At 33.4% G+C, this 72089-nt stretch overlaps 4 protein-coding genes and 1 long non-coding RNA gene across 7 annotated transcripts; 1 reads left to right on the forward strand and 4 right to left on the reverse strand.

The window, feature by feature from the left end:
- The first annotated feature begins 4450 nt into the window (after window positions 1–4450).
- LOC100803478 (NADP-dependent malic enzyme, chloroplastic-like) lies at window positions 4451–5696 on the forward strand. The gene is made up of 6 exons (XM_006593077.2): window positions 4451–4541; window positions 4872–4976; window positions 5052–5153; window positions 5241–5306; window positions 5428–5504; window positions 5598–5696. The coding sequence occupies exons 1-6, from the start codon at window positions 4451–4453 to the stop codon at window positions 5694–5696; spliced, it is 540 nt and encodes a 179-aa protein (XP_006593140.2).
- Window positions 5697–8119: 2423 nt separating this feature from the next.
- LOC106795391 (uncharacterized) lies at window positions 8120–17904 on the reverse strand. Of its 3 annotated transcripts, none has more exons than XR_005887491.1 (6): window positions 16452–17904; window positions 15857–15909; window positions 15479–15547; window positions 14869–14945; window positions 13089–13168; window positions 8120–8207 (listed from the first exon to the last, which is right to left on the reverse strand). It is a non-coding gene; the product is annotated as an uncharacterized lncRNA (long non-coding RNA). The 3 variants fall into 3 exon arrangements; XR_005887490.1 differs by lacking the exon at window positions 16452–17904 and adding an exon at window positions 16079–16115; XR_001383825.2 differs by lacking the exons at window positions 15479–15547; window positions 15857–15909; window positions 16452–17904 and having other exon boundaries at window positions 14869–15389.
- Window positions 17905–24310: 6406 nt separating this feature from the next.
- Window positions 24311–25125, reverse strand: LOC121173149 (uncharacterized). Its single transcript, XM_041007217.1, has 5 exons — window positions 24998–25125; window positions 24821–24925; window positions 24650–24722; window positions 24463–24558; window positions 24311–24385 (listed from the first exon to the last, which is right to left on the reverse strand). The coding sequence occupies exons 1-5, from the start codon at window positions 25123–25125 to the stop codon at window positions 24311–24313; spliced, it is 477 nt and encodes a 158-aa protein (XP_040863151.1).
- Window positions 25126–25186: 61 nt separating this feature from the next.
- On the reverse strand, window positions 25187–48221 carry LOC106795293 (uncharacterized). The gene is made up of 9 exons (XM_041007218.1): window positions 48075–48221; window positions 39262–39312; window positions 34022–34310; window positions 26941–27153; window positions 26574–26837; window positions 26449–26476; window positions 25941–26364; window positions 25585–25792; window positions 25187–25500 (listed from the first exon to the last, which is right to left on the reverse strand). The coding sequence occupies exons 3-9, from the start codon at window positions 34304–34306 to the stop codon at window positions 25243–25245; spliced, it is 1680 nt and encodes a 559-aa protein (XP_040863152.1). The 5' UTR covers window positions 34307–34310; window positions 39262–39312; window positions 48075–48221; the 3' UTR covers window positions 25187–25242.
- LOC121173150 (uncharacterized) lies at window positions 36746–37615 on the reverse strand. The gene has a single exon (XM_041007219.1). It carries the CDS (start codon window positions 37613–37615, stop codon window positions 36746–36748), a length of 870 nt encoding a protein of 289 aa, XP_040863153.1.
- Window positions 48222–72089: the final 23868 nt, after the last annotated feature.

Here is a 72089-nt window from a genome sequence, read left to right on the forward strand (position 1 = left end):
CCCGAATGCAAATATTTATAGAAGCCATAGATTTAAATATATGGGAAACCATTGAAATTGGTCCCTTCATTCCTGCAATGGTAGTGGGAAATGCAACTATAGAAAAACCTAGAGAAGAATGGATAAGTATTTTGGAGTCTCAAATTGTAAAAATGCAAAAGAAATATGGGATACATTACAAGTAACCCATGAAGGCACAACTGATGTTAAGAGATCTAGAATAAACACTCTCACACATGAATATGAACTGTTTAGAATGAATCAATATGAGACCATACAAGATATGCAAAAGAGATTTACTAATATAGTTAATCATCTTGCATCACTGGGAAAAATATTTCCTATTGAAGATCTCATTAACAAAGTGTTTAGATGTTTAAGCAGGCAATGGCAACCAAAAGTAACAACAATTGCATAATCAAGAGATCTTACTAACATGTCTCTTGTAACTCTTTTTGGAAAGCTTCAGGAACATGAAATGGAACTTATGAGACTCCATCAACATGAAGAGAATGACAAAAAGAATAAAGGAATTGCACTCAAAGCCTCATCATCTTCTATTCATGAAGAAAGTGACAAAGAGGACTTAAATGTAATAGAAGAAGATGATGGTTTCAGATTTTTTGTGAAGAGATTCAATAAATTTATGAGAAACAAAGGAAACCAAAGGAGATCAAATATCAATCCAAAGAATCAAGGTCGAATAGCAAGGTCGCTCAAACGAAATTAGTGTCATTATCTTTACTTCCCTTTTATTTCCAATAAAAGATAAGTAAAGAGGGACAACTGTCATTTCCTAATTTCGTCTGGGGACTATTGTTCGTTGATCTTTTGATCCTTGCTAGTCGACTTACAATGTTGAACGCCAACTACAATTTGAAATAGATGATCATTTAGTGATTTGATCAAGAATGCGAAAAGTACCAAAAAAAGGGGGCAAAATGGTATTTTCCTTGGTTTTCTTGGACCCTAGCTTACCCAAACTAGCCTCTGGCTCGCCTGGGCCACCAAATAACTTCATGGTGAAGAAACCAACTCGCCTGGGCGAGCTACAACTGCCTCAAAGTAACCCTTTTCCTATAAATAGGTGTTCTAGGGGTGGTTTTAAGGGTGAGAAGGTCCAGAAGGTGAGGGAATTGAGAGAAAACAGAAAGAAGAAGAAGAAAGAAGAGAAAACGAGGCTGAAGCGCTACCGAATCACGATCATGATCATTCCCTACATTGTTCCTTGTACAGTGTTCTTCATGCAACCATCGGTTAGTTTTGTTTTTAAGATTTGAATTTGATCTATATACCCTTAGGGGTCCCCCTTGTTATTATGTGCACATCTATCTTCTGCATCTATCATCGGCGATCTCGTTTTTCTTTATAAAATTCAATCTTAACCAATCACTAGTGTTGTAAAGTTGTCTTTAAAGAGATTGAAAGTTAATAAACGAAACCACGAGAAAACCAACTCATAACTAACTTCTTTTTTTTTATCAAATATCACTTATGATCGTTTCAAGGTCCAATGCCTTAACGTTTCTCTCCGCTTTTCAAAATTTAAATGGTCGTTTGAAGGTCCAATGCCTTAACGATTCTCTCTGCATTTCAAAATATAAGAAGAAATTATATGTGTAAAAAATATATTTTTTGGACTAAAATAGTGAATCCAAATACTAAATGAACAAAATTAACAGGAATAAAATTAAATAAAAATATTTAAGAAAAAGTAAAAAAAAAAAAAAAACACTCATATTATAAAGAGTAAAAATATATTTAAACCAAAGTATTATCTTATTCATATAAAATATTATATCACTTTTTACAGTACTATTTTCTTAGTCTTCTTCGTAATATTAATTATTAAAATGTACAAATGCAAATTTTGTTGAGAAAAGTATAACATAAGTTTCAAAAATTATACCATGCTTCTGGTCTGCATTTCTTGTTAAGTGCAAACCGAAATGTTTTAGTTCCGAAACCAAACATGTCCTTTATGGTTAGTAATTCTATATGAGTAAGTATTACTCAATTATTGAATATGTAACGTTTGTCAAATAATTAAAATTTAATAATTTGAATAATTAAATCTTAACAATTAAATTCTAAATAAATGCTATAACGGAATTGTAAACTATAAAAACGTATGTTATATTAAAATTATTAAATATCAGTTATGGTTCTATTAATTAAAATTATGAAATTATTAATTACTAATATTAAATAAATAACACAAATATTGTATATTGATTACTTATTAGTTAAATAAAATAAATTATATTATTTTTTATAAATTAAACTTAACTTACCATAATTAATTAGTAGAAAATTTCTCACATTAATTAACTTATGCATTATTAATCACTAGTATTAAATAAATAACACAAATATTGTATATTGATTACTAATTAAATAAATAAAAAATAATTATATTACATTTTTATAAATTAAACTTAACCGATGCATAATTAATTTCTAGACAATTTCTCACATTTTTTTTAAATTAACTTAACCATAAATTATTTTGCTTATTTTTGTTTAAGTTTATTTTAAATTAAACATATTTTATTTATAATTTATTTAAATCTAATGGTTACACATAATATGCACGAATTACACCTAACTTCAAGGTCATGATTTTTTAATATAATTTTCAGAAATAAAATTTATATATATTATCTTAATAAACTTCAACGCTGTCTATAATTATAGCATAGCAGTATAAAAGTTAAAAAGTTCTTGCTATGTCCTACATTAAATTTCTGATTACTGATATTTTAATGATTTATTTTAATTTGATTTATCCCAATTGAATTGGTTATATTCTAAGAATCATTTTTTAAGGGGTTAAATAAATGTGTTAAATGTAATTATTTGAAATAATTATATTTTTTGGAATATTTTTTCCAATTAATTCTGATTAAATTTGTCAATAATTTATTATGGAAATGATTTTTTACATAATTGGTCACTGTTAGACCCTCTAATTGTAAATGAATTCGTTAATAATGTGTAAGTTGAATATTTTAAAATTAAGATTATTTTAAATAGGCAAAAATAAATAAAATATTTAAATCGTACTGTAAATTACACAAAACTTAAAATAGAAAATTAAAACAAAAACAAATATAGTACTAAAAATTAAGAATAACTCGAAAAATTTATTATTACTATTCTATTAATGAATCCTGAAAAACAATATTTTAGGATTATCTTTAAACCAAAATGTCAAAACATCTTTAGTCTTTAATTTATTATCTCTGATGAATGAATACCACTTTTCTTTTAGATACCAGTCATGAACTCATTTTTTTTAACACCAAGCTGACACGCATAAATTTTTCCTTATACATGATTTAAAGTAATTTTTTCTTCTTCTTTTTTGATAAATTTATCCACAATTAATATTGGTATGTGTTGCGAAAAAAAAAAAAAAAAAAACTTTAATAACTAAATTTAGAATTTCGTGATAAAATAAAAACAACAAAATAACTCACCAATGTTTGGGATTTTCGAACATGATATTCTAACAATACCCTATCCCAAGTTCATTGATTATTGAATTTCAATGCTTTGTTGGTTATAAAGCTTCATCACAAAATTGTTTTGTCCAACATAATGTACACCAAGTTGATGTTTTCCGTTTATGTTGTAGAATTCAAAAAAGAAATGTAATCAAAGAACATTCATATCAAATGTCTTCGTTATTTGAAGTTATATTAAATTGTTTTTGGGATCCTTCAATTATGTATTAGCGTCAATTTTTTAACCCTAAAATTATGAAAAAGAATATCAATTGATTGGAAACGTAAAGTTCAATAAATTCTCCAATCATTGTTCAACTAAAACTTACTATTTTATATATATCACGTTACTACAAAAATAAGTTTTAACGACATTGATTCAATGATGGTTCAACCAAAATTGTCGTCGTAAAAATTGTGGTGACATTTTTGTAAATAGTAATAACATTTCAATGGTGGTTATAAAAAAAAAACATCATTGAAATTGCAAATCGATGATGGTTTTAGGGGAACCATCGTTGAAATCAGTTTGAAAGTGAGGAGTTTTGGCTTTTGAGTCTCATGCCCTTTTAGAGTTTCACTCCATCTCACTTCGTCTCTGTCGCACCCAAAAATGCATCTCTGTTGGAGCTGCCCAACACAGACACCGAAGCTGTCTAGTGTTGCTGTCGAAGCTTCTTTTTACTAAGAATCCTCTGTTTGGATATCTCTTTTTCCCTACAATCTTCCTCTCCTTCTTTTTTTTCTTATTCTTCCCTCTCACCACCACTGCCAAAATGCACCATTTCGCACGAACCGTCTCCCCCTCCACCTAGGTCCTCAACGACCAACAATAGAAAATAAGCCACCTCTATTTATTCTTCTACATCATTGTCAGTGGCTAGAACTAGATTGGTGAATTAACTGGGATTGATTAGATTGCGCTGAAAGTGTGTGGGCACATGTGCAGTAGGAAAGTGATACCGAGAGAGGCGGTCTTGATGAAGATTAGAGCCGATGTGGATGCAAGAAGAGAGAGCACTACTATAACTGGTAACTTATGATTGAGGCTAAGACTTTCTGGTGCATTGTTTGGTTTTCATACAACTACACACTACATGTTTAATGAAAAACTTGAATGACTCTGTATTAGGTTGTGTCTCAAAGCTTGTTTACTTATTATACCCACCTTTTTGGATTTTTTATTTTATTTATGAAATCTTGGTTTATCTTGTTTTGCAAATCTTTATGCCTTTTATTATGTTCATGCAACGGTTCAACTCCCATGATATGTTCCCAAAGGAATCTATTCTTTTCATATTCATTTTTTTTGTTGCATCAATTTGATTCAATTTTCTAATGCATTTATTTACTCTAAAGCAGGTTTAATTGTTAGGTTCCAGAAGAATTCACTTCAACACTTCAAGAAGCCTTCTGCTCACAAACATGAGCCTGTTAATAGTCTGCAAGAGGCAGTCAAGGTGTTTAGTATGTCTATTTATAGTCTATAATAGGTTATCTTAGATATGTCCTTAATATGCTTGATTATTGCACACTTTCAAGTGATCAAGCCAACAATTATGATTAGATCATCAAGAATGGGAATAACATTTACAAAGGAAGTAATTGAGGCTATGGATTCAAACAATGATGTAAAACCTTGTGTCCCTCTTGTTGTGGATGAGTATTTGTGTGAGTATTTAGATGTATGATTTTAAATATTGTCATGCCCGACTTGCATAAACCTCTCATTTTTGGCTCTCTCTAGTCCCTTCTCACACTCTAAGTGTATAGTTGAAGAAGCTTACCAATGGAGTGAGGAAAAAAACTTATGATCACATCTTTCTCTAAAATTGTTTAAGTATTCTCTGATGCAAATTATGCTTAACACTCCTACATTTTTGCAGTAATATTAATTTTTTTGCTTGCTTCTCCAAAAAGGGTCGCACAATTTTTGCTAGTGGGAGTCCATTTGGTCCTATTGAATACAATGGCAAAGTTTATACTTCTAGCCAAGTTTTAAAATCTTCTTCAAATTTAGTATTATTTCTCTCTTTTCATTTTGTAAACAACATAATATCATATATGATTCTTTCCTTGTTAATTGAGGAAACCAATGCTTACATTTTCCCTAGCTTTGGTTTGGGTTTAGTAATGCCAAGAGCATTTATAGCACATGATGATATGCTTCTAACAGCTTGTAAGTAAATATGTCAAATTTAGCATGATACTTCCAATGAACATCATCATGCTGAGTAATTGATTTCTTTTGAATGGTAAAGAAGGGAATACCTTACTTTATTTTAATATTCTTAATTCCTTTGTATTCTGTTGGCTTACATTCACCTCTTTGCCGATGATAAGAGTATTTATAAATACAAATAGCCCCAAAATATTAAATACACTCTTTGACTAAATATATGTGTGAAACTTGGAGCCTATTAATATGTGATAAGCAATGCTTAATAACAAACAATGGTTTTAGATCATATAAAATTTAGAAAGAAATGATATTACCATATTGAATCAGTAGAATAGATTGTTGTGGCTAAAAATATATGTAAAATGTTTTGGAAGGATTTTATTCAAAATTGTGGTAGAAGATTATATAGGGGATCTTATGCAAGACACAAAGGTTCTGAACTTTAAAAAAAAAGTACATAGTCTTTGTTTTTTGTGAAAGTCTTGATTGGTGGAAAAAAAACACATTATCAATATTGGTTGATTGTAATTGTTTTTTTTCAATATTATCAAAATCAAATTGCATAAAAAAGATATTTGCTCATTTCCTTAACACTAAGATCCTTGTTTACTATTTAAACACTTAAAAAATGTTAAACTGAAAATTCATCTATTAACATTTTATTTTGAAAAAAAAAAACTATTATTTTATAATCTAAGAGTGCCCCAATTGTAATATGCACAAGTCTAGTTTGAATTAGCTTATAATTTATTAAAAGTTTTCAAATGTGATATGAATATAAAATTAATTTATATCTAATTTTTATAAATTTATAGAATTAAATAGTGAACTTCTAAAATGTCAAAATATATAAAGTAATTTTAATTTATTATACAATAAATATGATTCATTTTATATCAATGGTAGGTACTACGATCTTGTGAATGAAAAGCCATTCCCCAGGTGTTATGAATGGGAAAAGTTGAAATTCTAGATGGCTAATGTAGTGTTCCACCAAGACATCCTTGAAGTGGTGAATTTGGAAGTTGTTGAAGTGGTGGTGGTGTTATTTTCCTTTTCCATAAACTTACATTTACTTGTAAAGAAAGTAGAACCTTTAATTTAGAATGTGTAGACTAATGATTCATATCATATGTTGTAGTGGTTTAGTGATGGATGTAACACCCCAATCTAATCACACCAGAATGAGAAGGATCGAGAGGTTGTATAGGTATGAGACTATGTAGTTGAGGATGAGAATGACTTGAAAGAATTAAGTGGTACTACATATACAAAAGATGCATCTACTTTTCGGTAACCCATCACTTAAGAACTCCATGTTAAAAAGATGTTGGTGCTCCAAAGTCCATGCGAACCATATTAAATAAAATATGGTAAAAAAATATTTATTAATTAAATCCTTAGATAAATGAATAAAATATGTGTTCCAATGTTACATTGTTTCAGAGCATCCATAACCCTAAAATCAATAGTAATATATAAAGTGGAGACCTAAACATCTCTTGTAACATCATCATCATAACCTTACAAACACTCACCTGCAACGCTGGCATTTAGCCCAAACACAAACAAGACAAACAGATAGGGAATAAGATACATCTCAAAATAAATTTAAAACATTAAGGAAGACATAAAGATATAAGATATATTTATAAACAATTGTGTTCCAGAACACAAGCATGCCACATGCAAATCAAACATTACATACACAAATTCACACACGAAATGTGATGGAGATTAGACCCATAGACTTGTATGTGCATGTGGTACCATTTTGGAAAACACTGTGAATGTATTCCGGGAGTCCATGTAGTCGACGAATTGTCACACAATGGGCATCTGACACTATCACTCTTATCAAGATGATATGGATGGCGACGTGTTAGGATGTTTTGACCTTGCAAGGATACTCCAACATGCGACACCTTCTATCCCGACATGCACATTTAGATACTATCATACAAATTACAGAATTAATTAAAGTGATTTTATTGAATAAACATAAAGAAGCTCATGTGGGTAAAAGGTTCACATTCGTGTTAATCACCAAATAAAAAACTTATCAATTAAGGGTGTGAAAACATCTCTGGCCAAAAACAAGGTCATCCAATTTTTTTACAAAAGAAAACAAATTAAGCAGTGAAATAACATAAAGTAACATGTTCAGAATATTATGCAAATTATTCAGAAACCCATGTCCCAATGTCACATCCTATTAGAGCATTGTGTTCCAACATCCTCTAGCATGAGGTTCTCCATAGCCATCTACCTAACCATCTGCTTTCACAAACACAAAGTTTGAGATCATCACAGGATCCAAACATAAACTGTATACACAAGGAGTGAGTTATCACATTCCTAACTAATAGAGAAAAACGAAACAACATATATATATATATATATATATATATATATATATATATATATATATTTAACACAACTCATGTCATTCCACCATTTATCGCATAATATCACATCTCAATGCTACACGTCTCACACATTTTCACATCTTTCACCTACTCAAGGATCAAAACACAATATCACTCAACCAATCTATATTGATCAGTATACAAACATTATGCAACAAATATACTAAGACTCAATCTTATATGCAATGTGGTACCATGCCAGTGAAAAACCTTGTCGGGCGTTTAGGAGTACATGACAAGGCAGACCACACACTTGTAAGTCAAGTCACTCTCTCTAGGTAAAATCATAAGGAGACTAGTCAGGGTCACTCTATTTTGTGATAACGCTCCAATCATATGAGATCAGCATAGGCTTCAAGGAACATTTAAATCGAGTGTATTTACCCCCAAGGCCTACACTCCGAAGAGTCTGTCAAGTCCAACCCATAAAACATTTGAGCATGCAGACACTATCTATGAATTGTACACAACACAATACTCCTTAATTGTTTTCAAAATAATTTTAACCTCTCGCGCATCAAGATGATTAAAATCATCTGATTCCTACAGTGGATCCCATCATAATACTCATCGTGCATTAACTCGTCGTCCTTAAAGGGTCTTACAGTCGTGTGATTGTACGGTTCATAGCTCACAACTCAATGCACACAACATCTCAATACACATGTGTGATCTCACAATTTATCACATAGTTCATCACATATTCAATTTGTCACTTACTCACAATTTCAATCACAATTTCATGATCTCAATATAATAATTTATCATGCTAATCAAGTAAATCTTATCCAAAATTCAAAAAATTTATACAAAAATACTTCTCAAAACATGAGGAGTAAAACCCATCAAATAATTTCACATAATCATATCAAAATTAAGGAATCAAAATCATAGGTTAAAAACACGAAAACACCAAGAGCACTCAATTTTATCAACCAATTCGCATCAGGACATGAATTGGTCCATCAAACACAACAATATCATAATTATAATAGTAAAAGGCAGAATTATAATTCAGTAAGAATCCCAAAATAAACCCCAATTTAATCCTCTAAGCATCTCTACACATGTTCATTCTAATCCCAATTGCGATAAACTCATCCCTTACCTCTAAGAGGGCTCAAGTGTATAGTCCGACACTAATAGTAGCATCTCTAGCAGTTCCCTAAGATTCCTCAAGCTTTTCCTCTGGTTTCTCTGCTAGGGTTTCCAAGCGTTAGACAGAAGGAGAAGGGATTTGAGCATTCATTTCATTATCTCCGTGTGAGGGACATCTCTCTAAGCATAAATATTTTTCTCACAAATCCCAATACTAGGGATGTTTAGAATGAGTTCCAAACCTGGTGTTCAAATTTCGCAACGATCCAACGGTTAACGAGTCAGGGATCATAGTTTTACTATCATGGGTTTAGGTATGTGGGAAAAAGAGAGAGTTTCGGAAGAGGGAGAAGCGAAAATGAATTTTAGAGAAAAAGAGAGCCTAGAGACGTAATGGTAATTTAAAAACTGACCTAATATGTCTCTATTTATAGCTAGGGTACTCTTAGCATATTATTTACTCTAATTTTCTTTATTTTATATTCTTTTTATTTTCTAAGAACATATATTTATTTTATTTACCATAAAATCATTATTTTAATCAATAAAATTATCTCTTCTTATTTATTTAATTACAAAAACCTAATTATTTTCCTAAAACTCTATTTATTTTTAAATAAATTCTTTTTTAATTTATTTTACGAAAAACTGGGTGTTACACAACACATGTGTTCATAATAAGCTTAAAGTGAATTTCAAACCGTTCCACTCCCGAGGTCAGAGTTATACATCAACTTAGTCATGACCTCCCCGGTTAGGTTCATAAATGTCATTCACTTTAAAACACATATGCACAACATGATGCATGGTTCATAGACTATATGAACATGTTTTATTTTCGAATTCCCTTGGAGATTCCTATCCTGTGGGGATAGGTTCTCCTAACATTTTTCACAACACATATGCATACCATAGCAATTACTTTCACATATACTCATGGACATCATGCATTTAGTCACAATATCAAGCACGAGAACATTCACTAATTTACACAACAATATTATCACATCGCTTCATTCATCAAATCATAAGTATAACATCATGCATCATACTACCACTCATTGTGATATCAATATTACACACTCATTTTTCCTTCTACATTACTATGACATTCATAGAGTATATTAATCATGTATAGAGTTGTACTAATCTATTAAGATGGTTTTTATCTCATTAGAAAGATAAGACAGTTATATCCAACTTCTATGTTGACCTCAAAATCCCTTTCAATAGTTTAGACACCTAAAATTAGGAAATATACTAACTCATCGCATAATTCTGACAACTTAACCTTTACTCACTAAAATTGAAATATCTAGAGTTATATAAATCCTTTTTGAGTGAAATCAAATCCCTTAATTAGATAACATCTAGGGACGCAACTCTTATGAAGACGAAAAAGTATAATCCTATCATTTAAGTACATGTTTTGGTGTTCTAAGTTAACATTTTCTATTCGAAAATCAACATGTGCGTCCAACATCAATTATCAAATTCAATTTCAAGAACATCAAAATGACAAAATGTCAAAACATACAACAATTAAATTCACCCAAATCATAACAAAACAATGTGTTTTAGCGTATTCACAACTCATCCAAGAAAATAAACTTGCTATAATAAAAAACCTAAGATCATACAATCTACTTGTGACTTATTACCACTCAAACAACAAAAGAAAAAAAAGAGAACCCACTCCCCTTAACCTCCAATGAAGAAATTTCTCAACAAGAAAAAAGAAGAAGATCCCGTGACCATTCCCAAGAACGTATTGACCCAATGGTTTCGTCCACCACAATCTTTATGACAACTCTTAATGTGGCAAAAACTTGGTTGTGATTTAAAACACAATCTCAAGCCGCCTAAATTCCCTGAGTTTGAAATCTCAAAGGGAAATATAAAAATATTGTCCGAGGGGCTCTGCACCTAACACTAAGCCCACTTAATTCTTTGGTGCATATAAGGCTTGTGGTCTCCTTTATATATAGGGAAAGAAAGGGATTTGTGAGGTTATTGTATCCAATGTGAGACTAAGAGCGTTTTTCATGATCAAGTCACCTACTTTGGAGTTGATTTTCTCTATGATAGAAGTCGATTTTGGTTTTCAAGGTGTATGAATGAATTGTAGCTTTTTCAGCATGTTTTTCAACGATGCAAAAAAACACCTCAAATGGACAACTATAACTCAAGATATGATGTGTTCTATCTAGGTTTGTCATTAGGGGTGAGAATAGGCTAGACCGGCCTACAGGGGCCTACGACCTGGCCTACATAAAGCGTGGTCTGGCCTGGCCTATTTAATTAAAAGGCTAGGCTCAGACTTTTTTAAAAGTCTATTAAATTAAATAGGTCAGGCTTAGGCTTATTAAAAAGTCTTATAAGTCCGATAGGCCAGCCTATATATATATATATATATATATATATATTTATATTATTTTTTGGGTACAATTAATATTATTTTTTAAAAAAATTAGCAGATTTCATTCCTATAATTAAGTAAAATTTTAATTACAAGGTGTGAGTCATGTGTTCCTTTATATTTCTCATTATTTTTATTAGTTTTCCTATTTCTGTTAACAGTTCCTTTTTTCTATTCCTATTAGGTTTCCTTTTTTCTTTTATTACGTTCCTGTATTCTAGAGCAAATAAAAATCATATCCTATCATATCCTATTACGTTCCTATACAAAAATCATATTCTATCATATCTTATTAGTTCCTATACAAAAATCATATTCTATCATATTTTATTACGTTCCTATACAAAAATCATATCCTATTACGTTCCTATACAAAAATCATATTCTATCTTATGGTGAATATGGAGGAACTAATAATGAAATGACGTTACTATTAATTTTATTGGTAGATATTTTATGTACCAGTTCTGTTCAAATAAAATGGAGATGTAGGTTTTATTTTTTTGTTGTAATAATTAATATGTTGGTTTGATAGACTTGGATGATACTACCTCAAGTATGAGGTTTTCTTTTGTTTTAGATTATTTTATATCATTTGGTGATTTCTGTTTATATTATTAATATATTTTTAGAACTATCAACTAAATTAACGTTAGATAAAAATTAAGGCAAATTATATATTAAGGCCTTGTTTAGCTTATTATAGAAGGTGCGTTATTTTTTTGTTTTTGGTAAAAACAACTAAGAATATTAAAGATTTAATGTGAAAAAGATTTTTAAATAGGATTTTGAATAGACTATCAGGTCAAGCTAGACTTTTTAAAAAGTCATACTACAAAAGGGGTTTTTTAAGTCGGTTCTATGGGACATTTAACGACGGTTTTTAACCGTCATAGAATACAGTGTCATAAAATGACATGCTACTTTTTACGACGGTTTTGGAACCATCATCATATATATGGGTTTCTAAGACGGTTATTCAAATAACCATCTTATAATGTGTCATTTATCAAAGACGGTTTTCTTGCAATATTCGACTTAGTATACAGGACTTTCTAAGACGGTTATTAGAAAAATCGTCTTAGAAAGTTAGACATACTAAGACGATTTTTGGAATAACCGTCTTAGATTCTCAAGTCACATGAGACATATTAGGATGATTATTTCAAGAACCGTCTTAGTATGTCTAGCTTTCTAAGACGGTTTTTCTAATAACCGTCTTAGAAAGTTCAGTATTTTTTTTTGCAACAATTTTATTTTTTGTAATATTTGTGGCTGCTATTTTATTTTTTGTAATTTCTTTAACTAATACAATACTAAACATTGATTTTGAAGAAAATTAAAGTATACTCATTATTTTCAATTGAAAAATCATTATATTACATAATACAAAAATTTACATAATTAATTAGATTCTCAAATTTTGCAAGAATTTACATTACTATTCACACCTTAAGTAGAACAGGGACTAAAGAGTAAAACACAAGCATGGCCACTGCAAATCCAACCAAAGTCCAACCAAAGGAAGCACCTGAAACCAACATTGAAAGAAATGAATATGAATGATGATGCTTACAGGTCTTACATCACTGTTGAGAGCATGTTATGACAACATATAACATTATAACTTGATATCAGGCATCCTAGTTAAAGTGAAATAGTATCGTTTACTCAACCACAGAGAGAGAGTGATAAATAAAGCTTAACGCCTCTGCCGACCAATGAATAGATTTAAGTTTATTGCACTCAAGTATGCTTATGTAATAATTAAGGATACAACAGGAAAAAGATGCAATAATTCTAGTCAATGGACATAAGTTTTTTTTTTTTTTCAATGATAGGGGGACAACCATTAAAAGTTGCCATTGTATTAAAACATAATTCCAAGTTTAAGACTCAAGTCACAGTGAAGTTATATTCTGGCCTCAACCAATTACAAACTAGTTAAGAATTATCATTGCTATGGAATAAAGTTATTAGATAGGAGATTATGCAGAACAAAAGAAACATTAGATTATCCAAGCTCATATTAGACCCTTTTGGGATTAAAAAAAACAATAGTGTGATTTGCCATCATATGATTCCTCAGGTTTAGAGATAACATTAGCAATGTATTAATAGCATTGAAGACAGAAAATTTTATATACTACATATAATGAAATGACAAACGTTATTTCTGAATTCAGCTAGTACTACAATTCATCAGTACGTTAACTAATATCTTAATTAATATCACACAGGCAAGGCACAATAATCTTTTATATCTTAATTAATATTTATTTATTGTGAAAGATTTTTTTAGTTGGATATAAAAAAATGATTTTTTTTAGTACAATGAAACGAACAAGCACAAATTGAAAAAAAAAAACCTCCCATATATAATTAAAATAATATTATATTAAATTAGAGTGTTTTAGGAGCTACTATTTAATTTAACAATAACATTTGAAATATTTTTTTTAGAGAAATTTCAGAAAATTTTCTTAACTTTCTATATGTATCCATCTATCATTCTTTTATCTTTATTTTAAAGTTAATTTTTAATATATATTTTTTCAAAAATACCGCTAGTTAAAAGTAACCTGATATTATAATATGTTTCTTATAAATCTAAAATACAGTCCAATTTATGTTAAAAATATTTATTTGTAATAAATTTTATTTTGTGTAAATTTTAAATGTATTTAAATATATTTATTTATTATATGTTTAAATGTATTTATTTATTATAAATTTTAGTTATATAAAATAATTATTTATTTTGTGCAATGCACAAACTAAAATACTCATTACTAAAAGAAGTTCTAATTTTGAATTTATAAAGTTAAATAATGGAATCAAACTTTGCTAATCCCATATCCCCTTCCCGTACTTGTTTCCAATCAATTCTTTAAAACTTTAGCAGGACGTACTGTAAGATTGAAACTTTTTTAGTAATCAATGCAATTACTATAGTTTATTTATTTTTTACCGCCGGTACAAGGTTTATTTATAATTTGTGAACAATTAATTAATAATGAGCAAGTGTTAGAGGAAATTATATATATATGAGCCATTAGCATAGAGAAAATTGAAATGAAATCCAGTGATTTCAACAGCCCAACTCCAAGTAATATGCAGAAAAAAAGTTATAAATAAAGCAGCCCATACCAGAACTTCTATTTGAACAGTAGAAGGTTGTTTTTCATGAACATAGAAGGATAGGGAAGTATATGCATATTCATTGGGTACCTGTAGGAAGTCATGACTTCGGGATCTCTTAAAAGCCTTTGTCTTCATAATACATTGACAATGAGCAAGTATAGAACCTGCCACAAAGTGTAGACATGTGGTATGCATCATGTAACAAGTCATCAAAGTCAATACCCCAAAGTATTCATATTAATTGGAGTCAGTTTTTCATTTTAAAAAAAAAATTAATTATAAATATGCATCACACTCAAACAGAAGAACCTAGAGAATATACTAATAATATTTTATAATCCAAGAGAGCAGCAAATGCAATGCATGCCTCACGCCTTGAAAGAAACTAACACATCTCTAATATTTCTTCTAGTTGTTTGTCATATTGTTCAACTAATCATGAATCATGCTTCTAGTTCTAGAGTTCTATTATTCAATCACTATCCATGAGTGCGTGCCAAGTGTCCCAATTTTATTATTTTAAGAAAATGATGCCTCTAGTCTAGTCCATTTTCCTTTTCATTGAAAGTCATATATATTACCTAACTGCTTGCCTCTAAAAAAAAGAAAGAAAAACCTGACACGGTCATCAAAGCCCAAAATGAATTAAAGAGCATTTATAGCAATAGTGAAGGCAATTCTAAGAAATCATTCTTACCTTGAGAGTATTGTGAATTCGATCTAATGCCATGCTACCAAAGTTTGTGAGCATCCCCAGGATAAATTTCTACCATGAAGCTACACCAGTTAGATATCTTTAATCATATGCATTGCACACTCCCTTGCGTTTAAATACCTCAAGATGCATTAATGAATAAATTGTTTGCAAGAAAACGATTTGTGCATATTGGCAAAACTAGGAATAACAGGCTGATGAAGACAAAGAACTGCATTTATTTACTCAGGGAACATTCATTCTCTATAGTGTTCCTTCGTTAAATAGATTTCCCAGCCCCCATGTGAATGAAAGCCATTAAGAAAAAAAAGAGTGCCTATCCAAGAAATAATCCAAGAGAGAAGAGAAAGCTAAGCTTACAGCTGCCACGGGAATCTCAAGAATGTCAAACTATGAAGGCATTACAGAACCATCTACAAAAAGAGCAAATCAGTAGATTAATTATCTTTTAAAATGAATAAGCATACAACATTTTTCATAGCATTGTATCTAAAAGAAAACAGGACTGCAAGGCTATCATGATGTCAACAAATGCCATCTTAGATGATGTTAAAATTTGAATGGATGTACAATAAAAGATACCAAGTAGAAAATCCAGGGTAAGCAAAGGATGAATAGGAGAAGAGATGGCAGGAAACAGATTTAGCATACAGTTATATGAGCAAGGACCATCAATCAGAACAGAAATTCTAATAAATAATTTCCTTGAACTTACGTATGCTATGATCTCCCAAACACCTCAATTACAATATTTGGTGGTTGAGATTTGAGTGCTGATCATAAAATTTCAAGTGGTATGGAACTAGAAAATTAAATTAGACCAATTGAGGAAATCAGAAGGTCAATTTTGTACACAGCATAGCCGATCTATGAACCGGGATGTAGAATGAAAGTGAACAGGCAAATTCAAGGTAATTAAGTTGAAAGTACAGAGAAATTGAGTGTAAAAACATACAGTTGCAAGTGACAGGGGCAGAAGGGAAGGACCATTTGGCATCTCTGAATTGGGAAGAAGTGAATAAGGTTTTGATGGGTTCCCATGAATGCCCTCACCAATCTCTCTGACCAAAGGGCCCTCCTCTATTTTCTCTACTGCTCCTGCCATACTTTCCATCACCCCGCGAGAATGACGGCCGACTATCATCTTCCAGCATCTTGTCGTTGCTGAACCGATAAATCGCATACCCATGACCATGGCCTTCAGAAAATATTCAAACCAAAAAGGAAAATATAAAAAAAAATCAACACAAGCAAAGGATATATTCTCGCATCCAGAAAAAACATAGACCAAAAAATAAGACACACAAAAATCTTGCAAAAAGAAAAAAACCCTCCTCAAGGCAAAAAGTAAAAATATTCCAATAACAACAACAGAAGCCACGGATCTTCAAAAATAACCCAAGGTCGACCCTCCAAAACACATCAAATACACAAAGAACAACCCACCAAATCTTAAACCACTGAAAAACTCTTTCCGATAATGAAAATAAAAAAATAAAAACTAAATAAGAAAACAGATGCGCAAGTTTTCCGGCATGTTGTGCAAAACAAAACGCAACCGAAACAGAGAGTTGGAATGAAAACTCACCTAGCGGTCGGCGAAACTCGGCGGATCCCCAGCGGTTGAAGTCGCGGTGGTGTGAGGAATCCCTCCATCTGGCGATAGACCCAAGCAACTCGAACCTCTCGTGCTTCCTCTCCTTGAAGAAGTCCTTTCGATCTCAAGGCAATGGTTCAGGCGGCATCAAAACCAACCCAATAGCATGGGCAGCCACAGATAACAATACCTAGGGTTTACCACCACACCCGCCGTGCATGCAAATTAATAAACCCTTGAGGTATATCTCGGCATACCCTAAATTCGTATCGAACTCGTTAGCGGCAGCGCTGGAGCTCGGCCAGCCAGTTTCGGTCACAATAATCGACACGGTCTCGTGAAGGAATTGGAGGAGTGAACCGAATAGGGTTGCGCCGTTGGGTTCTTGAAACTGTGCGTTGGAGGGAGGGAAAGGGGAGGTGAGTGTGGTGACGAATGAGAAGGAGGTGGAGACCTTGATGTTTTCGAAATGAGAAGGTTCAGGAACTAGGGTTGGTGAAATGAGTATGTGGGAGGACGCATTTTGTTTTTTTTTTTTTTAACTACGACGGTTTTTTATTAAAACCCGTCGTAAACTTTATTGCATATAACATTCTAAGGCGGTTTTTAATAACTGTCTTAGAATGTACGACGTAAAATGTAATTTTTTTATGATAATTACAAAAATGTCATTGCACCACTTTTTAAATCGGGTCTACAATAACTGTCATAAATCACACGTCGTAAAAAATGCTTTTTTTAGTAGTGTCAGGCCGAGCCAAAATAAAAGTCTTTGATAGGCTATAGGTCAGGCTCAGGCCTAAAAAATTAATCGTAGGCTAGGCTCAGGCCTTTTAATGTCTGGCCTGGCCTGGCCTATTCCCACCCCTATTTGTCATCATAAAACTAACACTAGACTTTGACAATCTTTCAAGCATTATAACTATAAGAAATTAATCTAATACTCTTCTAACACCAAATATAATATGATATAATAAAGACGACAACAACAACAATAATATATACAAAATACACGCATGTATAGGAACATACACACTATCACAATACAAGTACATGTTTAGAACAAAATTAATAATATACAAAATAATCACAACAAATATTTACAAAACATATTACAAAAGAGTTCTAATAAGAGTTTTCCTTAGGGTATTTTGCTAGTACTCAAAACTTGGGGTGTTACAATGGAACACCATTGGAATTGGAGATGATTATAACAATTAGCAAGGAATGAACAACATACTTTTTAAAATGTAAAAATAATGTGTGTATTTGAACAATGTTTGATAATATTGTACATCATTTATATCATATTTATTTATTTATTTATAATTTTGTTTGGACTCCTTGGATATATTTCCTATATTTGTTTTGGACTAGATTGCATATATTTGTTCTTTGTTAAATTACAGGTTGAGTGCTCTTTATAACAAAAGAAACATTAAAAACAAAAAATTATATGACTGTTCCCAGAAAATTGTCATAAAAAACTCAAATCAATGATTAATTTTTAGAAAATCATCATAGAAGTTAGACTTTCTATGATGGGTTTTTGAAAAATTACCTTTAATGTTGACCTTTCTATGATGAATTTATGGAAACTGTCATAGAAATTTCATTTTCTATGATGATTTTCAAAAAAATCTATCATAAAAGTATGGGTCATTTTTTATTTATGAAAACATAACATATTTTATGATGATTTTAAAGCCATCATGAAAAACCATTCACATTTAACCGTCATGGAAAGTCCTACAAAACTATCTTCAAAGGCTTTATTTGTAGTAGTACGAGTTGACTTTTAAAATTATGATATTCTCTTTCATTGGTCTCATTATATATATTGTCCTATAATTTGAATATTTGTAAATAATATAATTTATTATATTAACGCAACTCTATTAATGCTAATAATTGAGATGCATGAACAATAAATACAAAATTAAATAAGACCACAATTTATGCACACGTTACAAAAATGCAAACTTAAATATTAGGTTAAATTTTTTTATTCTATTACTAATTTAATCATATTTATAAGACAAAATGGCATTTACAAAAGTGCCCTTACCTATTTCGTTTATATATATATATATATATATATATATATATATATATATATATAAAAGGTAAAAGGATAAAGTTTTCTTCCAATACTACCCACCAATCCCTTTTTATATATATAAAGATTACCAACAATTAATTAGTATAATTTTAAGACATTTGCATTAGGAATAATCAAATAAATTCATTCTCTATAGAATTTAGTAAGTGAAATTAGTGAACAATTGTTCCTTCAATCATCAGCAGCATGTGGCCATTTAAGACCAACATGGGGATTCAAATACTATACATTAAAGAACATTATGATAAATTAAGCACGGACTTGACTTGCTCCTCTAGCCCTGGAAGGGAGTGCTTGTCGTCATAACCATACGCCAATTGTATCATACTTGCAGCATTTAGTGAGGCTTTAGTGAATGAAGAATGGAATATGGGCACCAAACAGACACTCTTGGTTGAGGCTCTTCCATGCATCGGAGATCTTATTCCTGACCCTCTCTCTTGCTATTCTCATCGTGTAGTCTGGGTGATTCCTCATGAGACAATTCACGTATATATGATCCATCATTGCCTGGTTGATTCTCATCCTTTACATATGCACAATAACAGTTATATAATTAATAATTTTAGTATCAAACATAATATTTCCTATTATCTTTTATATAAGAAAAAAATTACTATTTAATTAATAGCAATAAAAATAGTTATGTTAGTTTTTTATTTATTTAATCAATGCTGTCACAAATTTAAATTTTATTTCTAAAATACCTCTAAAATTAAATAGTTTAAGTAGTTGCTATATAATTAATGACATTACGCATACCTCTAAATTAAAATTTTCACACCATAGACTGTAGTTTATACTGTTATGGTTAATAACTGAATCCACTTATATAGATAATATAATATATAGATATGCCCAATCAATAAATTAAGAATATAAATTAAAGGAAATTAGTAATTATGAAGATTTCATATAATTAGAACAAAAGAAATATCCTCATTTATTTTATTATTTCTTATATAACAAGTGGCAGTATCTTTTATCTCTTTAAACAAATGCCTTATTTGTAAGGGTCTAACTTAGTTGAAAATGATACATAATTTATAAATTTCTCAATTTTCGAATTCCACGGATAAAAAAAAGTCTTATTTAGTTATTTAGTTCTTTAACACATTAGGCATGCTTACTTTGAGTAATTAAAAAGAGGAGGGTATTGGCATGCTTTTTTTTTTTACCCAATGAAGTTAACAATATATAGTACTCATAAAATCTCTTTATCCTTTCATTTCCCAAGTCATCCCAAAGTCGCAGAATTGTTGCCGGGAAGAAATGATGCCAGAGGTTCAGTCTATGATCTTCACATTTTCCTCAGTTAATCCATGACCCAATTGAAAGAAAGTGTGAATCATCGCAATATGCACTCCAGAGCTTACTATCCCATTCTTTAAGTATTCTTCAGCAGTGGGCAAGTTCCCGGCCAGAGGCAAACCATTTTGCTTGAACTAGGAAGGCTTCGAACAAACTCTTCCACTGCAGGAAAATGGATAATCTAGATAGTATGAGTAAAGTTAAATAAAGTGCTTAATATGGAAAGAAAAAGTAAAATAAATCAAGGAAATATAATGAACCAAATTTCTTACCTAAAGAGCCAACTTACTAAAACATTGCCTCATCTACTTTCTCTAAGTGGTTATTATTATTGTTGGGAAAAACCTCTCACTGACGACATGCATCAAACATATGCGACACGCCCAAACCACGCCACATATAGAAAAAGAAAAGAATTCTGTATGTTTTTTTCCACGAAAGTTAGCATCCGTTTATTTTTGGTCATTTAAAGTTTTTTTTTTTCAATTTTAATCCCTGCAAATTTACATTTTTTGAATTTTGATTCCTAACAAATATTTTGCTTATTCTTAATCTTGTAAATTGTATTTTTTTTTTATTTTGGTCCATAAGCTCTAATTTAGGGAGATTATAAAAAAAAAAAGAATCTTAAAGAGACTAAATTAAATTAAAAAAAAAAACATAAACTTACAAAACAAACTAAAAATGAACAAAATAAAACTTACAGAAAAAAAATTGAAAAAGTATTAACATACATAAGCCAATAAAAAAAGACATCGATTTAAGACTATTTGACACCTTTTATTTGTGTTTAAAAAACATATATCAACAAATATTCATTATGTCAAATAATATATTAAAAGTTTTCCTCACAAACTTGGGAAAAACTCTTTCCATTAGATTTTGTTGGATAAATTTATAAAAACTTTCTTGTTATAAGTTTTTTGACAAATTTTAATGACCTTTCCCATTACAAAATCAACTCTCACTTAAGTGATTTCTTTTCTCTTTATATATAAAGGCCCCCTTTTTTTTACAGTGATCATGAATGATTCCATTCATGAATATGATTAAGCGTGTAATTAAATTGTACCACCTCTCATGATACATTTTACTACTTCAATTTCCACTCATTTGAAATAATATTACAAATGAATTCATTTTCCCAAAACTTACAAACTAAAAAAATCTCATTTTTACCTTAAATAAGTTTTAACAATTTATAAGTTTCAGAATTTAAAATTAAACTAACACAACTACAAAAAGAAGCTTCTACATCGGTTGAAAACCGGTATCTACGACGGGCCCCACACCGTCTTTGTTCCAGATGTCGTTGTATGTCGACAACAACAACATCGGTCATCCTAGGACCCGTCTTTGTAATGCAAGAATACAACGCCAGTGGCTATAAAAGAATAGACGTTATAAAAAAGGATTCAACGACGCACATATTAGACAACCCGTCGTTGTTTTGGTCCATTTCAACGTCGGGTTAGCAAGACTCGTCGTTGTTGTTGTCCATATCAACGTCGGGTACGCATAACACCCGTATTTGTTTTGTTTCCTGTCAACATCGGTGGCGGGCTCACCACCGACGTTGTTTGGTAGTATGTCAACGTCGGTGGTGAGGACACCGTCATTGTTCTTTGAGGTTTCAACGACGGTGGCTCGAGCACCCGTCGTTGTTGGTAAATAAGGCTATAAAGACGGGTTTTCATAAGGATCGTCGTTGAAGTATTTTGCCTGCTCACAAAATTTGGGTTATACCATTCAAATTTCAAAAACAAAGCTACATTTATATACAACAAACATATATAAATACATTTAAAGGATAAATAACACAATCATGCATCAACCAAAAGAAAAGGGATATCGACGGTGACACTCACAGTGAGAATGTTATAGGTGGTTCAAAGTTCATCAAAGCCTTTCATGCATGCATTGTTTATATATATGAAAATAAAACAAAACCAGAAAGGGTATATATATATATAATTACCACTCGAGCCAATAAGCAAAGGGAGCAATGGACACAGTAGCAAAGAGTTGTCGATAAGCAACAAGGACAAGAGGGCTCATTCCAGATTCTATTGCAAGCATTTAAGTAATGTTCATCACTGCATAGACCAATTGCACAAGAACCATTAAGAGGAATGCACGTAGACCGACACCCATATTAATTGTCTCTTTCTCACCCCTCAGTCTTAATTTGAACTTTGGAGAGAGTGTTGTATGTGATGAATGAAATGCATGAGAGTGATGAAGTAACTTATAACTAGTTGATTCCAGTCATGTGCATGTCAACAAAATTTAATGATGCTTCTGATAGAAAACAAGGCAGCAAGTAGGGTTCACCGCGAATATTGAGAAGATAGATAGAACATACATGTATACAGCTGCGTTGAACCATTGCTATTCATAGAAATTGTTACTAGTCTTCTGTGTTGGGCCAAAGATCAAATTTGCATCCTTTCAGGCCAAGCAGAATTTAACCTTCGTGCAAAATCTTCCACTTCCCTACAAGAAAAGAAACAAAGTCATCAAATGCAACATAAAAGACAAAACAAAAAAAATAAACCACTCAACAATTAGCTGACAAGATTATCCTCTTTCATAGGTTATATTTTGATATCACCATTCCACAAGTTGTCAACTAAAATTAAATAAATGAATGAACTACTACATAAGACAAATGCAGCACGCTCAACACTGAATTCAATTAAGCAAGACTCCTCTTGATTAATAATATTTTAAATGGAATGCAATCAATGAAACATGCACTAAACCAGTCAGGAAGATTCTGCATTTCATCAAATGACGATATTAATTGCATGCAGCATTCAAAATATGAGAATTTCACCCAACTGCTTTAGCACTAATTACCTGAGCATGTGACAAACTCCTCAAGAACTCTCTTTAATCATATTTTTCATCCCCTGGTCCCTTCCCTTGGAATCCCTGCAATCTCTTTAATCATAATAATGATAATATCAACCAAAATATTATTAGACTGAAAAAATGACACTAACAGTTGATATAATGTATGCCTAGCTGATCAATTCAACAATTCATGTAAGCCTAGCTAATCAAATTTTATAACTAGAACATTTTTCAGTTTCATGTATTAAGTTATAGTTCATGAATCCACAAACAAGGAGGAAACACACCTCTTCAATGCTTGTGCTGCTAGTCACTTTGCTGCTACTGAACTTTAGGAGCGGAATCCAAGCAAAAGCAAGGTCAAATGATAATATCATCTGCTCAAATGATAAAATCACTTATTATGGTAGATAATCCACATGTTGAATAACTAGTCTTCAACCCAAATTTAGGTATATAATAAACAAACAACAACAAAAGATTATCTCCATTACCTTCAAAATAACACTTGAGGCAGATTCAACCAAAATCTCCAGCCCAAGGTAGCCATCAGTCATGCAAAAACAATGATACCCTGCACAGGAAATCTTATTAGTTATTAGCATGTACCTCTACCAAGCAACCATCCAATGACTGTGGACACTTCATTTGTTCACTTAACTGCTGCAGTGGCAAGCTTGGTGGTACTATAGCTGCACTAAATTGTTGCTGTGGTAATCAAATGCAGATGCAATGCAGTAGAAGGGGGTAAAGACAATATATTACTACAATTATATGAAATTGAGAAGATAATACTAAGAATAGAATATTAGTAGCATGACCGAAAATAAAATAGCCGCTGTGTCAAATAACATAACAATTGTCTCAAATACAGGGAAAAAAATACTCCAACGCCATCATTAGCCGTTTTGACTTATTGCTGTCTTTAAAAAAAATGTTGCCCATTTCTTTCGAATTGTGGTGATGATGCGATGTCCAACGGTGTGTCATTAGCAAACCACTGCAAGTATTCATAATTGTAAGTTAGTACTGCAAATATAAAAATTCAGTTCCAATTGTATTGAAGTTTATGCATACCATGGACCAATCACTCTTTATGTCGCTGGCTATGATGTTCCAGATCCAATGCATTATGTAATATCCACATTCATAACAGCCGGTTTGAACGTGACTCTACATATGGAAAACATTTGAACATCGTATACATTACATAAGTTCATGACTTAACTAGACAACACTAACACATGGTACATAGCTGACTTACCTTTACTTCAATCCACTTTGGTGCAACTGCCTTAGTTTCAGGAGACAAGGTCTTCTTCAATTTTGTCATTACACTGCTTTTAAAAAACCACATCAACGCATATACAACAAAATGTCAATCAATAATGACCACTAAAGAAGGCTTGCAAAAAGTTATATGGTATGAGATAACCTATTAATTGTAGCTTTGATATGCATATCAGGTTTCCTACGCAAAGAACAGAACCAAACAACAACATGTTGCCTAGGACACAAAATTATGAGTTGCCAATGTTCCCTGCATGTCATTCACATTAGATACGTATACACCCAAACATCATTTGAAGTATGTTTGTTAAATAGCACTTACTGATGGAAGTAAGGTCCAATGTACACCTCTCGGTCAGATTCCTTAAGCCATCTTTCAAGATATTGTTCGCATTCGCTGCGTCTATCCTTTGAACAAACCAACGACTGTGGCTCAAGGAATGCATACATGAAACTTGACTGAATATCTGACTCCACTCATGAATATACCTATTCACATGATTTGAAAGTATTGTAGTGGATCATGATATTGAATGAATGAGGAATGAGTTATATGAAGGAATTCACTTACATTAACCATAATTGTATGACAGATATGTTCAGACTTTTGTCTCCTGCTATTATTTCAATAACATCTGAATATGTGATGAATATCGATGTAGATGCATCTTCAATTCCAAGAAATCTCCCATCAAAGGTGATTTGAAGTGGCTTGTCGTAAAGATCGAAACTGTACTTCATCAATTCACGCAACGGATCATCTGCGTTCACATTAGCCGGCTTCGGCACATGTGCATCCTCGTTGTGTGGAATACGTTGTGGATGCTACATGGTTAATGAAAGTGGGTGAGTATTTGTACTGTAATCTATGAATGTTTTACTTTACGTATGTCAAATGAAACATGTTACCTCATCTAATACAGCTTTCACAAGGTGTGTGGGCCAAGCTACAAATGTATTGACGGCCTGCTTCACATATTGTATTTCTGAGGTGGCATAGGGGACCTCAGCCTCAGGATCAATAACTGTTTCTACACTTACCCTGACAACATCATCTGCATATGCCACTGTGTGTATGATTGAATCCCCCTCCATTATTTTCCCCATGGCCACCAACCTTAAATGAACCATAAACAAAGCTTTTTTTAGTGCATATAAAACAAAAACTAAACCATGAACAAAACACAAACCAAACCCAACAATTACAGCTGCAAGAAAAAACAAAACTCCGATTCAATTGTAAGTAAGGTAATATTTCTACAAACCTTTGTGTACCATCGTTACGCTGCACAAACAGTCCCATCAATGGTATGGCATCAGCATCATGTTCTTGTGAAGCCTGCGCATTGGTAACAGCATTACTTCCCTGTGTGCTGACACGCGCACCTAGTTGTTGTATGTCCGGCTGAATTTGGAGTGCCTCTTGGGATCCTTTATTTGACAACTCTTTTTTAATAGCCTCTTTCAATGCATTGGTCATTATTTCCAAGCTCCTTCTATTTTCCTCTTCTAGCTGAGTCCTCAATTCTTCCTTAATTTGAGTCCTCAATTCTTCCCTAATCTGGCCAGTCATGTCTTCCCTAAGCCTTGCAACAACTTCATCTAGTTGTTGTTGGCTGATGGACGTGGACGAGCTGCTGCATGTCCTTGATGCCCTTCCGTAGTACTGAGTAATAGTGACACCTGAGCCTGCTGCCCAAACGGGACCCCCATGGTCAGGTCGGCCAATGGCAGTGTTCAGTATGTCTTACCGACCATGGGGTACAAACGAACCCTGCGTTACCTGCTCTTCTAAGGAGTCCTACACAAAACAAGTGACACAAAAATACACAACGTGCAATCATTTTCATTACAAAATACTTAAACATATGAACATTGCAACATATTGGTGAACTTACTATTTTATCTGCAATTTCCTGTGCAGAGTCAGATGTCATATTGCCAACAGCCCTGGTCCGAGCAACCTTCCACTTAACATGCCTTTTTATTGGGGATGGGGGTTCATCAACACTTGCTGGATTTTCACTCAACAATGCTTCCTCTTGTATCCTTTTTCGTTTCTGGTCTAACAATTTCTTCTCAAGCAAATCATATCCCCCACGTGAAAGTACGTGAGGGCAGTCGTTGTGTTTTTGAATTGATTGTGCTCGTTTCCTAATACCCTGTAATGTGACATACATAATTGCGGAGATTTTTTTGAAATTAAAATAATCAAATTGGCAAAAAAATATTCATTTGAAGTTACCATAAACAGATTCAACTAACCTCCCAGTTAGGTGTCAGGCGGGTTTCTTCAAATTGTTTCCACGCTTCAGGATCTAGTCCATATTTTGTCACAACATCCTGTGTTTGTTGACCTTCAGTCTTAGCAAACACAAATTTGCTAGTCAATGTGGACTTAAATTGCCGCCATCTCGTCGCTACTGTTGACATAACCTTCGTCTTCACCTTCGTAGCTTCTGCGATATCAAACTTTGCCTACATAACCAGGTGTCAAAATTTGTGGAAAAAGGCAGCCAAATGTATATCATTATACAATACTAGCAATCAACAATTTAATGACAATGTTCTGCCATAATACCCCAAGTAAAGCAAAAGCATCCAATCAGCATATAATGTAAGTTTACCATGCAGTCACAGCCATCAAATTTAATATCCAAATTGAACAAATAATAAATGAAAAAAAATATTGTGACACTCACTAATAACAGTTATTGCCTTAAAGTATGAATTCCTAGAAAAACTTGTTTTCATGGTTTGTTAAGAACATGCTTCAGCCTTCGCACAATTGGAGTTTTTATCAATGATGTTATTGATAATCCATGTACATTGATAATTCTTAAGTAATTTGAAATCATTACTAAAACATTGATTTCTCATGTTTTCTGCACAGTAGTAAAAACAACAGAGTAATAATCAAAACTTATGGCATACGCAGATTATTCACTAGTAAAACAAAAGAAAAGTCGGTGCAGGTGATTAGTGAATTCATCTTCCAACTATGCAGATACTATTTGCTGTTTTCCAAAATTTGGGTGCTAGAATTTCATGGTTCAATCACAAATTACCTTTATGCTGATGTTATTATCACAAATTACCAACTATGCATTATAATTAATTTGTGGACATCATACCACCTATTTAACACCTAACATCTAATTAAATATTGAGATACATGGTTAAAAAATATAAATATAATAAACTATATGATGTGATAGAAGAAGAAACAAAATATAGTCAAAGTGTTTAAAATAGAAGAATACCTACCTTTTATTACAAATTTAATAAAATATGAAGAGGTATTTATCTCTCACAAGGCGACAAAAAAGGTCTGAATGTATGCTGTAAGAGGTATTTACGTTTGGTGCCTAATTATCTCCGAAGAAACATGTCTTAAATTAATTCAAAATCTTAGGTAAAATAAGCCAAGAAATTGACACATCAAAAAACCAAAAGCTGGTAATAGAATTGCAAAAAAAAGGACCAGTAGTGCTAGTATTGAAAATTTTATTTCAGCTATGTACAAACAGGTTATTCAACCAAGAAGCAATGTGCCCTTCAATCCAAAAACTTACTAAAAATGAATCTGAAATCCACAAATAATGCACTAACAACAAATCTACACATTTTGCAAGCAAGGAAAGTTCACAAGCCTAGGCATCATGACTCCAATCAAATGTCTCAGCAATTAACTTCAAACCAGATAAGCTTAGTAGCAATAGAATTAAAATTCTTCGAATTCGAAGCAGAAACCCCATCCTGTTTCGAAGTAGTCTCACTCTGACCTAAAATGTGGAATATCTTCCACTCCCAAACCTGCTGGAGCTACCAGATACTTGTTCAGCTGAATTAGAACTATGTTCCGTCCCATCAACATCTCTAAGAAATTCAGGCTCCTTAGTGGTAACCATGAAGTCCATCAAGTTGCGGCTGAACCCCAAATCAGAATACACCCTCAAGGCATCCTAGATATGAAAATAGATACTACTAGATATAGCAGTGGCAGAACATTAAAAAAACTGATATATTGAATAATATCACAATAAAGCACCCATATATATGTTCATATCCTCTACTGTCAAATCAGACAAAGAACTCATATAACTGTGTCTCATTCCTTATGCAGTAGCCATAAAGCCAAATGAAAACAAGCTAAGACTAAGGCCTAATGATTTAAAAAAATAATACATTAAAGTACATGCTTCCTTTACTTATTTTGACAGTCTCATGCTATCATATATAAACATATTATGTATAAACATAATATTTTGACAGTCTCATGCTTCCTTCATTTTTTATTTGCCATTCAGCTACACGTGTTTTATTTTTGTATCCTTATACAAATTAAAGGAATTGTAATTAAAAATGTATGTGCCTGGTAAAATAATTGCTGCAATGGCATGTTGAAGAGTTATACAGTATCAGAGGCAAAGAAGTTAACATAGACAATCAAAGGCTTGAGAAGGGAGATTATAGTGAAGTCAAATGAATCACTGCAACCCAGGTCTAATTCTAATTCTTAATTATGTCAGGGAGATTATAGTGAAGTCAAAGGAATCACTGCAGCACATGTTAAAAAATTGTCTTATTATAAATTTATTAATATTTATAAAATTAAGTTAAAATTTAAAATGATAGGTATCATAATTTGTGATTATCAAGTACTTTATATTATCAGTAGATCACCTTTAAATTCATATTTATATTTAAAAAACGACCTAAGTAGATTAACAAAATTAGATATTGAAGTAAAATTGTAATTAAAAAAATACCACATAATTTAAAAGTTACATTTTAAATTACTTGTTTAGCTGTTATTCCTTATGGTTCGAGTAATAATAACGATAACAATTCAGCCTGAATTGTTTCAGATTAATTTTCTTTTTTGCAAAAAACAAATACGGGAACGAGCAACAATTTGAAGGTTGTACATTCAGGAACTAAAGAATTCAAAATAGCTAGTAATAAGAGGGATTTGTTTTTGGGATTTTCTGAGCACCAATAGCGGGTACGCTAGAAGCTTGCACTTGAGGAGGGAAGCATATTGGCAGCTAATGAACAACTTTCTTAACTATTTGGCGTTCAGATTTGACTGTTTCTTTTGGTAATATGTAAATATAAATAGTATAAGGCTATGGCTTATGGACATGGTCTTTTTGACCCTTAACAATCTTAGAAGTCAATATAGACCATGTTTTTACGCCATAGCTTATACTATTGTGATGTACATATTAACAAGAAGAACCAGGAAAGTCTGAAGGACAAGTAGTTAAGAAAGTTGTTCATTATCTGCAAACATCCTTCCCTCCTCAAGTGCAAGCTTCTTGCGTAGCCGCTCTTGGTGCTCAGAAAATCCCAAAAACAAATCCCTCTTATTACTAGCTATTTTGAATTCTTTAGTTCTTGAATGTACAACTTTCAAATTGTTGGTCGTTCCCCTCTTTGTTTTATGCAAAAAATGAAATCAATATCAAACAAAACATGCATACAATTGTCATCGTTATTGCTACTTGAACCATAAGGAATACCATCTAAAGAAGTACTTCAAAACGTTTATTTATTTTTTTTGGTATTTTTTGAATTACAATTTGACTTCAATATCTAATTTTTTAATGTACTTAGGTGGAGGATGTTGACGAAGAGAAGGAGAAGGAAGAAAGTAATTTAAAGAAGATTAAGGAAGTGTCACATTTTTTTTTTCCTCAGCAAGGAAGTGTCACATGAATGCTCGTTGGTGAACAAGCATAAGGCCATTTGGATTACAGAGCCTGAGGAGATCACAAAGGAGGAGTATTATGCTTTCTACAAGAGTCTCACCAATGACTGGAAGAGCATTTGCCTGTGAAGCACTTCTCAGGTGAGGGACACTTATGCTTGTAAGCCTATCCTCTTTGTTCCTAAGAGGGCACCTTTTGACAAGTTGACACAAGGAAGAAGCGTAACAATATTAAGCTTGGTGTGATTTAAACAAGGAAATAACTTAAGACTTGCAATTGTAACTTACCTCTTCATCTCTTTTATGTTAAAGTTGTTGACATTGTGCATGGCACAATAAACAAGGAAATAACTGCTGCCTGCTCGTACAAAGATGCTGCTTCCAAGGATTCTGCAGACGAATTTGTGATGTCCCCAGCACAAACTGCTAGACATGAATTTTTAGCATGCTAAAAATTGTCCTACCCCACCCCAGCAACTGCAAGATTTAAGTTCTATTGGAACAGTAAATACAGGGCTGAAAACTGTAAATAAGACTGATAAACTTGTGCACCCTATGAAGATTTTAGTTTCTAACATTCTGTTCAATACTAAATTTCATATACCAGAAGTTAGGTTTGACTAATCTTTCTGGATTCTATATGGTGAGGATGACCAAGTAACTGTTAAATCAATCAGCAAGCAACTCCATGATGTGGTGTGGACTCGAGCTTAGATAAGACACTAGAGTTGTATACATGAATATGTTGTATGTTTCTATTGTAGGTAGAGACACCTGAAAATTTGAAGTTTGTGTTCTCAGACAATATCAATGACCTTAGAAATATTGTATAGAAAGTAGAAATAATAAAACAAGGATTTGTTTCTTTGCTGACCCAAATAATGTCTTCGAAGAGGCCAAAGAAGTCTTGTTTGGGAAATATTTTAGGAAGGCCCTTTCAATAATTGTTATTTGATTAATTTCATGTTTGTTCTCTAAGTTCTCTTATACCATTTGAAGCCAGAGAAGATCTGAAGTAAACTTTTGTTTTGCAAACTTTAGCTTCCTTGACTCATATAACAGAAACATATCCTTAAATTACTGAAGCAGATTGGCATAATTTACTTGAAGCAGACTAATGAATTCAAGATACAAGTAACTTTTGCCAAGCTTAAAATTAAATTATGTGGGAGCAGAAACAAAGTTAATTTTTGAAACATAAGAGGCTAATAGGTTTGAAAGTAAGATTTTAATAGTGCAAAGGGTACTTGCATGATAGTACCATAATACAGGTATTAAAGATTTGAAGAAATTTAATGAGGCCTTGCTGGGCAAATGGGGCTGGGAATTGGCGACTAATCAGAATCACTTTTGGGCCAGAATTGTAATGTCCAAGTATGGTGGCTGGAATGCTCTGATTCATGGGAGAAACTCCACAGCTTTCTCTAACTGGTGGAAGGACTTAAAATCTATTTTCCAGCAGCAGCACACTAATAGGCTGTCCAATAATTTGTGTTGGAAGTTGGGTAATGGGGCAAAAATCAGGTTCTGGAAGGATAAATGGAGAGAGGATGATTTAACTCTTCAAGAAAAATACCCTACTTTGTATCAAGTGAGCTACCAGCAGGATTCTTCTATCAGCCTAATGGGAATTCTTGTTGATAATAAATGGGAATGGAGGATGCAATGGAGGAGAAACTTCTTTGACCATGAAATCGATATGGTAGCAGCCTTTATGGATGAGATTGATGCTGTCCAGATTTGCCCAACCAGTATGGACTCCCTTATTTGGAAGGTTGATCCTAGTGGAGCCTATTCCACAAAGTCAGCCTACAATATCCTCAAGAATGATGGCAGATCTGTTAATGACGACAGAGCTTTTAAGATTATTTGGAATCTAAAAATCCCCCCAAGAGCAATTGCCTTCTGTTGGAGAATTTTCAGAAACAAATTGCCTACTAAGGCTAACTTGAGGAAGAGACACATCACTTTGCCTTCGTATAGGTGCCCGTTATGTGATAGTGAAGAGGAAGATATTGGCCACATCATGTTCTCATGCAGAATCACTAGGAATTTATGGTGGGAGGCTTTGAGATGGGTCAATAGAGTGGGCCCTTTCCCCATTGAACCTAAAAATCATTTTATGCAATTCTCTCAATGGAATCGCAAAAGCTTTATAGACAATAGATGGGAGGTGTTTTGGATAGCCCTCTCTATGACTATTTGGAAGCATAGAAATGTCTTGGTTTTCAAAAACCAGACTTTCATATTCATTTTAACCAATGGTCTAGCAGCTTGCAGGAGGAACTGTCCTAGGGGGGTTTTCTCTGTTCTTTATTTTTAGCTGTTGGGTGCTTTGTTCTACTGTAGTGGGGTTTGGCAATTCTATGCCTTTGTAACCACATATCTTTTACCTCAGTACCTCTAGTACTGAGGTATATATAATACTACATTATTTTTGTTGTGCAAAAAAAACAATTTTTGCACTATTCCCAGTACAGCAAACTGATATGGGAACATATATAAGAAAATCTGGAAGTTGAAAGACAAAGATTTTAATACGAGCTTCATATAATGATAAGGATGATAATAAATATTGATACAAAAATGCATAATAATAAATTATTTAATAACTCATTTTCAGTACCTTCATATATGATAAGGATGAATACTAGAGTAATTTTCTTTGCACAGCTTCAGGTTTTGTTCTCAGATGTGCTTAACGTTATTAACCTTAATTTGGACTTTCTTTTGAAAACATATTAAAAATATTATTATTTAAAGCGTGTTTTAAAACATTTGATTTTATTGTAAATTTTTCAAACACAAAATAGTTTGTTAATATAAAAACATTATACTTACACAAGATTAAGTATTAACTGTATGATAATCTCTTTTTCTGGTACCACTGGTACTGGTTCTCTTATTAATAATATATATATTTTCAGCCTTCCAAAAAAAAAAAACTGTGTGATAAAAATGCTATTAAGTGTTAACTGAGTTTGTATAATTCTAAGTGTTTGTAAAAAACAAAAAAGAAAAGAAGTTCCTATTAATCATAATATTTGGAGGGCCACTGGATTATGTGGATTGGAAAGCAATGCTTTATTTGTTAATCATAATATTTGGAGGGCCACTGGATTATGTGGATTGGAAAGCAATGCTTTATTTGGCGGTGCAAGTGGGTAGGCAGCTATAGTATAACATAAAAATCAAACTTATGGTTACATTAGCATAAAAAATAATATGCATTACCCTATTAAGTATTTAAGGATAAAAATACTACCCCTGCTCCCTAACACAAAACCCATGTCAATTTTCATTTGTTTAAGTTATCAATTTAAATTTGTGAACTTATTATACACATGATTTGTTCTGGTCTCTAACTTTGATCTGACAACATTTGTTCTCAACCTCATCTAACTAACTAATATTCATGTTTAAAATAAAAACTGCCCTTGTGCTGTTCTTTACAAATATAGGAGTCTAGGATAGTGATTAACTATTCAAATAAAGGACAAGTCATTTAAAATAAAGGGCATGAAACACATGTAGAGATTATAAAGGACAACTATTTGTTATAGTCAATTATGTTTTTAACAGAAAAATTGATTCTTAATTCAAATATTGTAATTGGTATGAAGGACTTACTAGAATGTCATTCCACACAATCTCCTTTAGCGTTTCAGGTACGTCTTTCCAATTATTGTGGATAATGGGAACCTTTTCTCGCGCCACTACGCCTAGGTAGCTGTGGAACTTTTCACGCATCGGTCCGGATGCTCTCCCGGTAGCGGGATCCACATAAACAGCCGGTCTGGGCTGATCCACGGTTCTTAATGTCAATGTTCTCAGCCGTGTCGTTGTTCTACTCCTCTTGGAAGTCGCCTCTGATTGACCATCGGACTGCGGAGGAGACGTCGGATCTGTGGCCATGATCCTGTAAATAAAATACACAATTAATATTAACGATTACATTTAGACATTAACAAAAGCAAAGGCGTAATACTAACATAATCATTATATTTACACATTAAACAAAGCATTACTTTCGCACTCAGCCTGTAGGGATGTTTTCCCATAGACCTTCATCATGATCTACACGATTTGCATGTCCATCATCCACTACACGATTTGCATGTCCATCATCCACTTCATCAGCTTCATTCATTGAAGGCAATTGTTTTGAAAAACCAGACATTTGACCATTCCACTTGGTCTTCCTTGCAGAGCCACAGACAAACTTGAATTACATGGATCTTGTACATAGAAAACTTGTCTGGCTTGTGCTGCCATAATGAAAGGTTCGTCTATATATGCCACCTTACTAAGGTCTACCAAAGTAAATCCCAATGGATCTTGAAACACACCTGTTGTCCCGTTCACCCACTGACACTTAAAAACAGGCACTCTAAATGATGTATAATCAACCTCCCAAATTTCTTGAATGACACCAAAGTAAGACATGGATGCTCGAATGGGGTTGTTATCCGATGTACTGGAAAAGTGCTCCGAATCAGCATCAACACAGACCCCACTGTTTTGTACCGAACTTTTATCATCTTGGGACTTTGTGTAGAATGAATAATTGTTAATGTCATACCCCTTCCATGTAGGGACATTCAAATTTGGGCCAATGGCTAACAATGTCAGTCGTCTGGAAACACTTTTATCAGCAAGTATTGTTTGTCTAAACCAATTTATGAAAGTTTTGTTGTGCTCTTGCAATACCCTCATCATGTTCATTTTGGGGTGACTATCTCTAACATGTTTTTTGTGAGCCTCTATGTACGGAAACACCTCTGTTGTGTTGTTTAATATATACAAATGTGCTTGTGACACGTCATGTCTAGTCATTATCACAACATTGTATCAACGAGTACCCTTGCCGGCTATTGGCTGGTCATGCCGGGATGCAGGAACACCGACAGGTTTCAATGAGTCAATGTACTATGAGGCAAACTCAATGCATTCTTCAGCAACGTATCTTTCCACTATTGAGGCCTCTGGTCGATGTCGATTCTTCGTATAACCCTTTAAGATCTTCATGTACCGCTTAACTAGATACATCTATCTAAAATACGTAGGACCACAACACCTTATTTCCCTTACCAGATGAACAACTAAGTGCACCATAATGTCAAAAAATGAAGGAGGGAAAAACATCTCCATTTGACAAAGGACAACGACAACCTCATCTTCCAAAGCATCCAACTGTTTAGGGTCAATGACCTTGGCACATATAGCATTAAAAATGAAACACAAGCGACTGATTGCAACACGGACCTTCTCAGGCAATGTTCCGCGGATTGCAACAGGCAAAAGTTGTTGCATTAACACATGACAATCATGTGATTTCAAGCCAACCAACTTAAGCTCATTCACAGACACAAGACTACTGATGTTTGAAGAGTAGCCTTGTGGGACTTTGATATTACGCAAGCATTCACAAAAACTTCTCTTTTCAGCTGTTGACATTGTGTAACAGGCTGGGGGCAGATATGTCCTGTTACCTTTTGAGATAGGATGCAACACTTGACGTATACCCATGTCAACCAAGTCTTGACGACACTTGAAACCATCCTTTGTCTTGCCTTTAATGTTTAGGAGGGTCCCAATTAAAGAATCACAAACATTTTTCTCGACATGCATGACGTCTATACAATGCCTAACATGATGATCGGACCAGTACGGAAGATCAAAGAAAATAGACTTCTTTTTCCACATGTTTGAAGTGGATGATGGTTTTTTTTGGGACTTGCCGAACATATTTACGACATCCTTGACCCACTGATATACTTCATCGCCAGTTAATGGATTTGGCGCGGTTTCATGTTCTTGACTTCCATCGAATGCCTTCTTCAAGCGTCGATACGGATGATACTGTTTGAGAAATCTTCGATGCCTAGTATACACAGTCTTCTTTCCATGTTTAAGTTGGCGGAAACTAGTATTCTGCTCACATATAGGACATGCGTGATGTCCTTTGACACTATATCCACTTAAATTTCCGTAGGCTGGAAAGTCATTGATGGTACAAAAAACCATTGCACGCAACTTGAAAGCATGCTGCAAATTTGCGTCCCATACATCAACCCCTTCATCCCACAATTTCCGCAAATCGTCAATTAACGGTCTTAGATATACGTCAATATCATTACCTGGTTGTCTTGGACCAGCTATCATCATACTCAGCATAACATACTTTCGCTTCATGCACAACCACGGAGGGAGATTATAAATGAACAGCAAAACGGGCCACGAGCTATGGTTAGTAGTTAAGGTTCCAAATGGGTTCATTCCGTCCGTTGCAAGACCAAGCCTTAAATTTCTAGGCTCGGCCCCAAATTCAGGATACAGACGATCAATTGCCTTCTATTGCGGGCTATCTGCAGGATGTCGCATCAATCCATCTGATTTTCTGGTATTTGCATGCCATATAAGGTTTTTTGCATCTTCCCCATTAGCAAACAACCGCTTAAACCTTGGTATTATTGGGAGATACCAACACACCTTTGCTGGACGGCGGTCGGCGTCTGAGACTAGTACAGTAGAATCTCCGTTGGTCGGTCTGTACCGAGAAACCCCATACACAGGGCAGTAATCTAGTTCAGCAAAATCATCTCTGTACAAAATGCAGTCATTACAACATGCATGAATTTTTTCGTACTGCATCCCAACTGGACATAAAATCTTCTTTGCTTGGTAGTGATTCTTTGGCAAGATGTTATCAGCAGGAAGCATGTTTGTCAACAACATCAGCAACTCACTAAAACTCTTGTCACTCCACCCAAATCGAGCCTTCAAGTTAACCAGAGCTAACACAGCTGACAATTTTGTGAAAGATATGCAGCCGGAATACAAAGGCATTTTTGAATCAACTTCTATGTTGTCATACAACGCTGCATGTGCCTCTTCAAACCCCTCTTGCCCAAGATCGCGAATCATTTCTTCTATAGGATTTCCGCTGTCTGTAGTAACATCGTCAGCCTGTGACATGTCAGCTGTATCGAGGGATTCCCCATGCCATATCCACTTTGTGTAGCTACGAATTATTCCCTCACAAATAAGATGAGTTCTTATGTCATCAATTGTTTGGCGCCTCCCATTTCCACACTTCACACATGGACAAAAAAATTTTCCCCACATAGGTTGCGCTTTACTTTGAGCAAACAACAAAAACTCTTCAACACCATTCTCGTACTCTTCACTTATACGTGATGCGTTCATCCAACTTCGATCCATGTTACACCTTCTATGTCAAATGTTAGTGGCTTAGGGGTTACTTGACATGCATCACAAGCATAGAGCACCAATTGCAGTAGAAAACACACCAGAACTGCACCTTTTGTACAAAACGCTGCAGTGGAAAACACATTAGCAATTGCAGTTAGTTGGACCAGCAATGCTAACAAGAAAATTGGTGCATGGCTGTTTCAAGGGATTCGGCATTTTTCAGTTTGTTGGCCTCTATTACCAATGCTTATAAGAAAAAATGAAGAAAAACTGCACAAACGACAACATCGAAATTTAATGACGAAAGTGGTGCAATTGAAATTCAACATCATTTTTTAAACATTTATAAAATCAAATCAGCTGAATTTGGGAAAAATAATCTATGCCAAAGTAGTTGATTTCTGGTGGTAGAAGAAATTTCACTTCCTAATGGTGGCAGGATTTAAAGAGTATCTTTCAGCAGCAACACAATAACTGCTTTAATGATAATTTAAAGTGGAGGGTGGGTACGGGGTCCAATATTAGTTTGCGGAACGATTTATGGCTGCAGGACAACTGTAATATCCAACGAAAGTATCCCCAATTATATGTAATAAGTAAACAGCAGAATTTTCTAATTAATTCTATGGGAGAATTTGTGGACGGCAGATGGGAATGGAAGTTATCTTGGAGAAGGGACTTTTTTGACTATGAAATACAAATGGCAGCTGACTTTGTAGATGAGATTCATTCTGGTCACATACATGTTATTTGCAACTCTACAATGACAAGGAGACTTTGGTGGGAGCCTTTGAGATGGGTTAATAGAGTGGGTCCTTTTTCCACAGACCCAAAGAACCACTTTTTGCAATTCACTCAATGGAACAACAAAGCTAGTATAAACAACAGATGGAAATTTGTGTGGTTAGCTCTATCCTTCTTCGTCTGGCATCATAGAAATGCTATGATTTTCAAGAACCACCCGTTTGATCCTGAAAAGGTTATCGATGATACCTTGTTCCACACTTGGTCTTTGTTAAAATGTGCAGAGAAGGACTACACCAGGGACTACACCATCCATATGTAGCAGTTGCATGTGGAGGTCAACACCAGGTTGTCTCATGAACGACAACTCCATTAGCCATCTTCCAGCGGTCAATGACATGGTGTGCATGCAACGGGACTCGAGAAATTTGAACACCTTGCAATACATGTTCTGGGGGTGGTCGGGTAAGGACATAAAAAGGCGGAGATGAAGAGATTTATTGTAGAATATTTCAGTACACCTAGTACTGAATTTTATACATAATATATTTGCTTTTTGCCTTGCAAAAAAAACAACAAAGGAAGGGTAAATGCTGACACCTCTTCCAAGAGGTGCAGCATACATGTAATTAAGTTATGGGGTGTAGCTGGTCCACAATACCATCCTCAAATTCAACCACAATTAGGGTTAATTTATACTTGTTCCTATAGTACCTATGGTACTCTCGTAATTGTATGATATTGGCACAAAAATACATAATAAACATCATACTAGACAGCTCAAAAGAACAATTACACGGCATGAATATGAAGGCATTAAACGAATACATGCTTTCAGGCATCATACATGTTTGTGATTTGTGGAATTTCAAAAACATATTTTAAACTATTACTAGAAACAATAAACACACCTCCAAATAATGAAAGGAGTTCTTTGGTGATTCTTTGGTGCCTGATTCAGCCTGAAAAATAATAACACTTTGGTCAATCAACCGCTTCTATGACAAACATTTGTGTAATATGTAGAAAATAATTTGTGGCAATCAACTTGATATGATACAGAATTAAATTGCAAGGCATTTACTAAAGAAAGCAGTGAAGACAGAGTTCCAACAGTCATATATAAAGCTCAAATGATGGAAGAAGGTCTTCACTACATCATATTCTTTCTAGCTATATAAAGCTGAAATCATCATTGCAAGACAGGAATATATAATTAAGAAATGGCTCCAAAAAAACAATTAGTGTAAATTTTGAAATGGAAATGTTCCAATATGATCTGATTTGTATTGTAGAAATTATTGTCCTAGCATTTGGATGGAATCTCTATGCCCTTGCCCTGTTTCATTTGACATGTACTTAGATTTTGCTTTCCTTTATTGAATCTGATATCACAACATCATATCTTGGCATCTACAAATTACAGCTAGCATTTGGATGATGCTCTGCTTTTACTTTGGTCATGGCTCAAGTCCAACGAGAAAGATTTTACACTTCACTTTAATCAATGTTCTTCCAATGTAACACTAGGTTTCTATACTTAGCTTGGGAGTGTGGGGGCTGGACTTTTGTAGCATGGGTTAGGTAGCAGGGTGCTATGGTGCTGGCTTTGTTCCTACTAATAATCATAGGAACCAGCTGGCCCCTAAAATTTGTAACTTCAGTACCACTGGTACTCATTATTAATATATCATATCTATGTTTGCTGACAAAAAAAAAATTAAAAGAAACTATTTGTGTAAATTTTTAATATGATTAAGCATATAATGTAATATAAATTACTTAATTTATATGTATAAATTTCATAATAGTGGTTATTCCACTATCTACTATCCTACTATACCAGTTTTGGGGTGAAATGCTCTGCATCTGTATTCAGGAATTGATAATGATGCATACAACTCTCATTGACCATATTAGCCCAGAAAGGGAGCTTGCACTAGCCTAGCCTGAGTCTAAAGGGTGAAGGTTCTTTGTGATGGGGTTAAACTGGTGGTATATTGATGGAAAATTTAATGGGATCTTAAATTGTGACCAGTCCTGATATCAATTGGTGGGAGGTATTGGTTTGATTGACTTAGGGATATTGTTGAAAATCAACCTATTGTTCATATGGAATTAGAGGTCAATTTGTTTTTTTAATAGGGCAGAAACATTTATCAGGCTGGAGGGGTAGAGAAGTGAATGTGCAACGGGATGGGTTGAGGTTGAGTACAACATGTTGGATTCTATATCCAGATGATGCAAAGGCCCAAACTGTTCACTCAACAGAGGCAATGGAGCCTGATAGGGGGCACATCAGGATTGACTGAGTTATATCCGAGTGCCATGGTACACAGTCCTTGAATCTCTGAACACAGATGGAGCTTCATAAAGGGCCACATCATGGTTAGTCAAGACATATCTGGACGGTACACTAAGCAAATGGTTTTTTTTTCCTAAAATACCAGAGAATGGAGTTCTTGCTCATAGTAATGCCACCAAAAATAAGAATCCAAGGAATGTAATTAGAAACCTTGGAACAAACACCCCCTTAGATATTGGGAAAAAACTCTAACAAATGAATGAAATTAGAAACCAAGGAATGTCTATTTTTCCTTGATTAGTAATATCAGCCTGTAGAGATTATAAAATTTGATTGCATCATACAAAGAAGGATTGGTGTAACAGAAAAGTGCAACAATGAAAGCTTTCTGAACCAAATTCTCATACAAGGATGTGAGAAAATGGGCTTCAAAGTAGAGTCTGTGGCTATAAATTCCTCAGCAGATGACTATTGTGGTTCATGCTGTTATGGTTGCAGAACAGGAGATAAGAAGGGAACTGACTCCACTTGGTTGGTTGATTCTGTAGGCAATGGTGCAGTGATCCTCACTGGATGTAAAGCTGAGAGATTCATACTTGAAAATGTAAAGAATGGAATGAAGAAAAAGAAGTGCTTAGGAGTGATTGCTGCAGCAAGTTGGAGGAATAAGGTAAGAAAGAAACTCCAAATTCAATACAAGGTGACCATCTCAGCATCTTAAATTGTGACCAGTCCTGATATCAATTGGTGGGAGGTATTGGTTTGATTGACTTAGGGATATTGTTGAAAATCAACCTATTGTTCATATGGAATTAGAGGTCAATTTGTTTTTTTAATAGGGCAGAAACATTTATCAGGCTGGAGGGGTAGAGAAGTGAATGTGCAACGGGATGGGTTGAGGTTGAGTACAACATGTTGGATTCTATATCCAGATGATGCAAAGGCCCAAACTGTTCACTCAACAGAGGCAATGGAGCCTGATAGGGGGCACATCAGGATTGACTGAGTTATATCCGAGTGCCATGGTACACAGTCCTTGAATCTCTGAACACAGATGGAGCTTCATAAAGGGCCACATCATGGTTAGTCAAGACATATCTGGACGGTACACTAAGCAAATGGTTTTTTTTTCCTAAAATACCAGAGAATGGAGTTCTTGCTCATAGTAATGCCACCAAAAATAAGAATCCAAGGAATGTAATTAGAAACCTTGGAACAAACACCCCCTTAGATATTGGGAAAAAACTCTAACAAATGAATGAAATTAGAAACCAAGGAATGTCTATTTTTCCTTGATTAGTAATATCAGCCTGTAGAGATTATAAAATTTGATTGCATCATACAAAGAAGGATTGGTGTAACAGAAAAGTGCAACAATGAAAGCTTTCTGAACCAAATTCTCATACAAGGATGTGAGAAAATGGGCTTCAAAGTAGAGTCTGTGGCTATAAATTCCTCAGCAGATGACTATTGTGGTTCATGCTGTTATGGTTGCAGAACAGGAGATAAGAAGGGAACTGACTCCACTTGGTTGGTTGATTCTGTAGGCAATGGTGCAGTGATCCTCACTGGATGTAAAGCTGAGAGATTCATACTTGAAAATGTAAAGAATGGAATGAAGAAAAAGAAGTGCTTAGGAGTGATTGCTGCAGCAAGTTGGAGGAATAAGGTAAGAAAGAAACTCCAAATTCAATACAAGGTGACCATCTCAGCATGTGGCTTTCTCAAGACTCGTCCTCTAATGATTTCTAGTGGACTAGTATGCTACGAAGACATAATTTGCACCAAGAAAATAATTAACTAGAAACTAAAAGTTTGCAGTGCAAACCTCCTATCATTTATGCTAAAACACACTGCATTATCCCATCTTCGCGATGAGTCCATGACAACTAAGAATATAGTGAGATTTCAACTCATGTAAGCAGACAAGAATAGACCATAGTCACTGTTTACATTATTTCCTGTTTATATAAATTTCTCGTTAAATATTTAAAGAAAAGGAAAATAGTAAAGTAGAGCTATTCACCAAAATAAATTTTAATATATAAATAACAATAATAAAGAAAATCATTAAGAATTACGTTGTTTATGCCCTCAATAACTAAAAATTTTCAAATTGAAATTTTATATTTTGTTTCAATTATTTAAATTATTAATAATTGGGAAATAAATAATTTTAAATAATATTAAAAATGTTGTAAGGAATATATCTAGTGGGAGAGCTATTTTTAAATGATTGTGAGTAAAAATAGTAGGCTTAAATATATTTTTGATTCCTGATAAATATCTGATTTTGCGTTTACTCTTTAATAAATTTGTATTTTGCGTTGAGTTCTTAATGAAAAAAAATAATTTTATTTTGACCCTTAACACTTATTCTTAGTTCCTAATAAATTAGTAAATTTTGTATTTACTCCTTAATAAAAAAAATTATTTGTTATTAGTCGACACTAAAAAAAAATTATTATTTTATTATGGAGTATATACAAATTAACTAATTTATGAGAGACTAAAACAAAATATCAAAAATAAAATATAAAATTGTTATTTTAGTAACGACTCAGCGTAAACCAAAAATTCATTAGAGACCGAAGAGAAAAATGAAATATTTATTACAAATCAAAAGCCAAAATAGTAAATTTCCTTCACTTGTATGATTTAATTAATTTATGATATTTAAAATTTATAATAATATTTTGAATAATATGTAAATATAAATAACAATTAATTATATGAAAACTATTAAAATTAAATATTATTTAAAATTAAATAATTAATCTTTTATTCTTTAATAGACAATTCATATTTCATTAGTAATTTTGTTACAAGAGTTGCTTAAGGTGTTTATTAGCAGTATCTTGTACTTGCGAGAGAAAAACATACTAATTGTTATATTTTGTAACATAAGTATTTTTTTTTCTTAACATAATCATACAACATTAATTGATCATAGAAAAAATATATTAATTGTAATAAATATCTACAAAAATGATATTTTTCGAAAAAATTCAATCAGTCTTTCATTGAGGGTTTCTAATGATATTAATATTGCTTGTTGTAAGTATATTAAAATTAAAAACTATAAAAAAAAATTTCATTGTTATTAATCAACACATTAAAAAATAGAAATTACATATTATAAATTAATCAAGTAGAAACACATGTGACAAACATGTCTACTAAAATGAATATCTCTACACATGAGAAGGTTATTAAATAGACCTCACTTTGAATTTCAATCAATAAATAATTTTTTTGTAAATATAAAAAAGCAAAAAAAAAATCACTTAAATATTATATATTTTAAAATCTAAAATTTTCATGTTCTTCCAAAGAAATTGCTGGACACAAGAGAAAGCACCACCAACCAATCTTTATTTGATTTCAAATCGTGAAGGTGGCCATTGCATATGGAGAAGATACGGGGAAAATTCTAAAGTGTATCCTGAAAAGCTTTGAATTGGTCTCTGGTCTTAAGATAAACTACAATAAGAGAAAATTTGGGTGTTTGAGCAAATCCGAGGACTGGTGTAGGGAGGCAGCATCTTCTCTCAATTGTAGTTAAATGGATATTCCATTCTCTTACCTTGGAATTCCTGTAGGGGTCAGCTCTAAAAATAGGTCTGTGTGGCAGCCCATTATTAGCAAATGCGAGGCTAAACTTACAAAATGGAAGCAAAGAAATCTATCAATGGGGGGTAGAATAACCCTCATTAATTCAGTCTTAACAGCCTTACCCATTTATTTGCTATCCTTCTTCAAGATTCCTAAGCTTGTGGTGCAAAAGATTACATCTATACAAAGGAATTTTTGATGGGGCAGCCTCCAAGACTCCATTAAGATTCCTTGGGTGAGGTGGGACATAGTCTGCCTACCTAAGAGTAAAGGTGGGTTAGGGATCAAAGATTTGATTAAATTCAACGAGGCTTTGCTTGCTAAATGGGGGTGGGAGTTGGCAAATAATCAGAATCAGTTGTGGGCCACAATTCTATTGTGTAGATATGGTGGTTGGAGGGATTTGATTTCTCATAGGAACTGCAGTTTAGACTCTCCTTGGTGGAAAGACCTCAAGGTTATCTTCAAGCAGCAGCAAAGCAACACAATTTGTAAAAATAGCTTTATTTAGGCCATAGGTAAGGACGGTCCATGGAATACAAACCAAGTACTTATTGGCTTGACAACAAAAAAAACACTCATTGGAAATATATATGTTTAGCAATTACCATAGACTCGCTGAACAGGAATGGAGAAATATGACATAATTAGATTTTTCCTTTCACAAAGAATGTAGAAGAAACTAAAGACCTTCTCTTTTAGGGGTACAAATAATTTGAAATATAAGTAGAAATTGGCCTTCTGGGCAGAGAAGATGCTAATGAGGATGACAATTTGATAACACTAGTGCATTGACTAGAACTTGCTTTAGACTTGGTCATGCAAATTTCATCATGCTTATGTGTGTTACATTACATGTATTACAGGTGTATGCATGTGAAAACAGAAGAGAATGTCCATGACCTTGAATGGAGGAAAGAGATACAAAAGCAGAAAAATTGCATAAAACTGGATGATGTTGGGCTTTCACATAATAGAGGAAGAGAGAATATATATATGTGTGTGAGTGTGTGTCAATCTCCTGCAGAAGCAGAAGGAACAAAAAGAAGTGGAAACCAAGCAATTCCAAAGTGATGATGCACAGAGAAGAGACAAAAATTTGAGTGACCCAAGAAGAGATGTTTTTCTTTCTTTAAACTGACCAGAGGAATATCTTTATTTTCTATGTTTAATTTTTTGCTTTTTTCTCTTGCAGAGGGAACAAAACAGCTATAAAGGAGCCTAAAGAGTGTGTGAGAGAGGAGTTATGGGGTCTATATATATGAAGATGGCAAGGCAAGTGTTGAAAAAATTGGGTCGGAAGAATAAAAAACTCGCAGTGAAAACTTTTTTTTTTAAGAAAATGTTTCATAAATACTCCATATATTATCCTACACTTAGAGAGAAAATAAAAAAGAAATAAAAAATATAAATATAATAAAATTCATAATGTGATAGCAAAAAAATATTGATGATGTATTTAAAATGAAAAATGATTCACCTACAATTATTTCTAATCATAAAAAAATGTATGATTATTTTTTTTAATTACATTACGTAAGAAAAAAAGGGTGGAATTTGGGGTGTCAAAATCTGAGTGCATGACACAGATAAGAGTTGTTAAAATACATAAGAAACCAGTTCTGGACTTATCAAGGGTTGTGTGAAACCAGTTCCAGTTAAAGAAAAATGTACATGTATTTATATTGTTCACATTAAATTTTCAAGTAGTATTATATTATTTGAAAATTTGATATTTGTTTCAATAAAAGAAGCTAACGGCCTCACATCGCTAACCTTTCGCAACGGGAGAAGGTGGAGTCAGAGTTGTCTACCCTACGTTGTTAGGAATGTGGTTTCTAGATAATCAGCAAAAAGAAACTTACTAAGATTCACCATATTTTTTTTAGTTAAATAGTTATTATTAAGGGTGAAACTATTTTTTATTCTATAACATGTATGTTTAACTTTTAACTACAAATCATTTGCTGAATCAATGCTGAAAATAATTTTTACTTTCAGTGATCTGGTTAGAGCACAAATAAGCAAGGAAATTTTTATTTAAAAAAAATAGCTTCAGGGGTTCTTCACTTCTTGACTTACCAATACACTTTGAGGCTTGAGCTACTATTTCAAAATAAACAAATAATTGGCAAAGTTAGTTGTATATGTGTTTTCTAGAGTCAGCATCAGTAGTTATTACAAACTATATAATAACATTTTTTTTTCTTTAATTCCATATGTATATATTGTTCGTTATCAATTCGGCCTAACAAATCTTACTATCGAGATTTCGTGGATGTTTCAAATTAAATGATATAACTAATCTTGTACATTTCTTTCAACGATACTTTCTACTTTTGAATGTTAGGAAGAAAAAATTAATTTGATGGGGGAAAAAAACAAAGTGATAATATATATCTATCTTTTAAAAGGATCTTAGTTCTACTATCACAAATATTCTTGGTATGAAAAAAAAAAGGGAAATGATAGTGGAAATGATGGGGGAGGGTGGAGTAAATGAATAAAAATGCAGTTTTTTCTAGGTTGCATTTGTTATTTGCTTCTAATTAATAAGAAGATAAATATGCAACCTTACGCAGCACATTGAAAAAATAAGAAAGTAAAACCCTTGCAGAGGAAAATTTTCATTTGGCAAACATAATCCATGAGAAGGAAAGATAGAAAAAAAATCCAGTTCTCATAATTAATGTCGAACTCACCTATATACCCATCGGGTCAAGTGGCATAAATAGATGTAAAAGGATGTGTTGTATTGTCGAGCCTTTGTCATGTCTCAATAATGTTCGTTATAAAGGTGAAGGGTCTAAGGTGTTAGGGAAGCGGAGAAAAAGGAGACAAACTTTTTGCCAAGAACATAAAGAAAAAGGAGGGAAGTGAGGTGTGTGAATGCGTGGGTCAGAGATGAGGCAGATATGCCGTGGTCATTTGATAGCACTTGTATGCAGACACAATAACGTGGGTGGGTATTTGGCTTGGGCCTCTCTCTAGGAGCATGTGGAGTCTGTCAGAGAGTGAGGGAAAAACTAACAAAAAAGAAAGGAAGAGGTATAGTATATTTTGGTGTGCTTGATACTTCAAAGAACTTCTATTCATTTTAGAGGTTTATTTACAGACATTTTTATCAATGAAGTGTATGGAGTAACTAATAGTCTTAAAATTCAAGTATTAAGTATATGGAAGTGGGCTAAATACTTTAAGCAAGAATTTTTCCACTTATAATATATGTATTCAATTTGACTTAATCACTACTAAAAGAGAAGGCCTTTAGTTTCTTCTACATTTCAAATTATTTGTACCCCTAATGGAGAAATATGAAATAATTAGATTTTTCCTTTCACAAAGAATGGAGAAATAGGCAACCAAAGCAAGATTTTAGAAACACTTCATTGTGATGCACAGGAGTTGAGAAACCTCCAAATCACCATACAAGATTTGATGAAAAAAGTAGACATAAATGAGAAGAGCACAAAAGGAAAAAGTGTTGAGTTTGGTGAGGTGAAAGGGCATCAATCAAGATTGACATGGGTGCATTTAATACCAACTTACTGTATTGCCAGTAAGATTGCTGAATCAACCCCATGGTAACCATTCAGTCTACATCTTACTGTATTGGCAGTAATATTGCTGAATCACTTGGCAAAGCATCAATCAAAATTGACACGCATGCATTTAATACCAACTTACCAATCAACAAAAAAAACTAAGATACAAAAAGTTACCAACCAATAACAACCCATAAGAAAATTTTATATTTTTAATCATTTCTAAACGCACAAAGTATATTTAATAAACAAAAAGTACCTTGTGGTTGTGGCAGCAATAGATTCAAAAGCTTGTTCAGTCCTTATGCTTGTGGCAGCAATACGTTCAAAAACTTCTTGAGTAACTCTTCCAATTGATATAACTTCCTCTGAAAAAATGTAACGAAATTAATTCAAACCCACAATAAGAAGCTTTGTTCACTGCAGTTTCAAATTTCTGCTTTATTAGTCTTCTTTTTTTTTATCAGCAAAGATAAATTATATATATATAACCTGGAAGTACCAGAGGTACTGATTACAGAGTTAGTCACCATAAAAATGGTTCCTCAGTCAGACATCATAAGTCTGATTGGGAACCAAAATATGGGAAGCAAAGTATACATATATTGATCCCTACTCCCTAATGAAACCCCTACTGCTGCAAAAAAATGATGTCTCAAGTTACTAGACCATTGACTAAAATGTAATGTAAAGTCCTTCTCCAAATTATGGAGCCAAGTCCACATTAAGAAAGTCGCGTCTTCAAATTACCGAGATTGAAGTTCTTCTAATAATATCCCTAATCATATAACAATATTTAATTGTTTGTTGTTAAGCACATTACTATTTATACACTTTAAATTTATGAAGCTACAAAGTATAAGATTTTTATGATGATATGTTAAAAATAAATTCTGAGTCACTATATGAAAACAAAAACAATGGTATCAATTTTTATTTTGATCAGCAAAGATATTATTTTATAGATATGTAAAGAGTTACCAGAGGTACTATATTACAACAGTATGGGTACCATAGAAATGGTTCCAAAGTCAGACAAAACAGGTCTGAGAGGGAACCAGTATATGGGTACAGTAAATGTACATCTATTAGTCAAAAATATGTATCCTCTACTGATGCAAAAGCCGTGTCTAATGCTACTTGACCATTGATTAAAATGGATAGTAAAATCCTTCTCAAAGTGCCTGAGCCACGTCCATAGAGTGAATATTGCATCTTCAAATAGTTTGTTAGCATTAAAGGTTGCATTAGAGAACACTATGTTGTTCCTAAGCTTCCAAGTGGACCAAGTTAGAGCCAACCACCAGCATTGCCATCTTTGCATCCTAACACTATGTTGTTCCTAACAATGGTATCAATTGAATAATAACTACAATTAATGACTCTAATTTGTTAGGACTAAGCTCAGACATATTTCTTTCTCAAAGTTCTATTCCAGCCATGACCCAAGAGCATTTCTTTTAGACTTTTCCAAAACCTAGTGCCAAATAATTATCCAACTCGAATAGCAGTTGTTGGACTCTAAGTTTCAGTTCAAGCTTAACAATCAGTGTCATACTATTGATCAAAACAAAGCAGGTATAAATATGCAATACTAGACTCAAAATATGCAACAAACACTAGACCTAAATCAGTGTCACAGAAATTGGAAGAAAATATTTTATCCAAGCACAAACTTCAAGCCTTATTCCATGTATTGGGGGGAAGTTATGGCTGGCCATATGGGTAGAGGTGTCATAGAGGAGCAGGTATGGAGGAAGGGACCTTGGACTGCTGAAGAGGACAGGTTGCTTGTTGAGTATGTCAGGTTGCATGGTGAAGGCAGATGGAACTCTGTTGCTAGGCTTGCAAGTAAGAAACACCAAACTTTTTTCACTGTTTTGTTTCTTAATATATATGATTGGATTTTCACATTTATAAGTGACAATATAGCAAAAAAACAACTGAAATTGTTTTCAACTTCTACTGTTCATGTTGGCTACATTCATGTTCACCGGAAGCTCTTCATTTTGAAAATTATACTATTGTCTGGTAGAAATTATGATATGATCTATGTATCTATAGTTTTAGTCAATCTCTACGTGATACGTAGTTGAGTTTTTCAATTCACAATAAAGACTAGATAAAACTCAATATGTATCATGGCTGAAACCATTAATCTGACACTATATATATCAAGACTAGATAATCCTTTTGGCATATTCAACGATGACATTGTTAGGGCAACTCAACACATTAATAATCACATTTTAAAAGTCTTACTTAAGTAAACCCCTAATACTATAACACATATATATCAGCAAACAAGAACTCTGAGTACTTCGACATCCTTACCTTGACAGTAGCAAGATCGCGACACCACTCCAAAGAGCACGACTTCGGCTATGGCGGTGGTGGGAACAACAGGTAGCTAGGGTGGGCACGACGGAGGTCAGGGAACGGCGATGTGAGGGTGGGCACAAAAGAGATCAAGTGGGATGAGCAGAATGTGCGCTAGGTTTTAGGTTTTCGTCGTAGAGTTTTCGAATACAGGAGATGAAGTGTTGAATCAATGGAAACACGAGTATATATAGTACAAAATTTAAGATGGTGTATAAGCAACACCGTCTTTGTATCGTTTTATTTCTACGACGGTGTATTCAAAAGCACCGTCTTCGATAAGTTGAACCAAACGTACAAAGCCGGGGTTATATTCAAACGTCGTCGTTTACGAAATGTACCGTTTAAAAATCGTATATAATTATGTAAATGCCACCGCGTTGACTACTACGTCGGCTACTGAATGACCGACGTAGAATGTGCGTCGTAAAATAGGATTTTTTTAGTAGTGTAATAATCCAAAATGAGCCAATATGCAAATGATTAAAGAGACTAGCACTACAAGAAAAAGAACTTTTTATGACACATGCCCAACGTCGGTCCCTTGAAACTATCGTAGTATATTTAAGCGTTGACAATTTTATAAATAGGATAGGATGTTTCTAAACAAAGATGATTTTACAAAAACCGTCTTCAAATGATGCATACAACGAAGGGTCAAGGTATAACCACCATAGAAATCACAATTTCATGATGTTTTGGGAAAAACTGTCATGGTTTGTGCATCATTTAAGGTCGTGTGAACCCTTTCTTTGACTGACTCACCCTCGTGCCCTCAATCACTAACCCCTACACATTGTATCCTCACTCAGCTCATGCTCTCCATCACTCACTGACCGTCATAGGTGTCTTCTATGCCACCCCACCCTATGTTGGGCCTTGTGGCCTCAATAATCTTAAGAGGGATAGGCTTAGAATGCAGAAGAAGTAACAACAATCAATTTAACAATGTTCTTTAAACATGCAAGACACAGTTGATTGCAAAAAAATAAATAAGATAAGGGAAGAGAGAATGCAAACACAATTTTATACTGGTTCGGCCACTTCCCGTGCCTACGTCCAGTACTCAAGCAACCCACTTGAGATTTCCACTATCTTTGTAAAATCCTTTACAAAGTCTGAACCACACAGGGACAACCCATCCCTTATGTTCATATGCTTTACAAAAAGAGACTCACAGTCTCTTAGCCAATCTCATTGAATAAGAAGAATGAAAGAAGAATTCTATCTTCAAGAGAAGAATATTACAATGAAGATCATGTAAGAATCCTTATAGATTTTGCAAGTGTTTGGTCAAGGATTTCTTTTGAGAGAGCATTTGACAATGAAGTTCTTTTGGAATCTCTCTCATTGTATTTTGAGAGGATAAGACATTTTTGCCAAGCAAAACTCTCTGCATAAAATTCGTGCCCAAGTCACCTATTTATAGGCCTTTGATGGCCATTCACAAATCTAATGAAAAGATGTGACTGTTGGCGATATTCCTTGAAAATCCTCTTTGGTAATCGATTACAGAATTAGTGTAATCGATTACAGAATTAGTGTAATCGATTACACAGTTGTTTTTCTTGAACAGTTGTGACCCTTCATTTAAAAATTTGAATTCCCAATGTTCAGAGTCTCTGGTAATCGATTACATATGATGTGTAATCGATTACACACTTTTAACCATTACATGTATTGGTAATCGATTACATGTGCCTTGAATGACTTGAAACCTTTCATTGTGAGGCAAGGCTTGATCTTGAAGAAATCTTGAATCAAGGCTTTGTTTGTTGAAACAATCTTGTATTAATCTTGAAGCAAAATGAGCCTTGTTTGATTCTTCTTTTGACATCATCAAAATCATGTATACATACATTCACATTCTCCCCCTTTTTGATGATGACAAACATGTGATTTCTTCTCAACACCATCAAAGCTTGCATGATTTACATTCTCCCCCTTTCTCAAGCAAATTCTTAATTCTTCTTGACATCATCAAAATCTTCATGATTTACATTCTCCCCCTTTTTGATGATGACAACCACCTGTAGGTTAGGAGCAACAACAAAGAAAAAATATCTATTTGCATATAGTTTACTCCCCCTTGGTTTTGCAATGATTGCTTATATGAGACAGTTGAAGATTTCATATTTTTCATATGTAAACAAATTGTCTCATAAACAATAGATAATTTTTCTTACTATTTTATCCTTTATCTTTCTCTCCCCCTTTGTCAGCATAAAAAACAAATCATGAATAGAGAGGAGAAAGATGTTACCACTTGTTGCAATGTATGAGAATCAAGTGATACCAAAAGACATTAAAACAATCATTCAATATTAATCAAGCAAAAACAAGTACAATAACACATCAATCAAACACAATCAAATACAATCAATCATCAAATATTTCAAATTAAATTAAAAATCAACTAACTATACACAATAATTTCTATTAAAAAATTCAAATTTCAAATTTCAAATTTCAAATTTCAAATTTCAAATTTCAAATTTCAAATTTCAAATTTCAAATTTCAAATTTTAAATTTTAAATTTTAAATTTCAAATTCCAACTTCCAACTTCAACTTTTAGTAACTTCCCCTTCCAACTTCCAACTTCCAAATTTTAATTTCAAATTTCAAATTTTAATTTTCAATTTTCAAATTTCAAATTTTAATTTTCAATTTTCAAATTTAACTTTTCAAATTTCAAATTTTAAATTTTAGTTTTCTTAAAACATGAAACTAATTTGAAAAGTTTAATAGATTCTTTAAAAACAATCCAAAACTCAATCAGGAACAAACATCAAAGACAATACAATCAAACACACAATAAAAAATACAGTCAATCAATTATCAAACACAGTCAATCAAATTCAATCACAATCATCAAGAACAGTCTAAACTCAAGTAGAAAACTAGCATCAAAAGTAATCAATCAAAGACAAGTGACCTGTTGGTATCATTTGATATTACTTGTTGGGGTTGTTGATCAAGTGGCCTTTGTTTGTTGTCTCCATATATCACATATTCACTTTTCTTGGGGAGAAATGTGGCCTTCGTTTGCTGTCTCCATAAATCACATATTCACTTATCTTGGAGAGAAATATGAATAAACTTTGATGCATGCCATGTGTTTGGAGAAATTGCTATCAATGTATCGACTTTGCTCTTCCCCATTTTCATAGTCTTTCATCATGATACCCAGACTTATGATTTTCTTCTCTGAATCACTTGAATAATTTATGACATTATCTTCCCAAGTGATATATCCTTTCTTTTCTTTCTTCTCTTTGAAATTCATCTTGTCGGATTTTTCCATTCTTCTTTTAAACACAGGACAATTGAATCTCATGTGCCCAAGTTGATCGCACTCAGCATTTTGGGGCTAAAGAGGAACTTTCTTCTTTCTTCTTTCATCATCATCTTCTTTCTTCTCTAGTTTTTTTTATGTAGTTGCATTTCTCTCTACCATTGTAGGAATAAATGAATCAAATTCAATGGCTTCCCATATCTTTAGATCTATGGCTTCTATAAAGATCTGCATTCGGGTTTTCCAATAATGATCACCATTGAAAATAAGAGCCTATTGATAGAATTTTCCTCAGAAAATGGAAATTTGGATGAGGCCATATCTATTCTTGAAGTTTTTAAACTTTATACAAGAATCCTGCTCTGATACCACTTGTTGGGCCTTGTGGCCTCAATAGTCTTAAGAGGGATAGGCTTAGAATGCAGAAGAAGCAACAACAATCAATTTAACAATGTTCTTTAAACATGCAAGACACAGTTGATTACAACAAAATAAATAAGATAAGGGAAGAGAGAATGCAAACATAATTTTATACTGGTTCGGCCACTTCCCGTGCCTACGTCCAGTACTCAAGCAACCCACTTGAGATATCCACTATCTTTGTAAAATCCTTTACAAAGTCTGAACCACACAGGGACAACCCATCCCTTGTGTTCATATGCTTTACAAAAATAGACTCACAGTCTCTTAGCCAATTTCATTGAATAAGAAGAATGAAAGAAGAATTCTCTCTTCAAGAGAAGAATATTACAATGAAGATCATGTAAGAATCCTTATAGATTTTGCAAGTGTTTGGTCAAGGATTTCTTTTGAGAGAGCATTTGACAATGAAGTTCTTTTGAAATCTCTCTCATTGTCTTTTGAGAGGATAAGACATTTTTGCCAAGCAAAACTCTCTGCATAAAATTCGTGCCCAAGTCACCTATTTATAGGCCTTTGATGGCCATTCACAAATCTAATGAAAAGATGTGACTGTTGGCGATATTCCTTGAAAATCCTCTCTGGTAATCGATTACAGAATTAGTGTAATCGATTACACAGTTGTTTTTCTTGAACAGTTGTGACCCTTCATTTAAAAATTTGAATTCCCAACGTTCAGAGTCTCTGGTAATCGATTACATATGATGTGTAATCGATTACACACTTTTAAACCATTGGTAATCGATTACATGTATTGGTAATCGATTACATGTGCCTTGAATGACTTGAAACCTTTCATTGTGAGGCAATGCTTGATCTTGAAGAAATCTTGAATCAAGGCTTTGTTTGTTGAAACAATCTTGTATTAATCTTGAAGCAAAATGAGCCTTGTTTGATTCTTCTTTTGACATCATCAAAATCATGTATACATACATTCACACCCATCATCGAACGTTTCAACTATGTTGCATGGCCTTTGCTGTGGAATGTCGTGTGCCTCTGTCGTCATTGAAGGCTTGTGTCGGTCTCTCATTTTCACCTCTAACTTTCTAGCTTCATGAGATGTGCATAGGCGCTAAATGTTACTATAAGATTAAGTGAAACATAATGATATGTGAAGTTGTGAATGTTGGAAGCTCTAGCATTTTTATTTATATTGAGTCATTGAAACTTATGCAATCTTAAACATGTTCCTTTTCTTGTGTTGCTTATAGGAAACTTATAAAGAATTAATTGAAGTAAAAATTTTAGGGAAGGCTCATCAAATGCCTTTTCTTGTGGTGCTTATAGGAATACATGTGGACTGAAAGTTTGAAAGGGATTTCTAGGTGAGGCTATACTAGGATTGGAGCATGGTATATTTACTTTAACAACTTTAAATTATTAGTTGACTATAATTTTTTATTCATTTTACATGTATGCGATTAATATGTATGTTTTATATTTTGTAGTGGTTTGGTGATGGCCACCATTAGACATTGAGAGACCATAACAACAATTCACAAGAAATCGGAAGCATATTTTTTTAAAAGTTAAAAATATCCTATTTAGAAAGGTTTAGATTATATAGGACGAACCACTATGATGTATTTAATGATTACTATGAACATTATAAACAAGTTTGTAAAATTATTTACAATTATTTATACATATTTGTTTATTTCATTTTGTCAGCACCAAAGCCCTTGGACAATGCATTGTATTCGCAATGGGTAGTTGCGTCGTCAGGACAAGTGCTTTTTGTGCGACCAAGCTGTCCATTTTGCAGGTCATTGTGAAGTGATGTGGATAGTCCTGATGATAGCTCAATTCACATAAACAAATATGAGATTCGACAACTACACTCGCGTATGTTGATTTGAAGATTTTATTTTTCTATTTTGTTTATTGCCAAATTTTAAGTAATTAATACTATTCATTATTTCTTAACATGTTGTTGTGTCAAAATTAAAAATCTCAATGGGAGGGCTGAGCCATGTCTGAGCGCTTCTAAATTCAACAAGTGCATCATTGAATGCTTAGTTGATTTTAGTGTTTCTTCTACGTACATCATCTAGATTAGACCATTTTTAATTTGTCTTCCTTCCCTCATTTGAAAATAATTCTTTCTTGAAACTTGCAATTAAATTATTTGCTCCTATAACTTCTCTTCCTCACTGAGCAATCTTCAATATCTATCCATATTTGTTACATGTATCCATGTTATTATATAAATCGACATGCAAATCTGACATATTTAGATTCATATTCGGGTCGAGCATACATCAATAATGCTATTTACATACAATTGTTTTCAGAGCATTCTTACGTAGCTTCCTTTTTATACTAATATATATATAAAAAAAAAAGATTCCAATCCATCCTTTTTTTTTCAATTAAGAAAAGTGTAAAATTGTTGAGGAAATATTGATATCAAAATAACACCAGCTTTTTCCCTTTCTAATACTCCTTCCCTACGTAAACTATTTTTCTCCAAAATCATATGGAACAAGTCCTTTAAGCTCGGGACCTAAACCTGTTGTTTTCAAAACTAAAAAAAAGTAGGAGAAATATATCGTAAACAGAATATGTAAAGATTTTGTGCTGTCATATATTGATTATCAATCAAGTTTCTTATTGGCTATTCTAATTAGTAACAAGTAAGAAAGTTTGCAAATATATTAGCGTATTTTATCTTTTGGATTATTTCATTCAAATCAATTATATCTCATGCATGCATGTCAAATGTGATCATCTATCCAGTAGAGGAATAAGCTAGACACTCTACCTAATTAATGTCACTTGTTAGGATGCATAATTAGGTACTGCTTCATGAAAGTTACACAAAAGAAGTGCAAGAAAGCCCGTGATATTTTCTGGTATGAATCTAAGTATCTAATAGAAGAACGCGCTTTTAATGAGTCTAGGTATTGACATTAATTTTTACATGATTGGTGCAAGTAAATGACTAAGCTTTGCATATTTGTCAAACATGTTTGTGTTAGAGTAAATTTTTTAACATGTGATGTTACAAACTACAAAAGAGAAACACAGGCCATTAAAAAAATACGAAAAAATCAAAATCAAAATTTACCTCCCGCCGTTGCATGAAATTAAGAGCTGTCTTGTTTTGGTTCTTCTAAGCTCTCACTTTCTCTGTAAATGGTGTATCAAACAAAATTAGAAGAAGTGAGCTCAGGGACTAAATACATGTACTATATATATATATATTCTACAATCAAGAATGCATTTAGTAGCCATTATCACTCATTAGTGGTCATTACCACCCATAAGTGGTCATTCAATATTTGACTTCTTAATTCCAAAATTGATGAAGCATTTTATTTTCCAAAACATAAAAACCAAATTATTACATTCTCCCACTTGGTCCAAACATTTTGACTCAATGATTAAAATAAGTAAATACTCAATCTTCTTAAGAAATGAATATACGAATCATAGTGATAGTTCATCTTATAACAAGTAATATCATTCATGTATTCAATATGCTCAATTTCCCAAGTAGTATACTCAAAGTGGTAATAAAACTTAATGAATAAACCCAATGTTTATTCTTGGTTCAAAACATAAATTTTCTCAAATAAATCAATGTGCACCTGAATATGAGAAAATATCACAATATAAAAGTTTCAACTCTAACCTGCATGTATACAATCATAAAGTGGAACCAAGTCTCATCCTTTCTACATGATCCTTGAATTTAAATGGTGGCATGCCCTTAGTTAAAGGATCAACAATCATCAACCCAGTGCTTATATGCTCAATGAACACTTTCTTGTCTTTTACTCTTTCTCTAATGGCTAAGTACTTAATGTCAATGTGCTTACTTCGACTTCCACTTTTATTATTCTTAGCCATAAAGACAACAATTGAGTTAGCACAAAAAATTTTCAAAGGCCTTGAAATAGTATCAACTATCTTCAGCTCAGAAATGATACTCTTAAGCCATACACCATGTGATGTAGCCTCAAAACAAGAGACAAACTTAACTTCCATGGTAGAAGTAGCAGTCAAAGTCTGCTTAACACTCCTCCATGAAATATCTCCACCAACCATCATAAAAACGTACCCAGATGTTGATTTGCGAGAATCAACACAGCCAGCAAAGTCTGAGTCTGAAATAACCAATCACAACTAGATTGTCTGTTTGTCTATACATAAGCATGTAATCTTTGGTCCCCTGAAGGTACCTCATCACTTTCTTAGCAGCTCTCTAGTTGTCAATACCTCAATTACTCTAATATCTTCCTAACATTCCAGTTGTAAAAGCAATGTCAGGCCTTGTGCACACTTGAGCATACATGAGGCTTCCAACAACTAAGGCATAATGAATGATTTTCATTTGTTCCCTCTAAAATTCATTCTTTGGGCTTTGGTTCAAATTAAAACTATCACCCTTTACAATGGGAGAAACACATGGGGAACAATCTTTCATCTGAAATCTCTCTAAACAAATTTTAATATAGGTTTCCTGTGATAGACCTAAAATACCTCGAGGTCTATCTCTATGAATCTTAATGCTGAGGACATAAGATGCATCACTCATATCCTTCATGTCCAAATTCTTAGAGATAAATTGTTTCACCTCATGTAGCAAAGCTCGATCATTGGCTGCAAGTAAAATATCATCTACATATAAAACAAGAAAACATATTTTACTCCCATTGACCCTGTGGTATATGCATTGATCCATAGGGTTTTCATCAAAACCAAATGAAGAAATTATCCCCTGAAACTTAAGGTACCATTGACAGGAGGCTTGTTTTAAACCATCTATAGATTTATTGAGCTTGCAAACCAAATGCTCACCACTACTAGAGGAAAAGCCTTCAGGTTGTTTCATATAAACCTCTTCCTCTAAATCACCATTAAGAAAGGTTATTTTCACATCCATTTGTTGCAACTCAAGGTCAAAATGAGAAACTAATACCAAGATAATATGAAGAGAATCTTTCTTAGATACTAGAGAAAAAGTCTTCGTGTAGTTGATTCCTTCTTTTTGAGTAAATCTCTTAGCAACAAGTCTTGCCTTGTATCTCTCAATGTTGCATAATGATTCCTTTTGGTCTTAATGACTCATTTACAGCCGATGGCCTATTCCCCACTAGGCAACTCTACAAGGTTCCAAACTCTGTTACTCTACAACCATAAATTTGACTCTTCACAACTCATGACTTGATCAAAAGTTTTGGGATCATTTTCAGCTCCAATATTATAGTTAGATTCTTGCAAATATACAATATAATCACTAGGAATAGCTGATTTTCTTACTCTAGTAGACCTTCTTAATGCTGCATCAACATTTTCTTGGGGATCATGTTGTTCAACTAGTTGTTCATCATTTTCAGGAATTTCATTATCAACTTGATCTACTGGATTATTAGCAACAGGTTATGGAATACCAGTCATGTGTTGTTCATCATCCCTTTTGATGCAATCCTAACCCCCAAGGGCATTGGATAGAAGACTCCAAGAAGATTGGGCCAAAGATGCAAGAGAAGGCGCTAGGGTTCTCATGAGCCTTAGGGTAGATTTCAGGCCCATGGGCTAAGTATGAGCCCACTTATCTTTATACATATTAGATTAAGGTTTCATTAAATTTGGACCTTGTATTTAGGGCTCCATAATGTAGGTAGGGTACCTTAGAAATGTAGGATTTTCCAGCCCTTGTATTTTAGGGCACCTAGACTAGTTTTTGTATTAGGGGTAGTTTTGTAATTTCACATGCATTAAGTGAATATTTGATGTGTGTGTTGAGAAATAAATTTAATTGAATTGGGAGAAGCCCAATCCAATTAAATTTTAGAGGGGGAGGTGAACATTTTTCTTCTACACCCCATCGCCATATCATATAGTCACACTTTGTGCACGTCCTTCATGCTTTACATGCCTCATGACACCTAAGCACACTTAGTGGAGAATCTTGGACTTGATATTGGATTAGTGGGCTGAACCATATCTGAAATTCACTAATCATAATTAGTGAAATTTTGGCTCCAAAATTTGGCTCCACAAATTCAATTTCAAATTCAAGTGAAATTTGAATAGAAATTCAAATTTCCCTCCAATTTTGTGTGACACTTAGGCTATAAATAGAGGCTATGTGTGTGCATTTTTACAACTTTGATAATTTGAAAATTAAACTTCAGATTTCAGAGCTCTCTTAGAGCACAAAATTTTATGCTCTTCTCTCCCTCTCCCTTCATTCATCTCCTTCTTCCTCCAAGCTCTTATCCATGGCCTTCTATGGTGGTGAGCTTCTTCTTGACTCATCTTCTCCTTGAAGTGGCATCTTCTCTCTCTCTTCCTTCTCCATTCTGCTGCCATTCATCTTCCAAGAAGCAAAGGAATCCATTTATGAAGAAGATCATAGACCTACAAGCTCCAATGGAGCTTACATCACCTTTGAACTTGAGGGGTATGAATTACAACCAATCTTTCATTTGATGTGGAAGGTTGAGACTCTATATAATCAATTTCAGAACCTAAGTCCCTCAATTGATCACTCCCACTTATCGAGTCATTTTCAAGAAACTTGGCATTTCTTGATTCCACAATCCTAGTAATATGATATGGACAATAAAACCAATAACCTTTAGACCTTTTGGGATATCCAATGAAATACCCACTAATAGTCCTCAGGTCAAGTTTCTTCTCTTGTGGGTTATATATTCTCACCTCAGACAGACAACCCCAAATGCACATATGTTTCAAACTCGGTTTCCAACCTTTAAACAACTCAAAAGGTTTCTTTGGGACAACCTTGGTTGGAACATGATTTAATATATATATTGTCGTCTTTAGTGCTTCAGCCCACAAGGATTTAGGAAGAATGAAGTTGCTAAGCATACTCCGTACCATGTCCAATAATGTTTGGTTCCTTCTTTCTGCCTCACCATTCTGATTTAGAGAACCATGCATAGTGTATTGGGCAACAATATTCTTATGTTCTTGAAAAAACTTTTCAAAAGGCTCAAGTGCTTGTCCACTCTCAATATATCTGCCATAATATTCTCCACCTCTATTCGATCTCACTTTTTTTTATTTTCTTGCCACATTGGTCCTCAACTTTATCCTTAAAGACATTGAAGGCATCCAATGCTTCATGTTTTTTATGAAGCAAATAAACACTTATATATCGTGAATAGTCATCTATAAAGGAGATAAAATATTTTTGACCACGTGCATCCATATTTGGACAACAAATATCAGTATGAATTATTTCTAGTATGCTTGAACTCCTGTTAGCACCTTTCTTAGACATGTTGGTCTACTTACCCTTAATGCAACCCACACAAGTCTTAAAGTCAACAAAATCTAGAGTATTGAGTACCCCATCTTTCACTAACCTTTTAATCCTCTCAATGGAGATATGTCCTAATCTCCGGTGCCATAACATAGAGGAATTCTCATTAATATTATACCTTTTAATACCATTTTGAACATGCATTGAACTATAAGTGGCATAATTTTGTAAACCAAGAAGATAAAAAACATCAGACAAGATACCATTACCAACACATTTAGAATTGTAAAATAACTCAAACAATGTGTCTTTAAAATGAAAGGAATATCCAAAAGGTATGAGTCTGGAAACAGAAATCAAGTTTTGAGAAAAACTTGGTACATAAAAGGTCCTTTCTAATTTCAAAATAAAGTCACTACTTAAAGTTAAAATGCAAGTTCCAATAGCCTCCACAAGTGAGTCTAACTTATTGCCTGATATAATGCTTTACTCACTTCCCACTGGTTTCCTTAGGTTTTGCATTCCCTGCAAAGCATTTGCAATATGGATAGTAGATCTAGAATCAATCCACCAGTGTTAATATTAACACTAGCCATATTAGATTCATAACATACTAATGAGATTGATTTACCTTTCTTCTCAAGTCATTTATGGAATCTGGGACAATTCTTCTACATGTGTCCCATTTTTTTACAAAAGAAACACTTTTTCACCTTCTTAGTATCAGCTTGAGATGGTGTTTTACCATTCCCCTTCTAATTAGCTTGAGACTTAGCTACTTTGTTCTTCCCACAAGCAGTTGTCAGCAATGCACTCTCACTTATCTCCATTAGAAGCCTTTCTTCTTCCTAAACACACATGGTCATTAATTCATTGATAGACCATTTTTCCTTATGTGTGTTGTAAGAAATATTAAATGGTCCATATTCCTATGGAAAGGTGTTCAAAATGAAGTGCACCCTGAAGGACTTAGACATATCAACCTCCAATTTCTTAAGTTAAGCTAAAATATCTCGTATTTTCATTATGTACTCACGCACACTTTTCACACTGGTGAGTCGGAGAGAAGAGAACTTCATGACTAAGGTGCTTGCTAAAGCCTTATCTAATGTGATGAACCGGTCATCAATGGCCTTAAGCAAGTCTCGGACTTTTTCATGTTAGTCGAAAGATCTATGTATCCCGGCCGAGATTTTGGTCTTAATGAAATCACGTTGAGCCGGTTGGATCGCTCCCACCGCTCATATAGTGCAACAACAGCTGGGCTACATTCATTAGTGATTGCAGGTGGTTCATCTTTCCTTATAGCATAGTCTATGTCCATTCACCCCAATTACAGAAGAATTTCATCATTCCATATCTTATAGTTATCTCCTTTGAGTTCGGGAACATCACATTGAATATCATAAAAACTAACAGTTCGAGAAGTTGCCAAATTCAAAGGCTTATGTCAAAATTTGAGGCATGTCAATCTTAATTGTATGTTTTACCAATGTAAACATACCAGAAAATTGAATCTTGTGTCTTGTGACATAAAAACTTCTTGTGGGCTAAATTTTTAATTCAATTGCATTCTAAATTCATGAACAAATAATAGATTGATACAAAACACTAAGAGAAATAATTTCAAGAAGGGGCCCATAGAAAATTAATAGGGAACCAAATGGATTAGATTTTTTGTTCAGTTATTCATTGTGAATAGCCTAAAGTTTTCAACTAGGATAAATCATAACTGACACATGACCTATATTAATGATGTAAAAAAGTTGATAATTCTAAGACGGTTTTCCTAAAAACCATTTTAGAATGGTGACATTCTAAGATGGTTTTTCAAAGAACCATCTTAGAATGCATTTTTTGTTGAACAAGTGGCCTCAATAACTTAAGAGGGGGGGGGGGGGTGAATTAAGTTTCAAAAATTTTCCACTAACAAACTTTAAACCCCTTTTAAATGATAGGCTAATAATACACAAGAAGAAGCAACAATCAATTTAATAATGTTCTTTAAATGTGCAAGACAAAATTGATTGCAATAAAATAAATGAGATAAGGGAAAAGAGAAATGCAAACTCAATTTATACTGGTTCGGCCACTTCCCAAGCCTACGTCTAGTCCTCAAGCAACCCACTTGAGATTTTCCACTATCTCTGTAAATCCTTTACAGACTTTGAACACACCTTGAGATCCCTCACCCTTGTGTTCAAGATTCTCCAAGAGACAACCCGTCTCTTGATTACAATTCTCACAATCCAAAAGACAACCAATCTCTTGATTACAATTGACTTTCTGAGATGAATAGAAACATTTTTCTCCTTTAGAGTGGATGATACAAATTGAAGATTTTAGAGGAATTTCTCTCTTTTAGAAATGATAATACAATTTGAAGTTCCTAGATGAATTCTCAATAGATTTGCAAGTGTTTGCCCAAGAGTTGTTGAGAGAGCATTTGACAATTAAGTTCTCTTAGAATATATCTCTCTTTTGGTTTTCAATGTTAGACACACATATATATATATATGCCCATCGTGCCTTTTCAAAATGATTTAAAGAGATGTGTCTTTTCAAAAAGCTTTTTCTGAAATTCTTCACTGGTTGTTGATTATAGGTTTCTGGTAATTGATTACACAATTATATTTTGAAGGATCCTGACTTTTCAAATTGAATTTCAGGAGTGCCGTTACTGGTAATCGATTACACACCAATGCTAATCGATTACAACTTTCAAAATTCAAATTTCAAACCTTTTTAAGAAGCTGATTTGCAAACTTGGTCTTCTGGTAATCGATTACACTGTCTGGCAATCAATTACCAAAGCCTTTGCTCTCTTGAAAACAATTTGTTTTAAGGCAAAACCAATCAACCAATGAGATTGTTTGAGGCCTTATCTTTTTCTTGATCTTATTTGCTTGACCTTGAATTAATCTTGAAGCTATGCTTAACCTTTGAATGTTTGTTGAAGTAACCTTGTATGATTCTACTTTGGCATCATCAAAACCCTATATTCATACATTCACAATTTTTTAAAATAAAATTAAAATTAATTGAGGATTCTAAGATGGTTTTCCCAAAAATCGTCTTAGAATGTAGAAATTCTAAGACGGTTTTCCAAATAACTATTTTAGAATGTCTTGTTTTTAAAATAAAAATAAAAATTGAGAATTCTAAGACGATTTTTCAAAGAACTGTCTTAGATTGTCTTTTTAAAACAATTTAAAAATTTAAAATAATGAATTTGCACATGGGAATACCATGAACCAAGCACTAAAGAGAAGCTAGAAAATAAAAATCTTATTCTTCTAATAAAATTTATAAAGAAATAGTGAAAATTGCACAGTCCATGACCTTTTTTCTTCCAACAAATCCTTTAAACCTTATTGTCAAAAATTGTTACGAAAATTTTAATTTCTATTTCTCATAAGTACAATGCAATTGTGACTATGATGGAAAAACCAAAGATCTATCGACTTTATTGGTGATGGAACTAATGGACTCAAAGCATATGAACATAGATTGAGTAGGCATGGTAAAAATAATATTAAATTTTTTTTCAAAGCTCAAATTATAGGATCAAAATAAAGAAAAACGGTGTGTAACATGGAGAAATTTTTGAAATAAAAAGAATTTTGGAAATTTTTCTAAGACCAATATCCTCCCTGTGGCATTTGCAAAAAGAAAAATCACTTAGAGGCAGTGTAAGTATTACAAGAAATTTAGACACATGGAGAAAATATGGCAACATAAATAAGCATCAAGTAAATTTCATTGAATAACATGACAATGTGTAACATCTTTGCTATGCTATAGCAGTTGTAGTAATCATATGGTGAAAGATAGAAGAATATTCAAAGATATTGATGACTCTATCAAAGTCAAAGTTCAATTGGAAAATCACATTATGGTGGAGTCAAGAGATAAGGACACTCATCTACTTCATTCTTTCTAAAAACTAACGTTGAGTTTAATTTTTGTTAACAGAAAAATATGTATTATATTAAATATAAGAACTTAGTACGAGGACATGTACAATTAGTACAACTAAGTGATTACATCCGAAAAGATAGGAGTAACTCCTATATGTGTGTCCAAAATATGTAAAAACTAACATTGAGGTTTAATTTGCAGGCATCTTAAGCATTGTCATGTGTAAAAAAAAAGAATAATTATATAATTGCCAACCTAAGGGTGGCTCATTACAGCTCTGAGATCCTTTTTCCTCACACCAGGCAATCCTAAGAGGTAGTGGTTAATTAGCAACTGCACCTCCCCAATTATGTGTAGCTTGTGTCCAAGAAGTAAATCATAATTACGGTGGATGCTCCAACCAACTGAACTTTGGATGGGTAGAACAACTTTATCCACTAACCAAGATTCAACTGCCTGCATGCAGAAAAGAATATAAATATACATATCATCATGAAATATTTTAGTCAGGGCATCATATGGAGAAAGTTGAAAGAGATAGAGAGAGAGAGAGATGTTAATTAAGAAACAAGAAATTAATGGAGCCTTGAATTAAGTATCAAAGTCCTCACATGGCACTGTCCCACATTTTGAATATGCTTTCAAAGTTGCATCCTCAGTATATGCTCCTGGAAGGCCATGTATCAAGTAATTCACTAGTTAGTAGTGGCAATGATGCTACTATATGAATCTATTTTTTCGAAAGAAATTATCATGCTTCATACCTTATAAGCAACGCACAACTTTGACCCATCACTTGAAGGAAATTCATTACCCATTAATGGCTCTGCAATTAAAGAAGTTGTATTGTCATGACAAAAAATGAAGAAGAAAAAGAAAATGAGATTAAATCACTTCTCTATAGCAAACAACAAAGGTTGCATCCATCATTATATAATTTAATTTTTACACACTCACACATGTGTATATGTGCATTTCAGATATCTTTATCACAACCATCAAATTTAAACTTAACACTCTTAATGATTCATTAAAAGAAACATAAGTATAATATTTAGCTGAGCCACTTAATTTTATTTCTTGAGTGGGCACAAGGATCATACAACTAAACATATGTTGCTGTGATAAAATTCATATTAACTCAAAGTTAGGATTATATAATCCTTTCCATCATACTGAGTCAACATTTTAGATGGTGTGTTACTTGTGTTCACCATTAATAGGTCATATGAATGTGCATACATCATTGTAGCACCACGCCACTGTACATAAACACCTTCAATAGATGCCTAATTTAATCTTGTGGTGCTAAAAGGACTCATTATAGGGGTTGAAGGAGGTGCATAGCCAAGTGAGGCTTGAGTTTGTGACATCTGACCTAACTGATTAAATGTAGCATCATATTGAGCAAATAAAGGTTGAGCTTTTTGCAAGTTAAATGGCACCAAGTTAATAGTAGAGGTTGGGATATTCCTAGCATACATGTACCAATAATGTAATTCAATAAATGTATATTATAAGTTAAATCAGTACAAATCAAATCAACCGTCAAATAACGAAAAATCTCGAAGAAACAAAAAATAACGAGTATGGTAGAAAATGACTAAATAAACATGCATTTGCAACTACAACATTCAATTGCTAGAAAACTCTCAATTAAATACTAGGATACAGTAATATGACTCGCCTTCCATAACTACGGTAATAACCTAGATCACTATGATTCTTTTCCCTATCTGAGTATGGCAACTCGAGTCGAACAACTATCCCTGGTATTGATATATCTTTCTGAATCAGCCATGGGGTTCTTGCTAGTTTCATTTGTTGGAAAGGAGAAGGTTATATGAAGTATTTCAGAGAAATGGAGGAGGAGAGAATATTTGAAAGAAGGCTAGTTTTTATGACTTGAGAAATGCTTTTATTTTGGCTTTGTTAGATTCACTTACAAATGACAACCTCTCCCCCTTTTATAGGCTTCAATGGAGAGTTCTAAATATATCAAGAAAGTTTCCATACACTTTAAGGGAGAGTTCTACGCACTTCTTCCAAGTACTTAGTTCTACACACTTCTTTAATTAAATATTAGTTCTACTGATTTCTACACTTTTCTAGAAGTTTCTTTAGAGTAGTATCACAAACTTAATAGGCCTAAAACTTTATTAATGGACTAAATCAATTTTATGTTATCCGACACCCCTCTCCCCCCTCCCCTTAAGCTTGATTTACCATTCCTATTAAGCTTCTTGACTTGATAAAGTCTTCTTGCTTGAGCGGCTTGTTTTAGTCGATGGATCAAATTTCTTCATCCATCACATTTCTCCATCTTTTATCTTGCACAACTTCTTCAAAGTCCACTGGTTCACAATCTACAAAGAGACAAAATAGTGTGATATTATCCACTCTCTCAGTTTGATCATAAAGATCTTGGAGGGTTCTTGTGCGTGGCACAACCCTTTCACTCTTAAGAGATGGCAAAGTGTCTTCGTGAGTGGTTGATGTTGATGAGATGAGCTCTTGCTGAACGTATTGAGGTGTCTTCTCTTCTTCAAGTGGAGGAAAGAAGTTGTATTTCTTTTCATAAGTCCCATTGTCCTTATTCGTCAAACACCACATCTCGACTAACTATCATTTTCTTGTTGTTTGGGTTGTACAACTTGTACCCTTTTGAGCTTAAATCATTACTGATGAAGATAAATCTCTCACTTTTGTCATCAAGTTTTGCTATTCTCTCCTCTGGGACATGAACATGAGCAATACTCCCAAAGACCTTTAACTGCGATATACAGAACTTTCTTCCACTCCATGCTTCTTGTGGTGTATTTCCTCATACACTTCTTGTTGGAGATCGATTGGACAGATAAACTGCATACGCCATAGCATTTGCCCAAAATTCTTTTGGTAGTTTCTTGGTTTTGAGCATGCTTTAAGCCATATCAAGGATTGTTCTATTTTTTCTTTCCGCCACACCATTATGTTGAGGGGATCTTGGAACCATTAGGGGACATCTGATTCTATTCTCTTCACAAAACTCCTGGAACTCATTGGAAGTGAATTCTTCTCCTCGCTCAATCCTCATGGCTTTGATCTTTCGACCACTTTCTTTCTCCACTACAGCTTTGAACTTCTTGAAGGTGGAAAAGACTTCTGATTTTTGCTTAATAAATAGACCAATGTTTTTTCTTAAAAAAAACATCTATGAAAAGGAGAAAATAGTTATTTTTGCCTAGTGAGCTTGAATTGATTGGCCCACAGACGTCAATATGTATTAGCTCGAGTGGCTTCTTAGCTCTTGACTTTGACTCCTTTGGAAAACTCATTCTAAATTGCTTGCCAAGTAAACATCCTCGCATAGTTTATCAGGGTGGTTAATAGAGGGTAGTCCTCTCACCATCCTCTCCTTTGATAGCAAACTTAAGCCTCTAAAATTTAAGTGCTCAAATCAAAGATGTCATAGCTAGGATGCATCAATGTAGCAAACTTTAAGACATTTTGCAACATCGTTTTGGATATTCAACAAGAACACCCAATTTCTTTACATTGGTACCTTGGTGATTAGATTGTTTCCCCCATGGAAAGACTGGAATCTTTCATGTGAATATCATAGCCTTTTTCGAGTAATTGTCCCAAACTCAAAATATTGTTCTTCATATTTGGGACGTAGTAGACATTTGATATGAATTCATGTCTTCCATCTTTCACACGAATTAAGATCTTACCTTTTCCTTTTACATGAGTCTTAGAATTATCACCAAATGAGACATTGTCACTTACTGATTCATGAAGATCCATGAACGTGCTTCTTTTTCCACACATATGATTGCTTACACCAATGTCAAGGTACCATGTGTTTTCTTGGCTACCTTCATTGCCTCCACATGCTAGGAGCATTGTTTCAAACTTCTCATCTTTTTGCTCCACATAGTTAGTCTCCTCCTCAATTCTATTATTGGCAAAGTGGCCAATCTTTTGACAGTTATAGCATTGGGTTTGAGATTTATCATACCTTGTGCTTGTATAGCCTCTTCTATGTTCTCTTGGTAGCTTTTTTCCTTTCTCATAACTGTTGTTGATGAAATTTGAACCTTGTCCATTATTGCCGCATCCAACTTGTCCTCAGTCGCGACCTCGACCTCTACCTCGGCCTCGTTGACTTCTCTCATTTTCTTGACTTTCTTCCTTCTCCCTCAATTGCATCTTGAAAAGTTTCTTAGTGATCTCTTTCTTCCTCTTATGCTTCTCCTCATAAGCTTGCAGTGATCCTTGAAGTTGTTATATCGTCATGGTTTCTAAATCTTTTATTTCCTCGATTCTCACAACAATATGCTCAAATTTGGGATCTAACGAGCATAGTATCTTCTCCATAATTCTTACATCTTCTAACTTCACACTATTTATTTTTAGTTGATTTGAAACAGCAAGAATTTTTGAAAAATAGTCGGAAATGGACTCTGACTCTTTCATATGTAAGGATTCAAACTCACCTTTTAAAGTTTAGAGACACACCTTCTTTACTTTGTCTTCTCCTTTGCGAGAGGTTTGAAGCTTATCCCATGCCTCCTTAGCAGATGTTGCATTAGAAATCTTCTCGAACGCATCATCATCTAATGCTTGATAGATGAGGAAGAGAGCATTCTTGTCTCTCTTTCTTGAATCCTTTAAAGTCTCCTTTTGTGCTTTGGATAGTGAAGTCTCATCTTGCGGCTCCTTATAGCCTTTTTCAACCATTTCCCAAACATCATGTGCTCCAAGAAAGGCCTTTATTTTGATGCTCCAATTGTCATAGGTGATCCCCTTTAGAAGTGGAACGTGGAAGGATGCCACTCCATTGCTTGCCATAACAATAGAGAAATTTCATATCATAACCTAAGTTCTGATACAGCCAGAACATAATCATCAAAGAATAGCTCATTCATTTTCCATAAAACTCCTAATAGGATTGCCAACCAACACTCATGGACTACTACTTTAGGCTTATGACACAAAATTTTGATCCAATTCAAATATGCAGTAGTTCAAAAACAACATCTAAATAGTAAAAACTAAATGCAAAAGCAGTAAGATACACACAGACTCACAGAGTATCTTAGTCAAGTCTTACGTAACAATTTTAAATTATGTTTATTTTGTCATTTAGTTTCCAACTCAGGTCTTATGTAACAATCTTCCAGGGCTTGAGCTTCCAGTATAGTGTAGCTTAAATCCTATTTCCGGACAAGGTTTTGCATATACTAAGAGACTACTGGAAAACCAGATTTATAACCCATGAGATGGCAGTGGTAATGAACTGCAATAGTCCATGGTGGATGCCATGTTTTTGAAAATTCAAAGCATAAAAATGATACACTAAAAGACAATTTTATGAACTCTGGTAATTGAGGTGCTTCCCTATCTCATCCCAAGCTAATCCTCTAAAATTTTATTTAGTAGAAACATACATAACCACATAGCCTACGATCACATCATTTTTAATGAACATAATTTTCTATAGAATGGCCCCATCAAGTTCACATTTCACAAGACAATGCATTGTAGTTTTGGAAGTACAGGTCATATTTGTGATTAATAATAATGATAATATCTACTTAGCCATAGTTTCCATTAGCAAAGAGATTACCGGTTTAGTTCAACTCTTAGGAGAAATAATGAAAAGAAAAGAAATTTACATAAAAAGAATGAAAAAAAATTTATTGAGATTATACAAGACAAATTTGCAGGTAGGTTAGTTTGACTCCACCCCACAAATGTCATTCTTATATAGGCATGAATTAAAAGCAATGCCAACAATAACTTCTTATATCCTTTCATGTAAGCTAATTTAGATAAAAATGCTTCATGGAAGAGGGACGAAATTGGGAAAATGGAATGTAAAATCTAATATAAAGAAATCTTTGAATCTGGTACATGTGCTTTGTTCATATTCCCTTACCAACTAATTTAACCAAGTGCAATATTACATTCCATAAATAAATAAAAGAAACTATCACTCCTTTAGTAAAAATAATATTAGAATAAAAATTGAATATGTTTGCAAAAGATACTCCTTAAAAAGCTTGTCATAATAACGTTTCACCATCCTTTGTTCCCACGATGGATTCATATAATCTTCCTTTGACCTGATGAATCTTGCAATATTTGGATTAACAACATTAAAATTCTAACAAAGAAATAAAAAAAATTGAGAAAACAAATGATAAGGTAGGAAGGCAAAACCTTTTTTCCAATAATAATAAAGAAATTCATATTCACAACAGAAGCTTCAAAAATATCTTAAGTAAGATAAAAAAAAATTCTCATATTCACCATAGTTTCAATAGAGCTAAACATGCAGCAAATGCTAGAAGCTCATTTGCTATTGCTAGGAAAAGGCCGATTTCATTACAGCAAGGCAACAAGCTCCATGAATATAAGAAAAGGAAATAAACTCTCACCAATTTTAGCTTACATAAGGTAAGATAACAAGCTTACATGCATCCTTTTCTTAGTGTATCTTGATCTATTTTAATACCCAACTTTAGCTTTCAAAGTCTTTCTTTTCCATAAAATTTAACTATATACACAAAAAGAAAAAATCTACAAGCTACAATGGAAGCTGAATTTCTGGCAGGAAAAGAAAAATTTAACTATAGACATAAAATTTAATGTAGACTCAAAATTTTACTTTAGTTTGAATGCCTTTCTTTTCGATAAGAAGAATTTATGGGCTAGAAAAGAATACAATTAAACAAAAAAAAAAACTGAAATTTCATTGGAAACTGAAATGTTCTCCTGCAGGACCAAGATGATAAAATAACTACGAGTATTTACAATCAGGAAAAAAAACATCATTAAATTACAATGAGATAATAACAGGGAAGAGAAAAAGGGGGGGGGGTGAATTTTAGGGTTACAGAAATCTAATCGAAATGAAGAAAATACTAGGGAAGTGAAAGAGAGAGGGGGAAAGAGAGAGAGAGAGAAACTTAGTACTCACTGTTTTCTCTCTTCCTTTTCAAAAATGGTGGATTTTAGAGA

Source organism: Glycine max, chromosome 12 (genome assembly GCF_000004515.6).
Source record: "Glycine max cultivar Williams 82 chromosome 12, Glycine_max_v4.0, whole genome shotgun sequence".
In the NCBI taxonomy this organism is placed as follows: Eukaryota; Viridiplantae; Streptophyta; class Magnoliopsida; order Fabales; family Fabaceae; genus Glycine; species Glycine max.

Excerpts from the sequence above, each read along its gene's own strand:
- LOC100803478 (XM_006593077.2), top strand. The coding sequence starts at position 4,451 with ATGTGCAGTAGGAAAGTGATACCGAGAGAGGCGGTCTTGATGAAGATT. Across the intron at positions 4,977-5,051 it reads AGAGGCAGTCAAGGTGTTTA|TGATCAAGCCAACAATTATG; the intron begins GTATGTCTATTT and ends CACACTTTCAAG. Across the intron at positions 5,505-5,597 it reads AAGTTTATACTTCTAGCCAA|GAAACCAATGCTTACATTTT; the intron begins GTTTTAAAATCT and ends TTGTTAATTGAG.
- LOC121173149 (XM_041007217.1), bottom strand. The coding sequence starts at position 25,125 with ATGTATGCATTCCTTGAGCCACAGTCGTTGGTTTGTTCAAAGGATAGA. Across the intron at positions 24,559-24,649 it reads CAAAGTGGATTGAAGTAAAG|AGTCACGTTCAAACCGGCTG; the intron begins GTAAGTCAGCTA and ends TTCCATATGTAG. Across the intron at positions 24,386-24,462 it reads TAAAGAGTGATTGGTCCATG|TGGTTTGCTAATGACACACC; the intron begins GTATGCATAAAC and ends GAATACTTGCAG.
- LOC106795293 (XM_041007218.1), bottom strand. The coding sequence starts at position 34,306 with ATGGCCACAGATCCGACGTCTCCTCCGCAGTCCGATGGTCAATCAGAG. Across the intron at positions 26,365-26,448 it reads AGAAGAGCAGGTAACGCAGG|GCTCAGGTGTCACTATTACT; the intron begins GTTCGTTTGTAC and ends TTTGGGCAGCAG. Across the intron at positions 25,793-25,940 it reads CGTAACGATGGTACACAAAG|GTTGGTGGCCATGGGGAAAA; the intron begins GTTTGTAGAAAT and ends GGTTCATTTAAG.
- LOC121173150 (XM_041007219.1), bottom strand. The coding sequence starts at position 37,615 with ATGGATCGAAGTTGGATGAACGCATCACGTATAAGTGAAGAGTACGAG.